The following is a 70,511-nucleotide window of genomic DNA, read 5'->3' as shown; positions in this document are numbered from 1 at the left end:
GAGGAAAAGTGAGCTGAGCTTTGTGAAGTTCACTTTAGATGCAACATAAGCAAAGAGATGTGGAGAGGATGTTTATTGCCTTGGGAACATGGCAAAACACAAACAACTCCGACTAACTTTGCATGGAAATACCCTCCCTCGAGAGGAAGGCAAAAGGCCAAAACAGAGTGCACAGCTCGAGGGAATTTCCATCACCACAGAAGCACTGGGACTCCACCCTGAAGTCCTTCCTGACTTCTTTTAGCAAGGTGACTCAACATTAGCACTGATAAACTGAGACCAGCACTTGGTCACCTTCAAACAACTGGAGACTGGCAGTCATGAAACTCATTGGAAGGAAGGCAACCCAGATCCATGGAAAATATTCATCTGGTGGGAGGGAGGCCGTCTACAAAGAGGCAGAACAAGAGTCCACCCAGGCCAGGTGCTGTTTCTCCAAGAGGCCCAAAGCAACATTCCTCAGAGCAAGCCACAAAACTGAACAGCGCAGTATCACTGCAGCATTAAGGCCAGGTTCATCATACCTCCTGAACACTACCCTGGTATTTTGTCCTGTTCTGTGCACAGGATGTAGTAGGCAGGAAGGCTGAGCACACCAGGAAAAATATAAATCACTGGGTATATTTTGAGCTCTGCTGGTTGCAGCGGTCAGTGCCAGTCTGAGCTGCTGCACAGACTGCTCCAGTCAGCCAGGGGTGTTCTGTGGCCAGATGGGGTGAGGAAGAAGCGTAATACCCTCTGCATATCATATATTCCAGAAAGCATAATGTTGTAGTGCAAGGAAAGGAGAAAATGGGGAAGGCCTTTTGTAGGACTATTCCCTGAACTACAAAGTCTACCCCATTAGGCAGATGTCACTTCCTGGGAACTGTGCAGCCCAGTTCACAACCCACACGGCATAGTGTCTGAGGAGCTCCTCCTGAGGCCCAGCCGCTCATCTATGCTGGTTAGACCCACTTAGAAACTTTCTCTTTATTTACAGCCTGCCCAATGAATCCCACACCAGAAACTGGAGAAATCCTCTCCAATACTCACAAGGGGCAAGGGGTAAGACCAGGCTGCAGCTCAAAATGGATCTAAACCAGATTTCAGCCTTTGGTCTCCTGAAGTGCAGGGTTAGGGTTACTGGTAGAGTCAGGTTGCTAAGGGTCTTCAGAGTGGGACGTCCTCTGGAGAGCAGCCCCAAAGGCTACGCAGGCCTACCCCTTAGCATAGGCCAACGTTTAGACTTTCTCATCACCCACCATCTGCAGCATAAACTTTTAAACCTTTTGTTTTGTTAATATTTGCCACTGTAGAGCTTCTTGTGCTGATATATAATTTTTCTAAGATACTATTCATTTGTTGAAATGAAGCTGCTGTTGATGGGAAAACCTTGACAGAAAATCAGGATGGGCTCACTGTCTTGCCAAATGCACATACCCTGATATCCTGTGATAGCCATGTGTGTGGAAGCCAAGCAGAGCACTGGCATGATAAAGGAAGGAAATATCTCTCCCAAAGAACAGAGAATAAGAAAAGAAGCCATCTGTCAAAACTGGCCAGGGGCTGCCAGACTCGGGGGCTGCAAGCTTGGGCATCAGTCACAGATGTGAGGTACCAGACTGCTTAATATTTCTTATGTGCTTGTGATACTTGTACAGCACAGGTGTTCATGTAGCCATGATCTCCAGTGTCCTCACCTTTGTCCTCACAGCCATCTAGTTCCCAAAACTGGATTGCCTTCTCCGAACACCCTGGGCTTTGAAGGGACACAGGGACAAACTCTGCCCTCAGTGGCAGTGTTTACAAGACACCGCTTGCTCTTGGCTGCACTAATTATCCTGGAGGCCCAGGCTCTTCCTCTGCCCAGACATCATTTCCCTGGGGTCATTTCATGCTGTTTCTGCTGCTGCTGTGAGCTGAGAGCCTGGCAGCATATCAGTGCTTCACTTTTTAGTGCCTCCTCTAACAAAAAAGAGGAAATACACCAAAGGATTAACTATTGATCATTTGTTTTACTCTTACGTTTAAATCCATTTCCCACCACTTTCTTCTATGTTTCTTTCTCTTGACAGAAATTCAAAATTCATAGTGTTACAGAGTAAGAAGAGAAAAGGCATTCACATTTGTTCAGACAAACTTAATAGCCTTAAGAAATATGAAAGTTAGTCTTATGGTTAACTGTCTATTTAGGCCACAAGTGTTAAATAGCAAAACATTTTTCTCTTGGCTCTATTAGCAAAAATGGTCTTGTAATTAAATGCAGTTTTTAACTTTTAACTCAACCTTCCCCACCTTCCACCTTCTGAAATGAGAAGAGGAAAGTTTAGGTTCTTGCCTGTCAAAAGATTTCTTCCCTAAGGAGCTGAAGAAGTGCATGAACTTGGGCAGCCAGGCTATAATGTGAAGCATCAGAGCCCAGCCTGAGCACCGCAGGAAATTCGGCTTTGTCAGAGCCATCAAGCCACCTCCAGAAGATGATGTGTTCTGCTCTGTTCAGCGCTGCAGCACATTTACTGACCAAATGCTGACAGGTAAACAGCAGCCAGGCACACTTCCAAGATTTACTACCAAATCCAGTGAGCGCTTAGATCCAAGTCACTGAACCATGCAAACCTTGACAGAGTAGAATCTCAAAACTCAAGTCACCAAACCAACAGAACAAAGTACAGGGACCAATAAAACAGTGAGTAATGCCTATACTGTGTCTTGAGGAGTATAAACTTACAGCAGCAGGATTAGGAGGAATTTCCAGTTTAGAGACCAGTCCTTTTTGGTCCAATGCATTGCATCTGATGATTTTTCAATAAATTTACCAAATGCTACCTTTAAAATAAACAGGCTCCTTGCTACAGTAAGTAGCTTTTCCAGGCATTTACTTTGGACAGGTGGAAGTCAGAAGAAGGGTTCTAACACACTTTTATTTATAACTACTGTGTACCCATCTTTTCCTGTGTTTATATTGACTTCACTGTGGTGAGTTTTACTATGTATAAATACTTCAAGGGGAAAAATCTTATCCCATTGCAGCTTTCATTTTCTGGGATAAATAAACCAAGAAAAAACTGCTTTCATACAAACATTCCCCTTCTCTACACCTATTCCATTTGACTTAATATTTTAGAATAGGGATGTGTAGAATTAGACAAATTACTCTAGATGTTTTGCTAGGCCCTTACTTATCTCATGGGAAATTTCCATGGATATTACAAGAAAACTTACCTGAAGTTATTGAAAACAGGCTTTTGCAGGTTCTAGCCTATGATCTCCTCCTTTTGCTATCAGAGCACCAGAGAACATACTAGAATTTCAGACCTGTGATTGTCAGCTATTTAGTGAGATACTAGGATTTTTTTTTTTGTTTAGAAAATTGTGATGAAGCTTTCATCTCTCCCTTTTAGATATCACATCACCTTCAGTAGCTACTGTGACAGTGATCAGCAGTCATGCAGACTCTCCTCTCCAAGTTTAGTAATCAAACTTGTACATTGCTTTGATTTTTGTGAACAAAAGATCACTTACAAGTTTGGAGGGAAGCATTATTCAGCTTTGAACTCCACTGAAAATTATTTTAAACAGTTTAAAGCGCCACTCGTTTGGAACTACGTGTAGAATTTTGACTCATGAGCAAGCAGAACTGTTGTAATTGCTTCCAAAGATGCCAAGCGGGAGTCAGTGCTCAGAAAGGATCTCTTGTCTGAAGCAGGGTCCTGCTCCCCTAAAACTGATAATGAAACTTCCAGGAGATGTTTGTGCCTAATCCAAAGAGGAATATCTCTTTTTACCTGCACTGCTAATATTGGTACCTCCTTACTGTAACTTATCACACAGCCACATGAAGAATGGTTTATGCACATCTTTTACTTCTGAGAATGTATTTTGTAGGGCCATTTGCCATTTGAAATAGTGTCTTAATTTCTTCTCTTTCGGCATGCTTTGAACTTTCACTGTTTAGTGGCTACTCTAAACTTCCTTCTTCATCCTCAGGATCATCTTATATTGTCTTTGAGCTACAAAAGAATACTCATATACAAACTAGGTCTTTTCTGTCCTTTTTAACCTTCTTTACTTGTATATGAAGTTTAGATTAAGTTCAGATTTTTTCTTTCTGAAAACTTGAAATATTTCACCCAGAGTGTTTTTCCTTTTTTGTCTACACAGAAACAAGAAAAGCATGAACATGCTACATTCTGTCTTTCTAGGTTTGAAAACAGCGCTCACAAAAAGTGCTGGTTTTAATGTGGTCATGTCAACAAATTTACTCTCTAAAGTGAGTGACACTTTAGACTGGTACCCAGCATTTTTCTATGCTCTGCTGCTCTACAGCTCTACTGGCTGCTGTGGAATAAAGAATACTGTGTGAGAAACCCTTGCATTGAAACAGAACAGCCATGACTAATAGAAATCACACTGCCCTCCCTTCTTGGGTCAGTTGGGCTGAATCTCAATGCCTTCATTTCAAGGGGGTAAAAGCACACACAGTTTCTCTGGCTCACTCTTAAGCAACAGCCACTTGATTAGGAGTTTGAACTCCTCTGGACTCAGAAAGCGGATGTTGGTCCCAGCTCAGGACCTCCATACAAGACATCTGCATTCTTCAGGGATGAGATCAGCAAAAACAGTGAGAGTAGAAAAAGCTACTTTCCATCCTGCTGCATGAAATGGGACCAGAATCAACTTAATGAGTTCTAGGTAGAAAATGGATGTAGGTTATGGTTCTACTTTGACTCCCATTACAGCCAAAAAGGCACTTCCAGACCACAGTTAGGCACCTATTTTAGACTAAGGTGAGCCATGCCTCAATTTCCTCTCTGCCTTTACTATACTAGGAACCTAGACAAATAACTCAAGCATAGATATCTACGGAAAATGTAGAGAATTACACCCATTTTTGGGACTGCTAGAAAAAAATCTACCTGTGGTGTAGATCACTGCTCAGAACTGTTGGGTAATTTTGCAGTCTCAGTAGACAAAGCTGGAAGGAAGTAAGGACTGAAAGGCAGCCTAGAAAAAAAGACAGAGGAGCAGTAGTGGATTAATGTGTCACAGATTGTCACAAGTATTTTGTGACTCTTGGATGCAAAAAGCCTAAGCTTGAGGAGCCAATCACAAAGAAAGCACGTCAATTGCAAAACCAGGTTTCCTGCTAAAAGTTGGCAGCTTTTCTGACCAGGATATCTTGCAGAGACTGCTGTTCTCATCTGCAAAGTTACAAACTGAGTTGAGGGGCATTTCCAAATAGCAAAAGTATATTTTGGCTCAATGTTGAACATTTTGTCTTGGCTTTTTCAGGTAAATCAATTTCTCAAGATATTGGAAGCTTATGAGGCTGCTCTGAGATTTAACTGGTCCTTGCTGCCATTAAGGGCTCGGTCTCAACTCAAATTTTTGGTATAGAATAAAAAAGTGAAAATCCCCAGGGGCTCCCTCAAGCTTTCCTGCAAAACCTCGGGATTAAATTTTGATGAGCTCTGGCTTGCTTGGGTCAGAATTGCTCCTGGGAAGGGACTGCAGATGAGTGCTTACATCAGCAGGTCCAATGGGGAGAAGATGACTTCCTCAGAGCCTGTGAAACGACAACCCACTATTTCTAGGGACAATTATAGGGACATTCTGTACTTACAGATGACCAACGTGAACCTTGAGGATGCTGCTGAATATTACTGCACAGGGAACACAGTGCACAGAAGCCAGTGTGAGCTCAGTCAAAAATTGCAAACAGTGGCTTTGACCTAGACCACAATACTCCTAAAAGCAGAGTGTGGCCCTTCAGTATTCTGGACAGCACAGCATGTAAGAAAGAATTCATCAGACTTCACCTTAGGGACCTAATACACACAGCCACATCTGAGCTAGCCTTACAGAGTCCCTATAAAGTCAGCAGAGAGCAGGAGGGCCTTCTTCCCTGGGATGCAGGCTTATTAAGCATATTGAAATGACAGAGGTTCATGGTGGTAGTGGTTGACTCAGAGCCATTCACAATACATGAGACATCGTTTGCTCTCCCTTCCCCAAACACATCCTCTGCATTTATCTCCATTTACTCCAATATCAACAAAAGTCCTATTTTTTAACTTTTGTGGCCCAGTGACATATATTCCACAGAGGCTTGTGGCAAAACTTAGATTCCTAAAAGCAAGGCTTTTCCCCATGTAACTACAAAACACCTTTGCTCCTTTCATAGGAAAGGAGAAGTCTTACACCTCTTCAGTATTTGCTCCTGTATCTTTTGCCTCTTGTCAAAAAACATATTTAAAAAAGAGAATGTAAAAGGGTCACATTAAGTCTGGCACTGGAAAAAGATACTTCTCTTTATTAATACAGCCCTCTCCTGAATTCCTGAAGCTGGAATATTCTTCCTGAAGGCTCAGCTCAGGATAAAATCCTGAGTTTATGCCTTGATTTTTCTTAGGAAGGTTTTTGTGCAACTCTGCATCAGTGTGAGCTGAGTTGCCTGGAAGAAAGGTTTCTGTTGATTCAAATGATCATTTTTAAACTCTTCTCAAATTGAACAGTCTAGGAATGCTCTTTATACAATCCCCACATTTCAATATGCACAGTTTTAGAGGAAAACTTCCAGAAATTGCCATTCCCTGAGTTGCAAAAGCTTTGAATTCACAAATATTTTAGCATGTCAGGAACAGCTCTCTGTGAAATCTGAGTGTTATTTCCATGGAATAAGTGCGCAGTCTGATTTGGGTCAGTCACCACTGCACAAGCCCCACAATTTATCATTAATTCAAACCATCAGCATGAAGCTGATGCTGCTCCATCTACTGAGGTGGAGGAAAGACTTCAGAATTCTAGCATTAGTACCTTGGTGAAATACGAACAGGATTTGGGGGACTGACTGGAGCTGAGTAGAGAGATTCTGTTTCATATGACATTTGGTAATACCTTCTCACTCAGTCTTAGCCAAGTAACAATCTGTCTTCCTTGGGTAGAAAGCAACACACTGAGATCAGAATCGCAACAAAGGCAGTGTGTGCTTCAGGGTCTCATCAGAATTTAAAATGAAGTCATCTGCCATAAGGACTATCTTCATGACTGGAGAAATAGAACATGAGATGCTCAGCAAGAAGACAGACTGCCTTGACTTTTCAACTTTGTCACCTACCTGCTGTGAAATTGGCCAAAAGGTAAGTGTGGTGGAAACCAGTTCATAGATATGCAACCTGGTCACCACATTTTCTTATCTGCCTTTTACAAAGCCCAACCAATTAATGTGGGTGATTTGCATGAGCTGGGTCTGAGCCATGTTTTTGAAGGTACAAGGACTGTGTAAAAACAGCTCTAGTATAAAGCAGAAAAAGACCTCTGTGGTAAATTGAACTCAGCAATATCACCAGGAGTTTCTGATTCATAGCCCCTTTCTGCCCAGCTGTATACTCAATACACATACCTGCAAAACTAGCACGATTCAGCCCACTTGGAGCTTTGCCATAGGCAGCTGGACAGAAGAAGGCTGATGTAGCTGTAAAGCAACATCTAGTGAAGAAATTACCCTTTTTCCTTTCCTATTTCCTTATAATTAAGGCACACTTTGTAACATTGCTACTAGACAAGGCAGGAAGGCTACCAATGAGTTGCACCAGGAGACAAGGCAAATTGGATCAGGTTCTTACTCCACTTATGCCTGTTGTGTGTTTGAGTAATACGAAATAGTTAAAACCATCTGAACAGCCTAACCAGTCTTGAGTCAACCTCAAACCAGTTTAACCTAGCCTTTTCCCTTTTCTGCTTCTGTTACCTGGCAAGTATCCCAGATAAATGGGCTACTTGCATTGCTCAGACACAAAGGAGGGCGTTCTGTCTCCAGCTGATAACAGGAAGGTGTTGCACACAGTATAGTTTTGCAGTCTCTCGGTTCAACAGAGGGAGGCATTGCTACATCAGTCAGAAACTTCAAGGCCCTACAGTCAAAATGTTCCACCTTTGAACAGCTTCTCAGCCCCACTGTTCCCAGTCTGTTCCAGCACACTGTGTATTGTGGCTTCTCATTGCACAGGGAAACACCACCCAAGACATGTACTTAAAGCAAAAAAATTTAAGCACTTTCAGGCTAGTGTCCACCTCCTGCAAGTCAGGTTTAACCTCTTCTTCTTTTGGTGGGCCACCCAGACAGCTTACCAGCTCCCAAGTGGGTGTCTCTGCTGGTTGAGCAAGTTCAATGGTGAGCTGACAGCTCCCTCCTGTGTTAGAAAGCACTAAAAGCATTCTAAACGTTGTCCTCCAAGTATCACTTGGAGCAAGGAATTTGAATAATAGGGAGAATATTTTTCATTTTCTCTCATTTTTTGCATATAGGAGAGGGGGGTTTCCAGTGCAGTTTTTTGGTGCTACAGAAATGGACAGGAACCCCTCACCCAGGTGCACAGAGTGCTACTAAGGCTTCAGTTCTCATCTTGTTGCACTGAAGACAATTTGGGTGAGCTTTACAGCCAGCAGCAGGGCATGGCCAGTGCTTCCTCCCCCTTTCCAGCTGTATAAGCATATACCAGGAGTCCTGCTCTTCTTCTTTAGCAATTTGGCTTTTTCAGAGCATAACAGCACACCACAGGAAGGAAGTAGAGCAGAAGCACTATCAACACGCTCAGTGTGTCAGAGAAGAGCATTCAGACAACAGTGGTAGGTCTCTCTCGGTTGCTCAGGTGCAGCATATTTCAGGCTCATGGGGCATCCTTTCCTCCTTCCCTTCCATATGTTAGAAAAATAGTGATTTTCCTGAGCATTTAATGGCAGGCTGAAGTCACATGAAAATTTCGTCCCAGTAGAATATTATTTCTCATATTTTCCTCTGCTGGCCACACAGCTTCGAACATAAGCTGAGTGTTATCCATGCTATATGTTTGTTCCTTGTGCAAAGTTTATGTCTGGAATGGGGTGAATAATCTACGGGCTTTTTTACTGGTCCTTGAAACAAAATCAGAATTTTTTGGCTGTGGGACTTAACTGAAAATCGGATTTTGAAATACTAGTAAAATGGGGGAGAAATTAAATTCTTTCAGGATCAAAGTGCCTCAATGTATTCTGTTCAATTTACCCTCTAAAAATAAAGGAAGAAAGGTTTTATTTCACTTTCTCACAATGTAACTCTTCTTAGAGCTCTTCCAAATGTTTCTAAATGCCAAAAATTGGAAGAGAACAATCAGATTATCTTATTCCAAACTGCACAAAAAAAGTTAATATTAAATACCTGATTGTACAATTGAAACCGTCTACTCTCTTTATTCTAATGTTTTCTAAAGCATTAAAAAATCTGTACAGTAGGGCTATTGCTGCATCCTACTAAACATAGCAGCTCTATCTGATTTTTATGTCTGTTCTGCTCCATTTAAAAACTCAGAGTTCCTGGTAAATTGGGTCTATGAGCATGAACTGAATGTCACTGGTCTCATTCACCACCTGCTAGTCAAGTTGTAGATTTTTCTGGTAGGGTTTTTAATTCAATGAATTCTTTCTGCACACACCATAAGGTTAACTTCCTCGCTTTCACTGCATGTTCTTGCCCTGCCAGCCATTGTGTACTTAGAGCCAGCAGAATGTCATGTACAGGCTTTAGCAAAGATGAATGTGTGAAAGAAGTAGAATAATTGTGAACTGAGATTGAAAGCAGCTTTCATCTGAGGTATGAGTCAAGAGGATTGTACAGAAAAGTAAATGACTTGCAACAAGAAGAAAATGATAGTGAAATATAGAAAAGGTTTTCAGAATTGCTTTGGGAGCTGTTTGTGCCCTATTTGCAAGGGGAAGGAGGGTCAGTCATATTAGGATTAAGAGATAGGTTGTGAAACTCATTGCTATTAGAAGCTGTCATGCCCAAGAACCAGTTAGGGTCTCTAAGAGCTACAGACATCTGGATAAACAAGGAGGATGTCTTTGGCCATTCTCAGGTAGGGATGCAAGCTAAGCTTTCTGATTCAGGTAATAAACCACATTCACATGAGGCGGCCAAAAAGATTCCATACTTGGACAGGGGAATACAGAACACCAAGGTGTCCGGTAACTTCTGCTGTAGGATCTGTATGAGCGGTTGCTGCATCTGGGTAGGCATGAGAAAAGCCTCAAGATCCAGGCTGTTCTTGGAAGGCCTATGTTCCTCTGAACCTCAAAAGTTTCTATACCAGGGTTTCTCACAGTGGGAATATAAAGCTGCTTCCTCCTTCAGAAGTCCTACAACAGAGCTGGCTGCTCCTTGGGTCAGGCAAGTCTGACCAGTACAATCTAGGAGCTGCCTATGCCACAACCAAACCTGTTCCAATGTCCTACACTTTAATCATGTTGAGCTGGGACTCATAGGCTTCATTTGTCCAAGCATGGCTAAAGGCCCCATGTTGGGCAGCAGGCTAGCAGCTTTCTGGAGCTTCTGCTCCTCCTCTGCAAATCGGGGGCTTTTGATATTCCTTCTCTCTGGGGAAGGATGGTCCCTTGTTCTGTGAAAATCCACTGTCCAGAGCACCAGAGTTCTCCCCCTCGTTAGGGCTATTATGATAACATTACTAATCAGCACAGTGCCCAAAGATCTGCCTGCAAGCTGCACTCCTTGGAGAGATGTAACTGGGTTAATTGCTACAGTCAGTCAAAGGGAAGCAGGATGCTAAAGGACTGGCCTTCGAGGTGGCCACTTCCTTTAGGACTTCACACAAGTGCCTTGCCCTTCAGGTTCCTTTATCTATGAGATGGGACGCAGAAGCTGAATTTGTTAAAGCTGGCACTTGGTCTAAATGCTGCATAGACTGCAGGGAGAGGACAGACAGATGTCCTAAATGCAAGAAATACCTCTCTTCTTGGTTTGGACTCTGTTCCTTTTACATATTTTATACTGGCACCAGCAGGAGAGTTCCCGTTTGCTTAACTGGGCCATGTATGAGGAACTTTGGGAAGACACTTAAAATGATTGGAGCGGCTTAACCTGCTAATTTTCATTCATTATGAATCCAGACTGTTTATTCCCATCAGCCTGAGTTCAGATAAAAGCTATTGACTTTAGGAGGAGCTGGACATCCAGATCTGCTTGGAAACTTTTTTTTTTTTTTTTTAATTTTTAAACATACCAACACATTTTTGCATGGGTAGATACAGACGCGTCACACTGGTAAAATTACAGCAGTTCTGAAGCAATAATAAAATTGGTAACCTTTTATGTTGAGTAAGCATGCCTGGAAACTGGGATGGTTATCCAGAAAAAACCATACAAGAACAACTATAAAACAGTTGAATAAAAGAAAACATTTGAGCACAGTAAGTTATGGAAGGACTTTTGCTAAATAATGTCATGCTGTGGTATTAGAAGCCCTCCTAGATTCCTGGCTCAGGAACTATGCTTTCTCTTCAATCAGGTGAGCATAACTTGATTAAAAACATAATCCATACTGTGCTCCCTAAGAAAAATTCCTGATCAGCTAAAGCGTCTTGTTATTTCCACTGATTTTTTTAAATTTGTTTCTTGTAGCTGTAAATGCACTTGAGAGACTGCCTAACTTAAGTGGAAGTGATTGCAAAAGCTATACTGCAAAAAATATTCTGGAATGTTTCAGCTGTTCCCAAAAATCAGGTAAGAAACACTTTTTTCCCTGTATAGACTCTTATCTTGGAGAAAAATAAATTAGAAAATAAATAAAACTTGCATTTGTGAGCAACTAATTAATTCAGAATAAGTTGCTTTTCTATGCATGTGGTATGGGAAGAGCTGCAGTCCTCTACTGCCTTCTCATCCTTGAAGCTGATATCTAGTGAAGTCCTGGCCATAATATAAAAGTCAGGATGAAGACTTTGTTTCAAACCATCCTTGCCATGACATAGATACAAGAGAAAGATTAGAGAACATGGCAGGACAGCTCTACAGACACCTTTGAAAGGTGCGATTTAGAGAGAGAGAGTTAGATCAAGGATCTTCCTAGCTAGTAGTAAAGCTTTTTGGTTGCCACATTTGTTGAAGTGAAAGCTCCTGATATATTAAAAGATGATATATTTGCCAAATAGGAAAAAGCAGGTCTACACTTGTCAAGCTCCTGAAGCATGTCAATTAACATAAAGCCCACTTTAAAAGTGCTGACCTGACCTGGGGCCACAGACCCATCCAAATCCAAAGAGCACTCTGCCTTGGACAAAGAAATATTACTCTAGGAAAAGGAATACACATAATGTGATGAAAATACCTGACAGGGTTTTGTAAACCAGACCTGGAATAAAGGCCAAACTTCATATTAGAGCAGAAAAGAGCAGTAGATCACAACATCTATCAGAGAGCGAGGATAACAGAAAAGATGAAAACAACATGTAAACTAGAAATATCTGATTCATGGCTAGAGCCCCATCAAGCTAGTGCCCAAGCCACAGACTATTTCTCTGCTGACTTCAGACAAATGAATTTCAGTCTCAGTATTTTATAACATTAGAGATGGAGAGGTATCAGTTATCCTAAGAAGATACCATCGCATGGAACAAGGTATCATAGGGTCTCAATGATGATACATATCTGTGCGACTGTTATTCAAGAATCAATCACAGGCTATATGCATTAAAACTATTTATTAGTCTGTATCAAATGTTTGTTACCGTTTAACTTCACTAAAAAACAAAAACCAGCTTCATTGGATTGGAACACTTCATACAAAGAGCTAGTTCTAGAGACATTTTTATTGGCAGGGGATTAAGCAGTTCCTTTGTGTACAGATACCAGATAGTAGTCCATAAAAAGGCCAGTCTGAAGTCAGCTGGCAATGCAATTACAGTCAAATCAAGAGAGAATGGGGATGGGAAGAGGTCCCCATTGACAGGATCACATACAAGGATCAGCATAGCACCCACAGTTTCCCTTAAGGGAGCCCTGATTAAATAGGCTAAATGTAAACTCCAGCTAAAGACCATGTTGCCTGTCACACAAAGGAACTTTATGTTGATAATCTGATTACTAAATGTCATCAAACTCCTCCATACATCTGATAGCCTGCACTTGAATTTCCTCTTCAGCCAGGCAGATGAAGAGGTCCAAGCCCTTAAGGCTGTCTCCTTATGTTCAGAAGGAACTGTCTGTGTTTCAGTTTGTGCCCATTGCCTCGCGTCCCATCACTGGGCACCACTGAAAAGAGTCTGGCACCCATCTTCCTTACACCCTCCCTTAAGATATCTGTATACAGGGATAAGATCTCCTCTCAGCCTTCTCTTCTCCAGGCTAAACAGGCCCAGCTCTCTCAGCCTTTCCTCATAAGAGAGATGCTCCAGTCCCCTAATCATCTTTGTAGCCCTTGGCTGCACTTGCTGCAGTAGTGCCACATCCCTCTTGTCCTGGGGAGCCCAGAACTGGACACAGTACTCCAGATGTGGCCTCAGCAGGGCTGAGGAGAGGGGGAGGATCGCCTCCCTCCACCTGCTGGCAACACTCTTCCTCATGCACCCCGGCATACCATTGGCCTTCTGAGCCACAAGGGCACATCGCTGGCTCATGGTTACCTTGTTGTCCAGCAGGACTCCTAGGTCCTTCTCCGCAGAGCTGCTTTCCAGCAGCTCAACCCCCAACCTGTACTGGGGCATGGGGTTATTCCTCCCTAGGTGCAGGACTCTGCACTTGCCTTTGTTGATGCAGTTCCTCTCCGCCCAGCTCTCCAGCCTGTCCAGGTCTCCCTAAATGGCAGCACAGCCCTCTGGTGTATTGGCCACTCCTCGCAGTTTGGGATCATCAGCAAACTTGCTGAGGGTGCACTCTGTCCCTTCAYCCAGGTCAYTGATGAAGAAGTTGAACAAGACTSGACCCAGTACTGACCCCTGGGGGACWYCGCTAGCTACAGGCCTCCAACTAGACTCTGCGCCACTGAYCACAACCCTCTGAGCTCTGCCATTCAGCCAGTTCTCAAGCCACCTCACTGTCCACTCATCYARCCCACACTTCCTGAGCTTGTCTATGAGGATGTTATGGGAGACAGCGTCAAAAGCCTTGCTGAAGTCAAGGTAGACAACAGCCCCTGCTCTCCCCTCATCTACCCAGCCAGTCATTCCATCAGAGAAGGCTACCACATTGGTTAAGCATGATTTCCCCTTGGTGAAGCCATGCTGACTACTCCTGAGCACCTTCTTTTCCTCCACATGCTTAGAGATGGCCTCCAGGATGAGCTGTTCCATCACCTTTCCAGGGATGCAGGTGAGGCTGACTGGCCTGTAGTTTCCCGGGTCCTCCTTCTTGCCCTTTTTGAAGACTGGAGTGACACTGGCTTTCTTCCAATCCTCAGGCACCTCTCCTGTTCTCCATGTCCTTTCAGAGATGATGGAGAGTGGCTTAGCAATAACATCCGCCAGCTCCCTCAGCACTCGTGGGTGCATCCCACTGGGGCCCATGGACTTGTGGGTGTCACGTTTGCCTAAATGATCTCTAWCCGGATCCTCCTCAACCAATGGGAAATTCTTCCTTCCTCCAGACTTTCTCCCTGGTCTCCAGGGCCTGGGATCCCTGAGGGCTGGCCTTAGCAGTAGAGACTGAAGCAAAGGCGGCATTCAGTAACTCTGCCTTCTCTGTATCCTTCGTCACCAGGGCACCCACCCCATTCAGCARMGGGCCCACATTCCCCYTACTCTTCCTTTTGCTACTGATGTATTTGAAGAAGCCCTTCTTGTTGTTCTTGACATCCCTAGCCAGATTTAATTCCAAATGGGCCTTAGCCTTCCTCATTGCATCCCTTCATACAGCAACTGCGCACCTATATTCCTCCCAAGTGGCCTGTCCCTTCTTCCACATTCTGTATACTTCCTTCTTCTGGTTGAGTTTTGCCAGGAGCTCCTTGCTCATCCATGCAGGTCTCCTGCCCCCTTTGCTTGACTTTTTGCTCACAGGGATGCACCGTTCTTGAGTTTGGAGGATGTGATCCTTGACTACCAACCAGCTTTCTTGGATCCCTCTTCCTTCTAGGGCCCTATCCCATGGGATTCTTCCAAGCAGTTCCCTGAAGAGGTCAAACTTTGCTCTCCTGAAGTTCAGGATTGCAATCCTGCAGCCTGAATTGCTTCTGAAATTGTATCCAGGAGCAGGATTTCTGGTACTGAAGACTCCTCAAGTCCCTCACCATGGTACACACTACTCCAGTAAAGAACAGTGCACAGAGGAGCCTTACACCTTAGTAGGAGACAGCTCATAGGATAAACCACTGGCAGGTGAAGACAGGAAAATGGGACCCATAAGCCTATATCTTCCCCAGACTGAAGGCAGAGAACACACCTCCCTCTGAAATCTCCTTCTCTTCCCCTAGGCAAGGCTGGGGCAGGGGGAGAGGTGCTGAGACAAGCCACAGCCACCCCTCAGTTGGGGAGAGGGGTGGAAGGGAAGACTGCAGCCTCCACAGGTAAGAGAAGCCAGACAACTCTGAACTCTGGTTTCCCAGCCAGAAAAGCACCCCAGAAGTCCCAGGACAGTCACCACCCTGTCAAGGCCCTGCTGCCACCAAGCTCATCCACACCACAGCAGGAAAAGAAAAAGGGGAAGACAGATGGCCAGGACAGAACTGAAGCAACAGGCTAGCAAGGCAGGGGAGCTCTGCCACCACAGGCATGCCCTGAAGGAGGCTCACTGAAGGACCAGGCCTGCAGCGACCAGGCCAAGCCCGCGAGACCAACAGCCGACCCAGCCCGAGAACCTCCACACCCGCGCACACACAAAGCCCAACCCACGCGGCGTAAATAGCACCCGGGCTTTTATAGCTCTCCTTCCCGGCAGCCCTCGCGCTGGGGCGTAGCGATTGGTTGCGGCGCGGCCGCGAGAGCGCGCGCGCGCGGGCAGGCAGGCGGGCGGGTACGCGCGCGCGCGCGGGCGGGCCGGCCTGAGGAAGCGTCGCGCAGCGAAGCGCCGCGTCGCGCCGGGCCCGGTGAGCGCGCACGCCCCCGCCCCGCCCGTTTCCGTTCGCCGCTGCTCGAGCTCGGGCCTGTGGAGCAGGAAGCGGCGGGAGAGCGATCCAGTGGAGGCCGCAGGTACCGGGGATGGGGTTCTGTGCCGCTCTGCGGGGCGGCTCGCCGGTTTTCCCCCTTCCCGGCGCGGCCCAGGGCCGCGGTTCCCGGGTGGGGCCCGCTCGCCCCCGCCCGAGGCCCACGCCGCGGGTTCCGGGCGGGGACGGGCGCCCCCGCTCCGCCGGGCTGAGCTTCCCGCCGCCGTGTCCGGGCAGCGTCCCCACACAAAAGGGGAGGGCGTGGGCCGGGACCTGGGCCGCCGACAGGCCGCTCCTCAGGAGTGCCCAAAGTTTCCGGGGTCGGTAACGGGGCCTTGTCTGGGCAGGAGGGCCGAGAGGGAGAGAACGGCCCGTGCTGCTCCACCGGCCCTGCTCGTGAGGGCGGGGGGCGGGGGGGGCCTGCAACTTGGTGGTTGTCGCAGGGCCGTGCTGGCGGAGCGGAGCGGGGCCCCTCGGGAGGGCTTCTCGGGTTGAAACCTCCCCTGAGCCCTTGGCATGGGTCGATGGTGAGCTCCACTCTTCTGCCAGGGTGTTTTGGGCCTCGCTGGTTTGGCAGGGAAAGCCCACTCCTGTCAGCTCCCTCACACACATCTCGGCTGTGGCATTCCCCCCAAGTGTGGGATGTGACACGAGTGGGCCCTGGAATAGTGGGGGTGACTCGACTGACTGTCAGTTTGTTGTGGTGACGTAATTTGGTCGTGTTCAAGTCTTGCAGCGCGAGAGCACAAAGTTGGACTCCTTTGGGTAAGTTGGTTTTAAAACCACACCTTAAACTGGATTGAGTGTGCTTCCATGGATTTACTAAAGTATTCCCTGCTCATCCTTCAGGCAGACTCAACACACTTGCTGTGATGAGATGTTTTGACCATTTCATTAGTTTAGGGGCCTCCTAAGTTCTGTTTAGACTGTTTATGCTAATAGCTACAGAAGAATTTGTATTTCGTAGTGTGGCTGTAACTTTAAACTGTGTGAAAAGAACTTTTTTTTTTGTAGCAGATCCTGATTTAGTTGAAGAAGGCTGTGAATGCATGCAAACAAGTCTGTAGCAAAGAATTCAGTTTTAATGAAAAATGAACTGTTAGAACTGTGAGGAATGCTATTAGCTTTGTGTGGTATAACAGCCTTACCTTAGACTTAAAATTACACAGCTTAAAATTACATACTTCCTAAATGTTCTTTGTCAGGAAGTCCATTCCTTCAGGGATGAGAGGAGCCTAGAGACTACTTTAGCTGAGTTTAGGTCTTAAAAAAGTTTGTCATTGCAGAGGTTTCTTAAAAGTATTGTTCTGAATCAAACTCTGTCTTAAGAGCTTTGATATTTCTTTAAATCTATTTCTGTGAGGTGTCTGGAATAGGGTTTTGTTTGTTTTTAGTTGCTGCCTCATATCCAGCTTTTGTTTTTCTCCTGGTACAGTTCACCTGTTTGTTGCAAGGAACTCTTCATGTGCAGCAATTCCCACCCACTCTTTCTATACATGTAGGACTTGGGCAAAACCAAATCCTAAAACCTGCATGGGGAATGTTAGGTGTGGTGGTGGTGGTTCCCCCCCACCCCTTCAAAGCTTACACTAGGTAACAACTCTGTCATCCATATAATTTTAAAACAGTGGATTTAAAAAAAAAGGGGGGGGGGAGGCAAAATCTTATAAACTTTTTTTTTAATCTTAGAAATCTCAAAAAGTAGTTTTACTTGTTCTAAATGTTATTTGTGATTCAAAGTATTAGATGCTGCAGTATCAAAGGCTTTATTTTTGGAAAAATTTGTCATATTTCTCTGCTGAATAAGATAAAGTCCATCCCTTCCTGAAAAGATTGTTCTTAAAAATATTTACCTTCTGTAGAGGGCTCTTCTGACACATCTCTCTGCCCTCCTCCTGCCCTTTTCTGGCCTTATTCTAGTCTCCAGCCACCCAGCACTAGTATTTCTGTTTCAAATAAGCAGACCAGTTCTTGCTCTGATTTGGACAAGGGTGCATGTTTAAAAAAAGAAAATTTGCCATTAGCCTTATTTCATTTAATTAGTTCACTGGAATGCTTAAAGGTGTATTCAGTAGAAATACTTGACATTGATTAATTCTAATTATTTAATTATATCATTTAACAGTAGAACACTTCTTTTTCTTTTAATAATTTCTCAAGGCATAGATGCACCTTCACACAATGGGTGAAAGAAATTCAGTCAAAAAACTAAGCTAAATAACTCTTGTGTTATCCCTCTTAGTTCACCAAACTCAAGCTCTGGCTGACTGCCATAGCAATTGAGCGCCAGAGGCGGGGAGTTCTCCAAGCCAGGAATTGACAGTAAAAACATCCTAAATGATCTTAACTGCCACCAGGATGTAGGACTAGAGATGGTTCTTCAGATAAGCAAATTCCAAGTAGAAACAATCTGATATTTTGGAAGGGGTTGGGAGCATCATCTTCTCTCCTAGTTTTTGTTGGTAACTCTTGCTTTCCCTTCTTCTCACATTTCATCTTTTTAAACTCTCTTTTCTTTTCCTCAACATATTTACATTGTCCCAAACCCTACTGGTTCTTCTTTACACTGTTTCTGTGGTCTGCTCAGGCTCTAAAAGTTTCTTACCTTGACTACTAGCAGTATTTTCCTCGCTGGCCAGTTGTATCTTCCTGTTCTCTTCAGTCTCTCTGCAATATTTTATTCCCTACTACTTTGATCTCATTAAGGTCTTTTGCAAGTCTCCCCTCAAACACTACCTTTTACCTTTATATTAAACTCTAATCTTTCCCATGTGTTATTTCACGTCTATTTGAATTGTCATATTCTCTCTGTTCTCTTAGGACTTGTCTTGAATTGCCATTTAACTAATGTGGAGGAAAAGTTTAATCAGTGAGCTTGAGGAAGTTTGCATGACAGTAAAAGCGAGTTGGCTTCCCCTTTAAATCTTAAATTGATCCATGATGAGTTTGTCTTAGTAAACAAGTAATATTGGTAAAACCCCATAATGTGGAGCAGTGCTGTGTAAAATAAATGCATCTAATAGCTTAACTTCATTCCCAGGGATACAGATATGCAAATATACACACCTTAATGTGGGATGAAAATCCTCTGGTCCTTGCATATTGGTGTGTTTCCTCTTCTGTATCACTGAGCACTGTATAAATAAGTAGGCAGTTAAATAGAAATAAGAATCATTACCTTTGGGATCATATCAAAAAGAAGCATGAATATCCCAAAAGACAGTTTCCAGTATCTGGCAAAATTATAGCATCACTGTTGTAAGCCATTTTACACCACTGCTAAATGTCTGGGTGCCTTCTGACTTTGACATAATCCCTGTTTTCACCTCATTCTGAATTGTGAATAAAAGAAACCAAAAGCATAATTACAATTGCTAGAGTAGCTTTGATCAGTTAATCCTCTCTTCTTTCCTTTTTCTGTCTTTGCTTTTACTTGAAAAGGACATTTGAGACAGTGAACTAAGACAACCATAAAGTAACTTTTCATTAACATATTTGCCATCCACTGTTACATACACACAACAGCCAATCCTTTCAAAGTGAATCATCTAATTATACTAATCAGAACAAGGTTCATTGTCTTTCTCTGACCAGCCTTGATGGACAGGGTTCTTATTAGAAGGGGCACAGAGAGCACCCCTAGGATACCTGGCATCTGTAAATAAAACTGAATACCCACAACAAATATGAGGTTGGTCTTTCCCCAAGCTCTGACACAAGTGGTGTTTAGGGCTTTTTTGTTTTTCTGCCCCCCCCCTTTTTTTTTTAATCAGAAACTGACAGGACTGAATTAGATACATTCAGTCTCCTTGCTCAATAAATTAGCAGTGCCTTGCAGTAATAAATAGTTCTCTTTTGCTTGACAGAGTATAACTGACTGATTGAACTGTCACAATTTGGAGCAGATCTCTAATGTGTATGTTTACAAACAAAATAATTCTTCCTCTTAACAATTTTAAGGAAGGCTGTCTTTGCGTGTATCAGTGGTTTGAGAGAATGTATAGATCTCCCAAGCACCAAGCATTCTTTGCGTTCTTTGCTAAGATTTCGTTTTTCTTATATTTTACACTTGAAGACTCTTGGTCTTCACTGTCTATCTGCTGTGTTGAAATTGTGGTAGGTGACAATGCCAAAATACTGAGAAAGCTGTTTTACAGGAGGATCTCGGCTTGGTACTGACAAAGTGAATTGCTCATTTTTGAACCTCAGTTCAAAAGCTGTTTGGAAAGGCTGGGTTCCATGTAAACCACGGCAGAATTAAGCTTCTACGCTTGAAAATGAAAATGTTTTGGGGAAGATTTTAGATTATAATATGGAATGCTGACAGGTGAGAATGAGAATGCAGTTTGGGATAAAGAGACTATTAGAAATAAGAATAAGCCTTGAGAAAGTTCAAGTCATGAAGTTGACCAGGAAAATAAATAAGAATGTGAACTCTGGCAAGTCAAATGAAAAATATGAGGACCTGCCAAAAAGACTTGAGCAACATCATGCTAATGGCATAAATGATAAATTCTTTTATAAGCACATCAGAAGAAAGTAAGTTGCTAGAGTCTGGAGGGCCAATAGATGGTGAAGATGTGAAAGAAATATGTGATCATGAAGCCATCGGAAGAAAGTTAAATGACTTATTTGCATTCCTGTTTACTGTACTGGAGCTCATTGAGGTTCCTATGCCAGAAACACTTTTTTATGAGGAACAGGGCTCATTGGGAGATCTGTGTCTTCTTGAAGTGTCAGCAAAGAGCATTTTAGAGCAAAATGATAAGTAGTTACAAAATGCCAAGACCAGATGGTACTCACCCAAGGGTTCCAAAGGAACTCAGGGATGAAATGACTGAATTATTAATTATGCTATGTAACTTCTCACTTAATACCTTGAAACTAGAGAGAGAGAGAGAGAGAAGATGGCTTTCATGGTAGCAGTTCTTAAAAATAGTTTAGCAGGGTATGACAGAGTTCAATGTCTGTTTAAAAAAAAAAAAAATCAGTAAACATATGGACTAATAACTCATAGTGGGAGAGTAAATGTGACTTTTGAAGAGAAAATAGTGCTACTTAAATCAATGGGAGTTCTTGAATGACTCAGCAAGCATGGACAGGGGAAGTTTGATAAGAGGGAAGAAAAGGCATCTGTGTTGTGTCTGTACTGTTCAACATACTCATAAATGATCTGGTGAGATATGAAGGTGAGAAAGGTTTTGAGTAGTGAATGAAGCTGACGGAACTAAAGCTGACTAGGAAGAATTGCAGCTAGATGCTGTGATACTGAGTTTAAAGGCAGTAGAATGTCAAATGAAATTCATTTCAGACAAATCCAAAGTCTGGAAAATTTTCTTAATTTGCGTGTACATCAATGGGGTGAAACTTAACTATTGCCACTTAGAAGGAAGCTCTTGTGTTAATTCTGTGAAAATGTAAGTTTAATGCTCAGGAGCGATCAAATAAGCTAGGGATTTTGGGGAAGGGATTAAAGAAGAGAACAGAGGATATCATTATGACTCTCAGTCCATGCCACACTGATGTCCTGAGCACTGTTTCTGAGCTGAAAGAAAATGGACCATAGGATACAGCACAATTGGAATAACAAAGAAAAGGATGACAAGGATGATCAGGGATAAGGAATGGATTCCATACAAGGAATGCTTAAAAAGATTTGAATTCTTCATCTTGGGAAAGACATGACTGAGGACAGAGAAAAGAGAAATCTATAAGATAATCAGTTGCCTAGAAAAACAATTCAGAACGATCAGTCAGTCTCTTCTAGCTCAAAACTGATGGTGCCTCTCCCACAGCCTGTGATGAGACCACAGAATTCATTGCCACAAAATGCTTTGAATGACAGCTTGCATAGGTTCAAAATCAAGCAGAAAAAATCTCGGAAGAAAATTCTACCAAATGTATTGTTGAGCACAAAGATTAAAAATCAAATAAACGAAACAGAAAAAAACTAAGAATACCCAAGCTGCAAGTTGCTGGAAACTGGGAAGATATACTCGTGGAAATACTGCTGTATTCACCTGGTCTTTTACTCTTTCCTAGTCATCTGCTAGTACTGGGCTAGATTGGCCTTTGTTTTGAACCAGTACAATCTTACCAGTTCTCTCATGTTGGGAGAAGAGGAGGAAGACAGGTGAGGGTGTCACCCTTAAGTTAGGGATGCAAAAAGACGGTTGTCTCGAAGAGTTAAGAGTTACTTTTAATAGTTTCTTTTGTCTGTATGTGTCTTTCTGCTGCCAGCTACAGGGCAGTGGGGGGTGCCTAAAGAAACCAAGATCTCACCCAAGCAGGACCTGCTTTATTTAGCTTGTAGGCGCTCCACTTCCTGTTTTACATACAAGAGGTGTCTGGAGAGAGCGAATACCAAGGGGGGAAAAAAAAAACCTACCACAAAGTGCAAAGCATTTTGCAAATCACACAAGTTAGTGAATATCCACAGATCTATCATAATTACCTCAATATTAAGTTCTAATCTCATTTTGCTTACAGTAATCTTCGGACTTGTTATTGTGTAAGAGAAATGCTGTCATAAATCATCCTAGCTACAGATAACACAAAACTATTCAGTTGGGGCAAGGTAACAAGAAAGCTAAACTGGATAGAGTAGAAAGACAGCAATGGCAGCAACAGATCCTGGGGGGAAAAAAAAACACTGCTTTCTGCCCTAGTAGCCTGAGCTTTACCTTCAGCCTGGGAAAGTGGAGGGAGTGTGTTTTCATGAACCCATCGTGTGAGAGGAAGATAGGGGAGAAATGCTGGAATTAGTATTCTTCCCTATGTTCTGAAATGATGTTAATTTATTAACTATATAGAAACAGGAAGGTGAAGAGCATAGTGGTTAACTTTGCAGATAGTTGAGAACAAAAAAAACTTGCAGTAGTCCAGAAACACCTGACTAAATTTCGTTTTTGCAAAACAGGGTGCACAGTGACAGTGTTAAGACGGAAAGCTCTGCTTGCCTATATTGCAGTTTTAGTTTTTAACAATTGGTTTGGCTTTAACAGGCTTAAAGAAAGACGCTTCGCTTTTGTGATATTTTTTCCCCTAGCAAGTGTTGAAAAAGAATTAAATAACCTGACTTGGAAAGGAAATGAAAGCATCTGTTTTGTTTGCATTTAAAAAACAATGCAAGAAAGCTGTACAGATTAAATTAAAAAAAAATAGAAACAAAGTAGAAAATATAAAACAAGCTGAAAAACATGAAAAATATGGGACTGGGGAAAGGGGAGCCTGGAAGAAGCCTATGACTAAGAAATTATGGATCTAAAGTTTAAGCGACTTAGAAACAGTAAAGCCTTGCTATATGCCATTGCTAGAAGGACTGCCTTCCTTTACTTTGAGTCTGTCTCGTTTGATGTGCCCTTGTCCTTGATTTAGAAGACTGTGAGTATTCAAAGCCTGGCTCCTCTCACCACTGCTTATGATCTTAAAGAGAAATGTCTGTCATTCTCTTCCTCAGTTCCTTGTCTTTTCCAGATTGTCCCTTTTCCAGTCCTTAGTTGTTCTTCATATGAAACCTGTTCTATACTTTAATCATCCGTGTTGCCTTTCTCTGAATTTTTTCCAGTTCCTTTGCACTTTTTTGACGTGGGGAGGATCGGAACCACACACATGCTTGCAGGTTTATACGTTAGCTTAATGATTCTGTTTTGTTCACTCCTTTTTTTTTTTTTTTCTTTTCCCTCTTTGGAGTGTTGAGCTGGTATTTTAAAGAACCTAACTGTATAACCACAGGATATTGCTTGTGAATAGCAATGGTCAGTTCAGAATCTGTCATTTCATATAGGAAGTTGGAACCGTTTTTACTCTGTTTATCACTTTGCATCTATCTACTTCAGATTTCATCTGGCATTTTATTACTCAGTCACTGAGTCTCTTAAGGTCCTTCTGCAATTTGTCACAGTTAGCCCTTGCCCTTATTACCTCAACATCTTGGCATCAGTAAATTTTGTTGTCTTGCTATTTTTACTCCATTTTTCAGGTCATTTAGGAATGTTGAGCTGTACAGGTTCAAACAGACCTCCACTCATGATGTTCTCATAGTAAGAGAGCTAAGTATTTCTTTCTCTCCAGTTTCTTATCTTTTTTCCCATTTATTTATTCATACACAGACAACTTCCCTATAATCAGGTATCTTCATAATCACTTATATATATATATATATATATATATAAATTAAAAAATTTGAATAGCATTACACACTTAAGCTAACCAGACTGGGTAATTTACACCTATGTTTTGCTGTATCTCAATCATGAAGTTCTCTGGCCTTTTAGTTGGGGAGGGGGGTTGTTATATAGATTTCCACCCCCACACACACCCCAGAAAGCTCTTTAAACACTGCAACAGTTTAAGGAGTTTGAAAGAATGCTAATATGCAGTAATAATAAAGAGAATTAGGACAACCTTAACAATTATAACCCCATCAGACTAAGGCATCAATCCCAGGTACAATAATGAAATAACTAACAAAGCATTTGGGAAAGAATTAAGTTAAAGCAATGTCGGTCAGCCTGGGCTGGGGGAAATAAAAACAATTAGTGGTAATTGTTTCAGTTTGGTTCTTAAGTACAGGTGTTCATCTTAGCCTTCGGTTAGCACTTGACAGTAATTGTACATCATTTTCAGTAAGAAACTAAACTAGTATAAAATCAATATGGTTCATATTAAATTTAATAGAAAGAAGACAGTTGACAAACTTTAAAATGCAAGTGGAGACTAGTGAATCTGTGTCTAGTGAGATGATGAAGTTAGCTCTTGGGCTGTACTTCTTCCTGATGACCTGGAAAAAACCACTAATACCAGTGTGAAGAAATTTAGAGGATGAAAATTAAGGAAGTGACAAATAAAGCCGTATTACTAATGCAGAAAATATAATTAACCATTGGAACAAGAAGCAGGGTGGTGGATTCTCCATTATGGACTATTTTTAAATCAAAATTGAATATTGTTTCCTGGATAGTTAATTCAAGAATTGAAACATGTAATGGGGGATGACCAAGCTGCAGCTTGTTTGCACTTGAAATGCAGCTCAGGGTGTGGTTCTCTGATACAGTGCACCTTTGTCAAAACGGGAGTCTCTCTTGGTTTCAACTCCTGATGTCTGTGTTGCAGCAGTGCTGGTACATTTGGGGCTGTGGTGGATGATGTGGTATAGGGAAGTACCCAGTGCTACACTGCCGGCCTTCCGAGAACCATCCTGGCTGAAACACTCCACTTTGACACCTCTACTGCTTTGTGACTCCTTATATTAGGAGCAGCTGGTTGATAGATCAGCTAGTCATCTTGGTTTACACTCTGCTATCAAAGATGTAAAGGCATAACAAATAATGGTTAAGCTATGATGCAGCAGTCTGGAAGGCTTATAACGTGAGTGGCAGGAAGAGGGTGAGTGGGATGTAGTGTTCACTCTCTTTCCATTCAGGAGTTTGGAGACAGCAAAAGAAACTAATAGGGACAATTTTGAATTTGAAGGAAGTGGCTTTTCACACAATGTGTAATTAAGCTGTGGGAACTCCCTCCAACAGGATGTTGTGAATGCTGAAAGTTTACATGGGTTCAAAGGGAGTGTGGACAAGCTCATAGGAGAGGGATCTGTTTGAGGTTACCAAATTCATGGAAACCACATCTGACCCAAGAAGCTCCTGAGCTGAAAATGATTTGAGGCTGGAGAGCACACAGGGGAAGCTTCACATGCCTTTTTCCTCTTCTGCTTCTCCATAGGTATCCACTTCTAAGCTATTTAGAAGGATTTAGATAGACCTCAGGCTCAAGCTAACGTACCCATTTTTATGTATGTGAAATCCTACAGCAAAGGAGAATCTGTGAGTTTACAGATATGGAAAATATAAGTTTAGCTGCAGGGACAAGTGAGTCCCCGATCAGTGTCAATGCTGGAGCTGCTTGCAGGATTTTGTGCTGGGGTGTAGAGAGTTGCACAGCTCATGGACTGGACACTTTAACAAAAGACAGGTTGTGTGTTTCTGAGAGTGGTTGATTGTGCTAAGGCACAGTTCCCGTAAAGCACCAACAGGTGGACTGTTTAGTGAAGAAGAGCAAAGAAAAATGTCATGTTCTTTCCTGCAATGGTTAGAAATCAAGAAAATTTATCAGAATCAAAAGCAACTCTCTTCTCTAGGAGCCAGAAGAATTGCAGGTTATCATACAAGTTTTACTCTGAAGAGGAAAATAAGGGCAAAGGCTGTAATTTAGTATAGTGAATCCAGCTTTGGAACTTCTCCTGATCTCTCAGATCAGAAGTACTATGTCCATATGATACACAACACTGATCTGGTAAGTCTGAAAAAAAAAATGTGCGCTGGCAGGCTTTATGCTGGATGAGCTATTTCCTGTCCTACCGCAGCCATGTTTAGCAGCAATGCATTGTATGCCCATCCCTAAAACACACCAAATTTGTACTTTTGGGTAACCCACTCTGTCTATAATCCATTAATCATTAAGGATTCACCAGAACTGGCACTGAATCAATGTTGTTAAGACCTAATGGAGCTAGCTTATGCTGCTCCCAGTTTTGGTGATATGGTACAAAAAGGCTTGAGCTGATTATTTGCAGAGTCAGCTGAGATCCAGTGAGGTATATTAGCCGGGGTTATAACACAGCTATAGTGCTCCCACTTTCAAGCTGGCCCTGGAAATGGTACAGCTATGTTTGCAAAGCACTTTTTTCAAACTAGTAGAACTTGCCAGACTTGAGTATGGTTAATGCACAATCTGGATAAACTGCTAGCAGAAAGTTGAATGTCCTACTTGACCTGTCCAAGGACCTTTGTAAAGGATTTGTTTGGTATGTTAGTCCCATTGGATACTACACTCTCCAGTCTGTGTCATTTTTTCAGTCGTACTTCAGTCTTACAACAGGAAATTTCTATTTCACTGTGGTTTTCATTTAATATGTAACTTTCGGCAGCCTGCCCTGTGCTTTACTAGCTTCAGAATTCTTTTCTTCAGGTGTTAAAATTCAAGTGTAACCTCAAATAAAAATAAAATAAAAAACCTTACCAACTGCTACCGTGTAGCAAAGTAGTTAGAAATAGTTCTATTCTGCAGTACTGTCAAACAGGCTGCTTTTATGTGCTTGATGCTGTAAAGAATATAAATATGGTTGTTTCCCAAAGACCATGTTATAAACACATTATTTAATGTGGCTTATATCAGTTTATGAATGAAAGTGTCCACAAGCAAATTTGCACTGAATCAAGCAAAATAAAATGATTGAAATAAGCTGTATTGACTATCATCTTTATAGCAGCAACTGCATTCACATTTTTACTGATTGTATACCAATAGCTTATAATTTAACTATGTACCTACCCCAGTAATATTTGATTTCAAGTGTTGAAATGTATGGTATGTGGTACCAAACTATGGAAGTTAAATGTTGACACTGTGGTATCATAATAATAGTCCTGTGCTGCTTTGTCCTACCATGCGGGCTCCAGCTCAACCTTACTATGCCTGTGCCCCTAGGCTTCCCTTCCAAAGCTGCAGTGCTGCTAGGTGCCTGACCTTAGCAGCTAGCACTATCATGATATTTCTTTTGTATCGGTATTGCAAAAGATTCAAATAGCACTACCCATCACTGATCCAAGCCTTAAAACATCGCTGTGTGCTATCTTAGGCAGATTGAGTTTTGACCTACAACAAAGACTTTTGTTCTTTATTTTAGGAAGAGCAAGATTTTTATTTTTTTAATTTAATGGCAGATATTGTTTCAGTTCCTGATAAATAACATGTTAAAGCCTGGTTCTGTTTAAAATTTTTACAGACTGTTCAACAAAAAACTATTAACCTCCAAAGATATAAAACTTCACCTCACTATCTACAATTTTGGACTTGGAAATGGAGATAACCTGTCCTAAAGGGAGGGTATAGAGAGGATGGAGCCAGGATGTGCACAAGAGGCCATGGAGATAATTTGGAATCCAGGAAATTTCAGTCCGATATAAGGAAAAAGTTTTTCACCATCCTTAGAGACATTCAGAACTTGACTGGAGCACTTTTCATCACTGGCATGTGTTCTACGCACATGCACAGTAGATCCCAGTATGATTAATCTAAGCATGGCTTTACTTTAAGTGCAGTAGTATGGGTGAGTGTTATTCTGGATGTCTTAGGAAATAAGACAATAAATAAATGGTCGTTTGCAACATGTTTTGGTGTACATAGTTCTTCCAGGATTTTTTAGAAATCCTGTAGCAGAAGCAGGGATTGAACCCAACTACTTGGTGCGTTTGAATCACAAACTTCTCTTGTTCTTATTGCAATCCTGCAGCTGTTTGCTATGCATTTTCCAACTTCTGTAAGAGGTGAATTGAGGTCATAAAGTTCCCTTTGCTTTGTAAGTCTTGCTACTTAGAAGCATAGTCCATCCTTTACGAGGTAGGGGTTGTGTGAACAAAGTCTGATAGCACAGGTAGACTGTATATATATGCGTGTATGCTCAAAGGAGATGACTTAAGCTAGCACCAACAGCATTTCAACAGCAAACTCTGCAATGTTTGTAACATTTATTTATACATACATGGATTAATGAAAAGTATAATAGAGAAAAAATTGCAAAGTCTGTAATCATTGCCATTTTCAATGGGGACTTAAAAGGAGGAAATGTTGAGATGCTTGCCTCCTGTTAGCAACTAAACAGTTATGAGATGTGGGAAACTTGGATTCTGCTTTAGAGGAAGGTGAATTTGAGTAATTAAATCTTGCCATCTTCCTCTAGCCTGTTTGCCTTCCTTCTCCCCATTCTCTGCTCATGCTCTTTATACCATTTCCCCACCCAAATACTCCTTATTTGATCTCAGTCTCTTCACTGTCTGTGTACAGCTGTCCTAAAAGCAGACCTATTTGTTTTGGGCTGATCTGCTTTCTGTTCCAAACTGCTTTGAGATTTAGCTAGTTCTAATGCCTGACATTGCTGAACAGCCAGGAGAAACCTGCTTATTCATGTCCTCTTCACCTATGGAGCCTTTGGGGAAGGCTGTTTCCCCTTCTCCCTCGTATGTGAATAAATGTGGGTGTATTTTAACAGAAACTTTAGAAGGTCCTAGCACAGAGGCAGTTCTCCTCCGTGGTAGGTAGTGAGCAGGGCCTGGGTGGTGGGGGACACATGCTAGGGAGTGTCTTGTGGTCTCTCAGCCTTGCTCTTGTTCTTCCTGCTGGCCCAGGACAGAGCTGACTGAATAAATGGTGAAATGAAGCAAGTGAGAAGGGTGCTAGGCCATAATTTGCTTGGTAGCAAACCCTTTCAGTTCTTGGTATGGAGGAGTCAGCAGCAATACCGATTCTACAAGATTTCAAAACTCTCACTTCCCAGCACTTTGATTTTAAGGACTTAAATTCTTTCCCACTCAATTTTTTTTTTAATGGATGTTTCCCTCCAACCCTCAGTAACATCATTAATGGTATTGTTGAACTGTTTCTGTTGAGTTCTTCTGAACATATACAGTAATAGATAGTGGTTTTTGACAAAATTGTACCTATATATAGGATTTGCATGTGTGGTATAGCAGGCAATATTAAGTTGGTAGTGGTTAATTGGCAATGGAAATTAAATCCAGTAGGGCTGCCTGCATGATGGTGAAGGCCTATTCCTTCCACCTTACTCTCTCCAGGATGAGATTCAGTGCTAGCCAGACAAATCTGGCATGTTTGTTACTAGCTTATCCAACTTTAAAATATCAACAGTGTGTCTGAAAAATCCTCACCCATGATGTGTGGCCTTGGAATTTGCAGGAGAGGAGGCACTGGAAATGTTGTTCCTCAGGAAAATACACAGCATGCTGAACAGAAAAAGTAAATTCTGTTGCAGTAAATGATGATACTTTGGGGGAAAGTGTATTTTAAAGGTGGAAAAAATATTTTCCCACCTACCATTCTTCTGGGATATTCATTAGATTCCCTTAACAAGTAGGGCTTTATGCTGCATGGAATGCCCTTGGAATGTCACTGCACTTAGAAAAAGCAGCCTGGTGTAACAAGGATACTGGTGTGGCAACTCTCAGCAAACAGGAGCTCCTTGTGTTGTAACCTCCTGTGATGTTAGTGGGATTGAGTAAACTATGTCTAAAGCTCTTGTAATACCTATGAAAGGCACTGGCCTAAGTTGAGGAAATGTCATAATTGAATCTCTTCCATTCAAATGAGTCATTTGAGTCATGTTGTGAGAGTTTCCACTTTGGATCTAGCAGACTAGCTGGTTTTAAGAATCCCATAAATGCAGAGGTGAGAGGAGTGGTTCATTTAAGAGTAGAAAAAATTGTAGGTCTGTCATCTTGCTGCAGAAGAATGTATAGATTCCACTGGAGATCACTGCAGTCATTCATGCAGTCACACTAATTGGGGTAGAATATTTTTGCTGAATGTTTTGCACACATTTTCAGTGATGTTGCTCCAGCAGCTTTCTGGATTTATTGCTCTATCCCTGCTCTGTGTGCTGTGTAAAACGATGATTGCATGATACTTGTGTTCAGCTACCATGAGGTTTTGGTAGCTTGGACTTGGTCTATCTGTAGCATCCTCATAACTACTTCAGATACTGTCTTTTACCTCTGTGCATATAAAGACGTACTGGTGACAGGCTGTACTGCCACAAATACTGATTTGCATGCAACTTAAGTACTGGAAATTTAATTTTACTTTTTAGACTAGCAAAGTACTTTTTGACTCTTGTCAGAACATACTGCTCATACAAATTTGATGCATTTCCGGGTTTCAGAATACTTGGTTTTCTTAAGTCAAAATGCAACTAAAACCCAACTGTCATGAACACTGTTAGTGTTGTCCTTGTGATATGCACCACTAAGAAGTAGCCACATTCTAAGCAACCAACTTTTTGTCTCAGTTATGTTATGCTGATGTTGTTCCTCTGAGTGATTGCCAGAGTTGACAATAACTGGAATGCATTTATTTTAAATAAAAATAATTAGTTAAAAGATGCTAATCTCTGCACTGAATCCTCCAAAATAGGAAATGATTACTGTAAATAGGCTAAGGCAAATAAGCAATGAAGCAGGAAATAGCTTTCTTAATTTTCCACGGATTGCTCTGCGAGCTGCTGTTGCCATGACTAGATATCTGGTAAAATTTGAAGGAATGTCTCAGGAAATCAACAAGCATCAAATTGTATAGAACAAATATGGGGTCTCTTTGGACATGTAGCACTTAAACAATTTCCATACACATGGAGAACTTTGTAGATAACATCTGCATAGGAAGAAAGGTGGGTGCAGGCTCAACAGCAGCTTTCTATCTTTGGGCATTCACATTTTGAATAAAGTGAAGTATATTGGTCTGGCAGCAAGTAAGGTTTTGACTTCACCAGCAGAGAAGAAAGATGAGGTGTCACGAAGCTGCAAGATTCATAACCGCTAGAGGCAGGAGGAAATAAAAGGCTGTAATATTCAGTGGCTTCCTGGTACAGCTGATAAAGGGTTGTATCTGGTAATAAGACCTGACATCCTAGGACATATGCATCTACCCCCCAGTCCCCATCTGAGTTCTTTCTGAAAAGATTCATACGCTAACTAGCCACAGCCTGTGCTGCTTGTCCATATGAACACTTGTGATAATGCCAGGAATGAGACTAAGCAAATCAAAAGCAACTCCTAGGGCTTTGGAAGGGGGTGAAAGCTTTTAAGATAATATAAGTGACGATATTTGCATCCTTAATAAAATTTTATATAACACATTTGTTGAAAGGACATGATGTAGAGGCATCTGCTGAAAGGCAATACTAAAGGAAAAAAGATGGGCATGTCATGGGCCACCAAGATAAGATGGATGAGGGTCTTTGTGAGCACTTGGCAGGATATTCTAGAAGATGATAAGGGGATTTTAGTTATCCCATTGTTTGATGGAATAGATGTGCAGCAGGATGGACAGTTCAGAAGGTTTAAGAGATGTGTTGGTGATAGTTCTGCACATATAAGATTGTGAACAGGGGAGGTTCCTGCACGGTTGATTCTAAGCAATAGGAAGGAAGTGGTTGAGAATATCCTACTGAAAGGCAGTTTGTTTGAAAGAGTGGTCTTCACCATCAGGTCAACAGATTTCAGGGAAGATTTAGGCAGGGAAAGCTTTGTGGTAGACCTCTCAGAGGAAAAAGATCGTGAGGAGATGTAATATACCTGAAAGAAAAAATACTATTTTCAAGCTGTTTTGTAGGGAAGGATGTATAAAAAGCACTACATCAAATCATAATTTTTTACTGAATTGAAGTTTTCTCCTTGACCTTAGGCATGAGCATGTAGAGATAAAATCCAGAAGGCCAAAGTATAAAATGAGGCTCGACTGGTAAGGAACATTACAAAAAAGTCTAGAACTGCATATGTTTTTAGAGGAAGATAAATGCAGAGTTAATCTGATATTCTATAGAGAAAGAAAACTATCTGTAGGTGATGCCAAAAGGTCAACTACCACAGGTACTGTAACAGATAATGCAAATGATAAAGGGATAAGGCCTCAGCTATTAGTACAGAAGAGAGAAATAAAGAGAAACTGAAGAAAGAATGGTTATTCTGTTCCATCTTCCACCTGCTTTTTCTCCAGCATGGTTTCATCAATGGCTTAGGTAATGATACAAGGATCGTGGTTATTAACTTGCTTCTGAGGGGCTACAATTAAGCTCAAGGGCAGAAGTAGAATTGGGGATAAAATAAAACACTAATCACAAAGGATAAACAAATGCATAACAATGGAATATTCAGCTGTGTAAATAGAGAGCAACTGATTACGTATAAGCTCTAATGAAAAAGATCTGGGAGTTATCATGAATTACAGGCTGAACACATGTCAACAATATTGTCTTCTGGAGGAAAATACACACTTCTCCAATATCATGTTTAAACAATAGTATATCTTGGAAAACCAATAAAGTAATCTTTCAACTCTTCTCAGTGTTGGTAAGGCACCACATGCAACAGTGGATCCAGTTTTTGGGCTCCACGTTTTGGTAAATGTGCAGTAGTTGGACCATGCCCAGAAGGGAGCAACAGGAAAGTCTAGAGAATATGATTTACAATGAAAGCTTGAATAAATTGGAATTGTTTTGCCTGAAGAGAACACTAAATGAAGGTATATATCCTCAGATACACTGGAGGAAGGGAATAATCTGTTCTCCTATGCCCATGGCAAATAGGACAAACAGTAATAGGCTTATATTGCATCAGAGACAGTTGAGGATACACTTTAGGGGAAATTTTCTCATAGTAAATGTAGCAAAGCATGGTTCAGAAGTTTTGTGAGACTTTCAATATTATAGTTTTTGAACAGCAGAGTAGACAAAGCTGACTGAGTAGACAAAACTTGTAAGTAGTTTATCCTGTTTTGGTTTGGATGATTTCCAGTTCTGTAAAATCAAATATTATCAATTGCTAGAAAGTATTCAAAAACACCTTTTTAAACTGTGAATCATTTTAAACCTTTCACAAATGTAAAAATAACCCCAAAACCTTAAGGTAAATAATTTGAATGTGCGTGCATATACATTTGCAAGGTGAATGGAGCCCATGTTAGAGATGGGATTGGATTACTTCGAACAGTTGTTTCTGTTGAAGCTGTGCTCTAAAAGTCCTTGAGCTTTTGCTGCTTAATGGCTGACCTGGTCCTTCTCCGTTTGCCCCTGGAGCAGAAGTACAGAATCTCTGTAATATCCACTGCTGCTTCACCACACAGTAGTATTAAAGGTTGGGTTTTAGGCAGTTCACTTTTTTACTTGCTTAATTAATTTACTTAATTTACTTGATTAGTTTTTTAAGATGAAAGGGGAGGTAGAAGGAAGAAAACATTTTGTTGTATTCTCTTCTTCTCTTCCGCCCTTCTTTGGGCCCTTGTCCCCTCCCTAGTAGTTCTAGTCATCCTCTTAAAGCTTGGACTGGGATTGTCATGACTAAAATTAACTCATAAGGTACTCCTTCTGTGGTGTTTTGGTCATACAAAGGTGGATATTATAGTGGCTTCTCTGCTCCATTTTCAGGAGGCTTCATGGGATGACTAAGTGGCTTCCCCTGGAGCACCTTCTAAAGTGTCCTCATGTTATAGAGAAGAAAGTAGTTATGGTTCTGTCCTCATTCCAGTCCCTTGTAGCCAGGTTCCTACATGAATCTCTGGCTTGTCCCTGCAGTGCTCATAAGTAAACGCCTAGGGAAAAGTAAGAACAGAGCACTGCTTTCAACTATGGGGATTTCCATACGCCCATATGCCAGGTATGGTTTCTGTGTTCTTTGTAACCTGCACAGGACGTTTTTTTCCATATACTTGCCCAGTCTCACTTTAAGTCTTTCTTGTGTCCACAGCATCCTCTGGCTGAAGTTCCACAGGTCAACTGCCCATTGCCTTCTGGTGGATTTGTTTCTATTATTTTAATTTCATCCCCCTCCCATTCATTTATGGGAAGCAACGATGAAAAATCAATCCTTATCCATTCTGTTTCAGCCAGCTTTGACTTTGCAGACCTTTACCACACCCACCAAAATCATCTCTTTTCAGTCCCAGCCTACTCATTCCTATTGTCAGGCCCTTTTCAGCTTTTCTATAGTCTTCTTGAGACCAGCACTTAAGATGTGAGCAGGCCATGGATTTGTACAGTGGTCATACTGATGTTCTCTTCCTTTCCTAGCAATTCCTGCCATTTCATTTTGTTCTTTTGACTGCTACCAAGCTGGTATTTCCAGAGAGCAGTCCTTCCAGAGCAGGACTGCTACCAAGCTGGTATTGGTACTTGACCCAAGATCTTGCTCGTGAAAGGTAATGGGCAGCTCAGACCCACTTGTTTTGTAGATGAAGTTCAGACTACTTTTTGTCTGTGTGTATCACTTTATGTGTATTTACTGTGACCTACCTGGAATAACTTCATGTTATTAGCAAAATTTGTTAGGTAACTGTTCATACTGTCTTTTGTGTTGCTGGGCAATGTGTTGAATGGCAGAGATCTCTGTGGAGCATTGCTGAGGTGTCTCCATCTGTGTTCCTCAAACTGTTAGGAATCCCTTCCCCTCTCTCCCTTCCCCCTCCCTTTTACTTAATGCAACCTGGCAGCACTTGTTTCATTGAAACACAAAGGATGAGGTCCAGGAGAACAGATTGAAGAATGAGATGTGTGCCTTCAAAAGTCTTTGCTGTGAGGTTGTTTCCGTTTGAGAAACATGTTGATTACCTTGAGATCCTTCTGTCAGTGCTCTGATGTGACAGTAGAGTACTTCTCAGTCCAATCGACTTGCACAAAGTCTCTGACGCTTTGTAGTTAAGACAACTCAATATGGCAAGGATACGTTTTTGCCTTTGAATTTAAGTATCTCGTTCATTCATTTACTTAAACTTTTCAGAAGATGCTGTTGGCCGATGCTGCTTGCTCGCTCACTTTCTCTGTAGGTTCCTATCTCAACCTGTAGAATAGGTAAAGAAATGATAAAACATACTGGTCTCCCCTCCTTTCTATTCCTTTTATACCTATCCCCCTCAGCAATATTTTGACATATGTGGGGGGGGGAGGGGATATTTTTCTCAGAAGGATGGGAATTTGGACTTGTATGATTCCAGATACTTACCTATCTTGTACGATTGCTGTAACATACACCCCAATTTAAAAGTTGTTATTGATTGGAAACTTAGGGGTTGTCAGTTCTTCAGCATCTCAGTTAAAAACTGCACTAGAAGAATTAATAAATCGCCATTTTGTTTTTCAGCTATGGCAGCCATTCGGAAAAAACTGGTTATCGTGGGTGATGGTGCCTGTGGAAAGACCTGTCTGCTGATTGTATTTAGCAAAGACCAATTTCCTGAAGTGTATGTTCCCACTGTGTTTGAAAATTATGTAGCAGATATTGAAGTGGATGGAAAGCAGGTACGTATACAGTTCTGTAACAGTTAAATGGACATGCTTTTATTCTGAAAAGCATGGAGATCTTTGTTTATTAAAGAAGTTCAGTACACATGCTTACTGTTATGTTGCAAATACATTTCTAAATATTAAACATGCTTCCATGAATAAATATTGACCTTGCTAGATCCTGCTTATATATAATGTCTGTTTAACAATATATTTCTGATCTTATACAAGTTGAGATTTTAAAAACATACAGTACTTCCAAGTAAAATGTTGCAGTAGGTGGAAGTGGATGGAATAATTCAAAGATGTACCTACATGCAAGAACACTAAGCCACTACCTTTGGAATTGCATAGCAGAGTCCCTGTTTTGGTTGGGACCTGATATCATGATTATGAAGACAGTGGTTCCTGGAGATGGTCTTTTTTCATATACATTCCTGGCACACACAATCATCTTTAGAACAGATGACTGGCAGGCTTCAAAAGGACTTGATTGTTGCAGTACATCAGCATCATCTGTCCTACCTGTCTGAAGGAATGCACTTCTCAGCAGCTAAGCATACCTGCAGCTCACTGACATTCATTTTTAGTTTGTTGTTCTGTAAATGAATTGTTAAAATATTTCAGTTTTTAAGTATTCTGAAAATTCATTTTCAGTCTCTGACCTCTGAGTCCTTAATGTTTGCCAAACCAGCAAACATGCCAAACCCCTGCTCCAAGAGGCAGTTTTCATAAAGCTGCTGTCTGATAGCTGGATAGGTTACCTTCTGCTTTTATGTCACGCTAGGTAGTGTGGGAGGTGTAGAACCGCCACTTTCCAGGACACTCTGGAAGCACCTGAAGCAGAAACTTTGCACCTTGAAAGCCCAACTATTTTCAAAACCTTTTAGGCAACCATGCTTTAGGTCTCTGTGTTATTACTTTAACCACACAAAACTATGACTGTGCCATAGATTTTCATTTAACAACCCTCATAGGTCCTCATTTAACAATGTGGCAATTTATGGTGATGGAGGTGCTGAGTTCCCCATTTTTTACCTTGCTCTGTCATGTGCTTTTGCCCTGGATTCAGGTACAATCAGAATATCTTTCAGTCGCTTCTAGTTCAGATATAGTGACAGATTCAGCACAGTTACTCAGTTTCATTTCTGATTTGGGGAAAAAAAAAAAGAGCCAGGTTTGGGTTTTGTCTTGAATTTGATTTTCTAATGCTACAGGCATGGATTGCCTGTTGTTTTAGTCATTAAAGTTGATGCTTTTCCAGTCTTAAAAAAAACCAAACAACCTTCTCTTCCATGATATGAATATACAGAAAATATTTTCATTTTAGACTAATAATAGAATATGTTCTCCTCCCAAATTACAGTTTCTGCAATTACTATATTGTATCTTAGACTCTGAGGGCTATTGGGTACATTAAGATATGTATGATATCCATTTCTGTCTCTTATCGCCTGGTCAGATGCAGCCTGCCTCATTCCCTTCTGCCTGAATCTCTGCATCTCTAAATTGGTTGAACGGGGAGTCATGCCCTATCAGCCTCACACAGCCAGTATCTAGATAAAAATTGCACGAGCAGCTTGAGCAGTGTGTTTTCTGTTGTGTGAAATTCAGCTGACATTTCTACAACTACATGACATACTTATCCAAGCACTTTGTCTTCTGAACACCTAATTACACGAGTTTGTGGAAGAGCTATGCTAAAGACTCTTCTGTTTGACAGCTGCTTGTCTGCTGTCCTTTTAGAAGAGCATTACCAGAAATCTTCAGAAGCCCTATGAAGAAGAAACGGTGATGATGAGAGATGTGCCTTTTCAGATAAGCCAGAGGACCTGATTTCAGTGTTATCTGAGGGATCCCTCAGCAGACATTGTGGTGGAAAAGATGAATGTTTGCCACAAAATTCACATTTGCAACTGTGAATGCAGAGAGAATTCTGAGAGGAGTCTGTATCTCACTGAAATACAGAAGAATTTCTTTATATGCATATAACTAAGGCTGTGTATCTTAACAGTTTAACCAGACAGTTGCACTGCGTGTTCAAGCTCACTTTGGGTTTCAGATCTGCTTGTTTATCTTTTTCTGAGCTGCTGTGAGAGTTTTTTCAAAAACTTTTGTGCATAAGAGCTGAGAAAAGAGGAGGCTCACTCGGTCAAATGACAGCCACATCAGAGAATCCCAAACAATAGCATATCTTCAAGAGTTTGATTAAAATGTTTAAATTTCCTAATTTAAATATTGGCTATTGCTTCTACACTTTTAAACAATCCTGTTGTGTTGTTCTCCCCTAGCACCATCATAAGTATAAATATTGAAAACATGGGCTACGTTATTCAGTTCTTAGCAACAAAGACTTTTGCACACAAATCGGCTTTATTTCAAGGCAAATTGCAGGTTCAGATTCTTGCTGTGATGAAGGTTTAATGAATTTGTGTACAAATGAGTACTATCTTGACATTTCTTAGTCATTGCAGGTTCCAGCTGTAAATCAATTGGAAATGTGCATAATCCTAAAAGGCATATGCTTAGAGAGTTCTCTTTCACTGAAAATGGATATTTCTGGAATGTTTATCAAAGAGATTCCCAGGCCTCTGGAGCTGATTCCCTTTGAATCTTCTGTATTGCTTTTATTTTAGTAGCTTTTAATGTCTCTCACAAAATTGATAATGATCATGGGTATAATGAAAAGTCTCTTAAACTGCAGTAAATTGATTTTTTGGAGTTACAGAACGGGAAGTTTCTAATAGTTCTCCTGTGAAAGCCTTGTATTCTCCTTTCAAGTGGTGTTGAGTGAAATCTTTTTATCCATTTTGCTTGGGTTGCTAGTTTCTGAATCAAAGCTTCCCTGATGGTTTGGCTTACTGCCATGATCTTTCTTCCACAGGTCGAGTTGGCTTTGTGGGATACAGCAGGACAAGAAGACTATGATCGACTTAGACCGCTTTCTTATCCAGATACTGATGTTATACTTATGTGTTTTTCAATTGATAGTCCTGATAGTTTAGGTAAGTATATCAATAATTGAATCAGAATTGTTTCTCTGTATCTCTCTGTCCCCTAGGAGATTATACGGTGCAATCTATTTCCATGTGTTGTAATGAGTGAGAGCATTTTTAGCTTCAAAATTAGTATTGGTTCAAGTATATAGCCTTCAGAAATTATGATCTTAAAGGAATCTATTTTTTTCAAGAATATTAAGTGGCATTTTGAAAGCCTCAGCAGCATGCTGGTTTTATGCAGGGCTCTGCTGAATAATTAGAGCAACACTTAACAGCGGAGGCAGCTTATTGGTTCAGTTCAGTCACCCAGATCTGGCAGTGCAGAGGGTCTGACTAGCCGAGAAAGTGTTGTCAGTGTGCTCATCCCTTGGGAAGTGCTGCTTTGTTGACCCCAAGCAAACAGACTGTAGCTGCACTCGTACATCTGGATGTCCACTGAGTGGTATAGCCCACCCAAGGTTTGTGGGGATTTTTTGATAGTTTTTTTATTTCTCCTTGTAAAGTGAGAATTCTTATACCCTCAGGCAACATTATATCCAGGACAATATAGTAACTCCCCTTCTGTATAAATGGGAATGCTAGCTCTGTGTTTTCATCTTTTTTTTCCCCCTCTGTTTAATCAAGAGAGATCAGCCTGAAACATGCTAAATCATTTGGTCCCAAATAGCCTGTTGCATGGAAGAGAGCTTGACACAGAAAGGGATAGCTTTCTTACTTGTGGAAGATGATGGCAGAGGCTGCAGATTTAGGCTATCCTAGTCTGTTCTCCAGTGACTGAAGTATCATTGCAGTGGAGAAGACAGAAGAAAAGACTTGTTTGATTTATGATTTGTAAGCTCTGAAAACATGTTTCAAACACCTACTCGTGCATTGGATGCTCATCTTTTCTGTGTGGAGTCCAAGACTGAAATTTTAAGTAACAGATTTAAAAATCTGATGCAGATATGCATGTGTGTGATCCTGCAAAGTGGTTTTTTGAAGAGGGTAAAGAGCAGGAGATAGAGATGCTCTTATATCTAAGACTGAAAGCATTTCTGGAACTTTGATTTCTTTCCCATTAAAATAGTGAATACCCCTCCAGTGTAGTCTCCTAAATAACTACTTTGTGGTAGGACTTTCTTAAACAAGTGAAAGAACTACTGCAAAAATTCAGGTACCTGCTTCTCAACAGGGTGTTTGTTCACTAGTTGCTATTTTTGTAGATTGTTATTAGAATGCAGATGATGATAAGAAAAATCTTTACATGCTTAGATTCTGTGGGCGTGAGAGTGTGTGTGTGTGACACCAGCTGTACTTTGACAAGGACCTTGGGTATGATGACTGACTGGTGTTTGTAGCTGGTCAAAAGTACATCCATACATTGTGCATAGAGGCAGTTCCTTGCCAGGAAAAATGAGATCCCTCTGTTCTATATATAAATGAAGAGTGTCAAATCTACTTAAGTGGTGCTCATAAAGGAGATACAAATTATCTCCCAAATATATTAAACCACTGAATCCGTCAGAGTTTTCTACTGCAAAGACCGTCATGATCACTGCAAGCTGTTCTCAAAGAGGCTTTTTTCCACACCTCTGCTCCTGCCTCCTGGAGTTGGATCTCAAGACGAAACCAAGAATGAGACAAAAAGGAGGCGTGAAGCACAAAAATGCAGTTCGTGTAAGGATTAGTCTTGAATATATCTGCCCCAGTTGTCAAAAAATACTGTTCCTGCCACAATTCATAGAAGGTTTGAGTACATGAGCAAACAAAATATTCCTTAAGATGTTACAGTGGCATTACAGACTGACTGGGATAATGCCTGAAGGCTGTTCAGTCTGATTTGTTGTCTTGCTTCTGAAGGGTAGCAGTCATGGAGCTGGGTGTAAGAGACAGTGTCCGCCTAGAAGAATCAATGCCAGCTTGACATCTGATCTCTCTCTCCATCACTTCCACCAGATCCTGCATTTAAAGACATACTTCATTTTCTTCGTCTCCCTCTGAAACAGTTCGAGGTTCAGTTGGCAGCAGAGCTATAGTCATGCCTGGCATGGCTGTTATGAGCTACACGTAGGGTTTGATCTGTGTTCAGCCCTACTGCATATGCTGCTGCGTTGGGAGCTGCAGAGCTAACTGGCCACTGTCAAATAAAGATGGATTACTGAACTCTGAAGATAGAAGTGTTTCCATGAAGCCAAGCTGTTTTTTCCTCCCTCTCCTTGTTTTCTGCTCACCAGTGTCAGGGTCCCTGTGTCACTGGGGAGTGGTAGAGAGAGAAATGAACTGCCAGACAGCTCTTTGGGTATGAGACAGCTAGAGGCTTGCACCCCTGTAGCACAAAACTAGCTTCAAAAAGCTTGTGTATAGTTACTCTTTCAAGCAAGAAAATTATGCCATAATAGTTAATATCTCTTCAAAAGCTGAAGGGAATTTCATGAAGATAAAAAGGGGTATAGAGCCTGCAGGTATATCCCCTGCCAAATCTTAGATGTCTCAGAGTTTCTGAAAGCAACGCCTGAATGTTTTAGGCTGTTCAACACTTTCTGCTGTAAAGAATTTATCAAAACTATGCCCTCAGAAGCCTCAAGTCTTACATTTGCAGTGCCAATTAAAAAAAAAAAAAGTAGGGAAGCTATGTTAGGAAACAAAAGATTCTTGCATATGAGTGCAAATTAATTTGCTGTAGATACAGAGAAATGGAAAATCTGCAACTGACATAAGTTTTTTTCTGTGCATCTGTAACTGGCATATAGAATAAATTTTCTTCTATGTTAATGGGACATTTTGGAGGGATTGTTTGGTTTTCTTTTTAAGAGAAAGAAGAGATGTAAAAACTTGTGCTTCAAGGTTGTGCCCATTTTCAGCTTCTGGAGATAAAGAAAATGTTTCTTTTGAAGCAGAGTATTCCATAACTCTTTACTTCAGAGTTCTGCATGCTGTTCTTTGAAGTATCTGATGCTAAGTGTTGTCAAGTAGTTCCTGAGAGATGTAGGGAAACCAAAAGTTTAGGTATCCTTCAGCTTTGAAACTACCATAGACTAGCATGTCTTTTTTGGTAATACCAGAGCAGGCGTATTTGTTTCCCAAATTAAAAGCAGGAAAAGAGAATCGGGGTGGATTAGCAAGCTAAAACCAATCAGACAGCAGATCCAAACTTTAAAAGAAAACTAGCTCAAGTACTGGATGTCATTATAGTCACTTTTTTCTTTTTTTTTCTTTTTTCCCAGAAAACATCCCAGAGAAGTGGACCCCAGAGGTGAAGCATTTCTGCCCCAATGTGCCTATCATCTTGGTAGGAAACAAGAAGGACCTGAGGAATGACGAGCACACAAGACGAGAGCTGGCCAAAATGAAGCAGGCAGGTTCCTTTCAGATTGTCTTGCAATAAGTGAAGGAAGTGTGTGGGAGCTGTACCAGAGCATTAAATGGGCATTTGCAGCTTACTGCCAGCTTCCTGTGACTTGCAGAAAAACAGAATGGAAACTGGACATGTTTCTGTGACAGAAACCACAAAGTATATATCACCTTTGAGTGCTTGTTTTCTGACATTGTATATTTTAAAAGGCATTTTCAACAATGAAATTGCTATATTAGGAACTGTTAGGTTCCTGACAGTCAGCTGTTCCAGGCTGAAGAACTGGATTCATGAGGTAGAAATGAAGTAATTTGGAGACATTGACACATCAAGTACATACATGCTTGAATTTTTGTTCTTTATTTTTTATGTTCAGGATGTATAAGGAAACGGTTTCATTGGTAGGTGTTTTGAAGTAATAACCACAGATGCTGTAGCTCTTTCCTGACCATACAGCTTAGTTTCATTTTCAGATCATGTCTGAACTCCCCCCAGCTTGGGTATAAGACTGCAAATATTCTGCTCCATCCTGGACTTTTTGTTCCTGTTGCATAATATTTATTTTTAGACAAAGACTGATGAGCCAATGTGGAGAATTGTTCATAGGCTTTTGTTACTATTATGGCAAAGAGTTGCATAAGTGCTTACTGTTACATATAAGTAATCTTTTGCTTGAATTTCAAAACGTCCTGTGTCTTTTAAACTCAGAGGTGTTGTAAAACCTGTAATGTCCTCAAGCATTGGCACAATATGCAAGTATACACACAGTCTGTGTAATCCAAGCTGAGAAATGCAATAAAGCATACAGCATCTTGAGTAAATATGCAAATTTTATTTTAAATTTCCCTTTGATTATTTAAAAGCATCAATCACAGCAGACCTGTTAATAAAGTAGCCTATTACTTACACTCATTTAATCTAGGAATTTGTTTGCATTTATTGAGAAGCTGAATGGGGAAGAAAATAATAGCATGTTTTGATGCATTTTTGGATTGTGCTTATCTGGGCTTGCTTTTGTGTTGTTACAGGAGCCTGTCAAACCTGAAGAAGGAAGAGATATGGCAAACCGCATTGGTGCATTTGGGTATATGGAGTGTTCGGCAAAGACCAAAGACGGTGTGAGGGAGGTTTTTGAAATGGCCACTAGAGCTGCTTTGCAAGCACGGCGTGGCAAGAAAAAGTCTGGGTGCCTTCTCTTGTAAAGCGTGGCCAGGGGAAGATGGCCAAAGGAGCACCCTGCACTTGAGTAATTTTGAAGTGCTGTTTATTAATCTTAGTGTATGATTACTGGCCTTTTTCATTATCTATAATTTACTTAAGAGATTTAAAAATCAAGTCATCTTGCTACCAGTATTTAGAAGCCAACCATGATTTTTATAACAATCTGCATCAAATTCATCTGTGCACCCAAGGTTAACCTCAACATTCCTCTAACAAACCTTTTCTGCACTCACAGGATATGCCAGGCGCTAACTGAAGACAATTCTTTATCTTCTTTCTCCTCTCTAGAAAGAGAAAAAGCTGGCAACACAGAGGATTGGTCTGTAACTACTTTATAACTAATGTCCTATTCTAATTGAGTACAACAGTTAAATGGCTGTATGTGGAATCAAGTGTAGCTTCAGTGCTATCACATTTAGAAAGATTTGATTTCCATGGCTCTGTGGTGTAAAACATTAGTTTGAAAATGTGATCACTCTGAAATGACCAAGTCCCATTCAGCTAAGGAAAAGTGAGGGTTCTGTGGTTTCATGTTAGTTACCTTTTAGTTACTGTGTAATTAGTGCCAGTTTAAATGTATGTTACCAAAAATAAATCTATTTACCCCAGCTTAGATGTAGTATTTTTTGTATAATTGGATTTCCTAATACTGTTACTTGTAACCTCTGCATTAAGGTGTTCTGGGTTTTTTAAGAAACTGTATTTGAAATAAAGTCCGATGGAAAGCAGCTGATTCTTTTCCCCTGTTCATTTGTAAGACTGACCCATTTGAATGATTTGAGTGGTCTGCATACCCAGGAGGAGTTTTTTCCATGACGTGCCCTAGGGATGAGAAAAGACAGCCTGCTCACCCTCAAAGCTTCTGAACTGTTCAGTTGCCTTAAGTTCATTGCTGGACCCAATTTCAAAATTAAAAAATGCAACTTTTTGTGTAAGTTTGGTTACCATGTAGTGATCAGACTCCTAACCTGTGAACTTCTTGCTGTTCTGCAGCCAACTAGACTCTTTCTGTATTTTCATTTTTCCAACAACTAATAGAATAAAGGCAGTTTTCTAAGCTCCCTGTATCCTGGTGTCTGTATTCCTCACTCTGGGGTTTTTGGCCCAGCATCTGACAACCTGAAGCAAAAAAGTTGCAAGTCTTTTTTTTTTTTTTCCCTCCTCTCCACTGCATATCTAGTTCCTGTAGTGGTTTCCAAACGCTGCAGCACAGACCAGCCATGGAATCCCTCACCCTGCCTCACCCTATGGTGAGTGGCAGAGCTTCCCCAGAAGCCTCTTGCTGAAGACTTTTCATATTCAAACCAAAACAGATTCTCCATCAGCTGAGATGAATTTGCCATCTTGAATGTGAGTACAGACTAGGAGGAGGAGGAGAGGAGGGGTATGTAGGAAGATGGGGGTGTTAAGAAGACACTTGCAGTAGAAGCATGCTGGTGGCATGCAGCATCCTGGTCTGGATTGTCATACACGTTCTGCACTGCATTGTGGCACATGAGATGTTGCATATGGTTATATTTGTATGTAATCTGCCATTTTCATGAGGGATGCCTTTAAGTGCCGCAATGAGGAAAGCGATCTTGTGCATCAGAACTGATATGGAATAGCAGTGTGCATCTCTGCATTTGTGCTGTTGAGCTGACAGTGCCAAAAAGCTGAGCGTGAAGGAGTCTGCATTTTGCTGATGAGTGGTGTAAGGGAGCACCTGGCTGCATCTGAGTTGTGTGCTAGAAATATTTGTTAGTTTGGGTTTGTTTTTGTTTTTGTTTTTGTTTTTTTTTGGGGGGGGGGGTCACATTTTTTGGACAATATTCCTTATTCCTTTTCCTGCAACAAAGGAGTAACAGCCCCAGGTGGAGGCCTGCGAGGTGTCCCATACTCCTGTACCTACAGTCCATTGTCCTCCCTCAGCAGCCATGGACACCATGGAGTTAACTGTCTGGCCAGCATAGTAATGTGGTGGCACCCGGCCCCACCCTTCCTCTTCTTCCTCTTTGCCTGTTTTCCAACAGGAAGTTCTCAGCCGCAGCTGCCTGTTGCCTATAAGGATTTCTTTTTCTTTGTATTTTTAATGAGCTTACTCATTCCTGTGCAGTTCTCATTTTTTCGTAGTTCAGAAAAAATGTGAATTTCTTGGTCTTGCTGAGCCAGAGTAGTAGAATGCTACAGTCACAGTTACGAAGCAGCTCTTTGGCCACAGGGGTTTTGAATCAGGTCTGTGTGCTCTTGCGGCCCAGCTCATGGGTTGTGTGTCCATCTGCTCTTCTAATCAGAAGCAATTAATTTGCTATCTCAGTTTTAATTTAAGCTCCCTTTAATCTACAGAACTATCATCCCAGTCTCCTCTGTCTTTTCCACCAGCTGGCATTAGTTCTCCAGACCTTATCTGCCTTTCTCCAAGTTCAGATCTGCTGGTAAGTCAGTGTCTCCACTTGTGGCCATATGCTCCAGCTCTCTTTCCTGGCTTCTTGGACAACTGGCATTGGAGCAGAAACCAGTTTATGACTGCATGGTATTAAGTTATCAGTCTTTCACAACCTAATCTTGCTTTTAAAGGTGAGCAGTCTGGCTCCCTTTGTATTCAAATCACATCTCTTACCTCTACTGGCTATGTTTATTCCAGAAGAAAAGGAGCTGAAGATGTGGATAGCCAGACCAGAACGAGGCAATGAGAGCTCAGCACTCATGGAGAGCAATCCAACCAGGCAAAGATGTGCCAAAGGGACAGAGTAGCAACAGGGGAAAAGCTTAGAAGCAAAGCACAAGTCCCCTGCTTGAGTAAGGAGAGCCCTGGCAAGGGGAGTGGGAGTTTGACTCCAGAAGCAGGAGACAGGAAGGTGTGTTGTGACCTCTTAATAAACATCACTGTTACTCTTAAATAGCACTAGTCTTGTCTTCTTACTTCATAGGACAACTACAACTTGTCAGACACCTCAAATGGGGTCCCCTGAGCCCAGCTAGTCCCCGGGGTGTTATTTCAAGGGAGCTCTTGGCATTCCTCTGGGTCTAAGTTCAGCTGGTTCTACAAAATGTGTCTAGGCACAGGGCATAGCTCAGAGCCAAAAAAGTTCAGCTAATCCAGTCAGTTTCCTCAAAACTTGCTCGTTACGGAAGGGAAAGGCCTAACCTACTCTTGTTTGAAAAATTCAGGGCTCCAGAAATAAGCTCCCTACTTCAAATGCAATCCCCAGATCCAGACTGAGGCTCAAAGATGACAGTCTGGGCAAGCATCAAAATCGGCAGCAAGGTTGGCTAAAGAGAAGCTGCCTGTGCGGCCACAGCATTGCCCTAGAGGTCACCCTGAGGAAAAGTGCTTCTTTTTCAGTTCACAACAGCTTGCAGTGCCCAAGAGGCAGGCAATGAATCTGCATAGACTGTAACCATTGATTTGCTCAAAAGCAAGCATGGGCCATGTGTCTCTGTTCATCTGATCAGATGTTTTTCTGAGGCTTGCTCAGGTGTCCCTGATCTCAGGACAGTTGTCATGACTTCTGATATCAATGCTGTAACATGTTGCAAAAAACACAGGTTTTCTGAAATGCCTGAAGATGCAAGATAATCAGGCAAAGGTCCTAAAACTCCCTGCAACTAGGAACTATTCCAGCTTCTAGTTGCTGACGCAGGTGCCAAGAGCAACACTGCTAGATTCTCCAGTCACCTGGGAACCCAAGTCAGAGGTGCTGTTGGAAGGGAGAGAGACATTGTTTGGTGACTATTAGTTTCAGTGCCAGCTGGTATTATGATGAGTCTCTAATATCAAGCAGAAAAGTTAACAAACAGCAGTAAAATAAAAGCAAGCTGGAGGGCCCTGTGTGTCAGAGCCCTGAATGTATTCCCCCCCTTCTGGGGTTTGGGCTGCCTGGGCTCAGGGCCAACTCTGATAAGCAGCTGCCTGACCCTGAAACTGTTGTGAAGGCAGAGCTTTTTGAAAAAAAAAAAAAAAAAAGACAGAAGCCTCAGCAGGGGTTTCCCCCCTTCTCTGGGGAGTGCATAAGCTGAGGTCCTCGTTCTTGGTCCCTGCCAAGCTCTGCTGCTGCATGGTCCTGTTGATCCTGACCCACGTATTTCATCTGCTGGCTTGACCTCGGATCTGCCTTATCTTGGTGAGAAGTCACCTTGCCATGACTCCTGCCCATTCTTGCTGCTTCCTGGCATTGTGTTTGACAGTTGCACTGAACTGAATCCTCTAATAAAAATTATTCTGTGCTATGGGTGTTCTGGAGAAGCATAATGTTTCAACACAAAAGACTCATGGAGGAGTATTTAGGCCATATTGCCTGTAGGAGGTATAAGCAACAGTTAGTGTAACTCACCTAGGACTGAACCCAAACCATAATAAGAAGAGCAGCTACTACTTTATGATGTAAAACTCCCTAAAACAGACCACAGAGGTAAGGCAAGAAATGGAAAAGCTGGGGATGGGGAAAAGCAACTGCTGAAGTAAACGGAGGCATTACCAGCCTCAAAGAACTGGAAAAATTATAAAAGATACCTAAAACAGAACTTGTGAGCTCTCAGAACAAGAGGAGCTGAAGGTACCTCTCCCATAGCTGTCTCTGGGGTATCAGGCAGATGGCTCGGTGAATTGTCATTAACAAGGTTTCCATAGAAGTGGCTGATTTTGCACAGTCAGGTACATCTCCGGTAAAGCTTGGGCATGAGAAGACAAACAGGCTTTATTTCAGCTGATGACTGCCCAGTTGCCTGCTCCCCAGGCTTAACAACTGGGCAGCCTCCTTCCAAAGGACAAACGTACAGTGCCAGTGGTCCAGCCCATTTATCAGCGATGCTTGATCACTCTGAACTGATTCAGCCTCAAACTCCTTTTCTGCAGCTTTTCAGAGCATCTCTTTCACACATGCAGAACACTCTGATCAGTGTTTTCCACAGATGCTGCCTAACTCTAGGCCCTCTTCAGATTCAGAGTGCCTCCCTTTTCCTCCTCCTGGGGCAAAAAATGAAGGCGTTTGCTATTTCTTTTATAAGCTGCTCTGCTTTAGCAATAATGTCCTAGGGGAAAGTGGCAGTTGTGAGAGCTACAACCCCTCACACTGCATTTTGCTGTTCATATACTTGTACACTGTCTTGTGACCACAAAGGCTTTAGCTCATGGGGCAGTTTCAGATTGTGTTGATTTTTCCATAGCCTTTATGAGAATTTATGACACTCGTGTATTATCTATGGATCTGTAAACAACCTAACTCTGTGGTTTTAATTAATGTCAAGCCTTTCTATAAAGACTTGAAAAAGGCTATCACACAAGAACTGGCTATTGTAGCATAGCACAAGATGACATTAAACTCAGTTAACTGATCGAATGCTACATGATCCAGTGCAGGTCACTGGTATAAACATCGCTGTGTGTGCAAGGACCCAAACGTTATCTCTGATGAAGCACCAAAGGAGCCTATCAAGGAGGCTGGCGTCCCCACCAGCACTGGTGCAGGGGAGGCCACAGGGTGCAGCCTCAGGCAACGCAGCCTCCAGTTCTGGGCACAAGTGGGGAGAAGGGAAGAGAGAAAAGGGAAAAATGGAGAAAGGGGAGGAAAGCAAAAAGGGAGAGGCAAAATGCAGAGGGGAAAATGAAACCAGAGGGGAAAAAAGGAAAGTGATTTTTACACAAAGGGAAAAGAAAGCCGGGACATGCTAGCTGGGCCCTGCAGGCATCGCAGCCTCCCCAGGCCCTGCCAGGCCCCGCCGAAGCCTGCAAGCGTGGCCGGGCCGGGAGCCAGCTCCCGGCTGCCGGCGGCAGGGGGGCGGCGGGCGGCGGCAGGGGGGCGGCGGGGCCCCTCGCGCTACGAGCCCCGGCAGCCCCGCCCATAGGGCGGCGCGAGGCTGCGGCTGCGGCTGCGCCGAGGCGGGGAGGCGGCGGCCGCATTGCTTGCCATGGCGGCGAGGGGAGCGGCGGCGGCGAGCGGCCTGGCGGGGCTGCAGGCGCGGCCGCTGGGCGCGGCGGAGCCGCTGGCCCTGGACTCGCTGCTGGGCCGGGTGCTGCTCGTGTCCAACGTGGCGTCGCTCTGAGGCACCACGACCCGCGACTTCGTGCAGTTCAACGAGCTGCAGCGGCGCTACGGCCCCCGCGGGCTTGTCGTGCTCGGCTTCCCCTGCAACCAGTTCGGGCACCAGGTACTGCCGGCGGCGAGGCGGCAGCCGGCCGGGACCGCGGTAACCGCGGGTTAACGGTTCAGGAGGCCGGTTGAGGGGTAACCCGCCTCGGCGAGCTCCGAGGGACTCGGCGCCCGGAAGCGCAGCCCCGGGTCTGCGGGGAAGGCGGGGGGCCCCAAGCAGCGGCCCCTCTGCTTCAGGAGCCCCGACGAGGAGCTTCCCCACCCCCGGGGGAGCTCGGCGCTGGAGCTGCTGGGTCCTGCCTGGAGTCTCGCACTTTGTTTTCCTGCTTGTTCCTTTTGTTTGTTTTCCTGTTTGTTTTTTTCCTATTAGGAGAATGCCACAAACGAGGAAATTCTGCAGTCGCTGGAACACGTTCGTCCCGGGAACGGCTACAAGCCCAACTTCACCTTGTTCGAGAAGTGCGATGTGAACGGGAAGGATGCCCACCCACTCTTCACCTTCTTGAAAGAGGCGCTGCCCTTCCCACATGATGACCCCTCCTCGCTGATGACTAACCCGCAGTACATCATCTGGTCCCCTGTGCGCAGGAATGACATCTCCTGGAACTTCGAGAAGTTCCTCATTGGCCCGGATGGTGTGCCCTTCAAACGCTACAGCAGGCATTTTGAAACCATCAAGATCCAGGATGATATTGAATTGCTTCTTCAGAAAGTTCCTAAGAATGTTCTTGGTTAAACCAGAGCTTTGCTGAGACCTGTCAGGCCTGTTGCTGAATGTGTGAGAGGAATCTCTGCTTCCTGCTTGGTTTGTTAGGCTTGTGCCTGCTTTTCTAGTGGGGGGCTGCTCACTCTGGTGGTAGAATTCTAATGTCCTTGCAAGTTTTACTCATGAGAGTGCATCTTCCAAATTCTTGAAGTGTACTTGATGTTTTAAAAGTTGCATGTGAATGTTTGGAAAGCTACTCAAGGGGAAGCAGCTTTGAGCCTCTGAATAAAAAATGTGTACTTTCTCTAAGGCTACTGCTTGATAAATCTGGGATAGCTGGGTAAAGTATGGCTACCACACTACATGTTCATCAGCTCGTGTGTGTGCCCACAGACCTGACTCATGCTACACAAGTATGGCATGTAATCAGACTGAAATCTGAACACAAAGAAAAAAAAACTTGATGGGTAGACACTGTTTGCAAATGATGAATCAATGCTGTGTCCTATTCTCTGCGTAACTAGCTTGTCAGAACAGGAAAGCAGCATAGAATAGAAATACCTTGCCAGACTCTACTTGGCCTCACTCGAGGCTTGCCTGCATAAGAAAGATAATGCTGGCACAGGACCAAGGTATGAATTAGCCTCCAAATTCCTAGTTTGGATAGTGATAAGAGGCCTGGACAGTATGGACACTAGATTAATAAATGTTTAGGGAGGTATAGGGGTAGTTCTGAGTTTGTGTTGAATGTTGTGCTGTTCTGATGGCACTTGCAAATGGCTTGGGGAAGAACAGCCATCCTGATTCAGACCAAGGTCCACCTAATTACTTGGCCTCTGTCAGTGGATGCTTAGGGGGGACTAAGGCCACAAGCAGCATGCCTGGTAACAGAAGCACCTCTGCCCCCTTTCCAGCTCAGCGATCTCCTGTGTTTACTGTGTTTTGTTTTGGTGGTAGCCCAAAACAGATCTCTGCATACTTGCCCAGTGCCACGTTAAGCTCATGTAACCTTATTGCACCCCCACCACCTTGTAACACACTGAATTAGATGAAGAATCAGCTTATCTTGTTTGTTTTGAACCTGGTTTGCGTAAGCTCCATTTGCTTCCCCCTAGTTCTTATGCTGGACAAGAGAGCAAGCAGTCTCCATCCACTGATGGCAGGGCAGGTTATTTCTTTCTCAGACTGAAAAATCCCATTTCAGCCATTCCTCATATGGGAGCCATGTCTTACCTTAGATTGTAGCTTAGCTTTCAGGCACAACAGTTGCATGCAACATTCAAAGTGTGGGTGAGCCAGGATTCAGACAGATTTCTTCTTATTCCTTTCCTTTGAGTCCTGCCTGGCCCTAAGTGATACTTGTATCATGGAGTTTTTATAATCCTGGTATTTTGTTCCTGAGCATTGATGCTCAGCTCACAGCCTGTTGCTGAATGCGTGAAATTAGAACTAGTTTCCCTCTGGGAACTGAGCTTGCACCAAATTTCATCTGCCATCTTACTGCCCAGTCACTCAGGTCCTGCAAGTTTTCAATCAGCCCATGACCTTGCCACCCTGGATAACTGTTTCACTGGAAAACTATCTCCTTACCTGTGTCTGTGGGCTATAGTTGCACATTTTGATTACAAGTCACTCCTCACAAGGCTTAGAAGCACTGACTGTAAGCTCAGTACCATACTGAGGAGTACCAAATGCAAACTAGAAACCCAGACTTTTGGAAGGAAAGCATAACACTTTTAAGTTTTATCAGTTGTGCTCTGCTTTCATAATTAAAAACACTTAGGTTTGGTTGTTTGTTTTCTGTTTATAGCCTCAGCTTCTCACCTCATTTATTTGCTGATTGCTTTGTTAGTTTAAGTAAATCTAAGGCCACTGCTGGGCTGAATAGTGCTGGGCTGGACACGTTGTGGCAAAACCTACAGCCTGCTCCACCCTGCTTACTTCTAAGGCTGAGTAATCAAGCTTTAAACTGAAGATTACACAATCCTCACCAGGCTATTTCTTAACTTCCACTGCAGTTTTGTGGGAAAACAGGAAGTTTTCAGTAGCTTTGCAGCAGAAGCTGCTTGATTTGGGACATTAATCTTTCAGTTAAATCTACTTCTCTAATTAATGCAGGATGTTAAAATATACTAAAAGTATAGTGGATCATGGGGAGCAGGAACTCATTACACCGTATTTAAAAATCTTTCTCGACATGAGCTGTGGCGCTTAATCCTGATTCACCCAAACTTGAGACACTTAATGAGCATCCCTCTGCAGGGACAATTTCTTTGCTTTGACACTTTCCTCGTTAGCTTGTGGCCCTCACTGAGAGGGCCTGGGATATCACCCTGCCCCAGTCAGAAGGGTATCTTACAGAGTGGTTGTGGCAGTGGTAAGAGCCAAAGGATGAACCCTCTGGCTGATGCAGTTGTGCTAGCAGAAAAGCAAAGCAGCAGTCCCAGTACAGATACCTCCATGCCAAAAGTACATTGATGCTATTCCAGGGTGAAAATTAGCTATGCCAGCAGGAAAACGAACAATACAGGTATTAGCACACTGCAGTTTCAGCAGTAGCTCTGCAGAGTAGATAAAAGCCTCTCAGCCTTGCTATTCCCAGCCTCATTTCATTATTCACTAGAGTAGCTTGCCCCGGGCTTAAGAGGGGCTGGGGTGAAAAGGGTGGCCTGCAGGCTGGGAAATGTTCCTTAGCAACACACACAAGAGCACAGCCAAGTGCTCCAGACTTTTCTGCAAACAGGTTGTTGTTGTCCCTCTGTTAGTGTCAAAGGATCTGTTCACACGGCTCTCCCCATTCTTCCACATACCGGAGTGCCACATTTTCCCCCCTTTCTAGAGAATGTTTGGTGCTCCCTTCTCCTTCATCTCATGATTCCCCTCTCCCCCCACTCTTTTAAGCTGCTGATAGTTGTCATCAACTTCTTAAACCTTTAAACAAGTTCAGATATTTGAAGCTGTGCTGTCAGAGTGTTAACTAGCCGCAAACAAAATTTTCCCTTCCTGTCCCTATCTCCCTCTCCTGGGCTCCCAAGTGTTCCTCCCACCAAACCGTAGAACATCTCCTGAAATCATGATCGATGAGATGTGGTGTTCAGAAGTGTTATATTCAACAGAAATGCCATCAAATGCAGCATAAGACCTTTCTGGCTCAGCCTATTAAATGTTCTTTCAGCCATTTAAAATTCCTTTCTCCTCCTGTAAAGCTTTGTTGCACCTACTACGTAACTTTAAGATAGCTTTTGGTCACTCGCTGCTTTTTACCATTGCTGTAGTAGGGTGTGCAGGAAACACCTGACTCAAACTGGGTTGTACCAACCTGTAACTGGTCGGAAGGTATTTGTTCCTCCCCATTCCACTCTAGCTGTTAAGAGCCATAAGATTTCAGCTGGAAACCAGTAAGGGCAAGAAGCCAAATAGCTGAAAGGAAAGCACTTAAACAGAGGAGAAAACACAGGGACACCCCTGTCTACTGTGAAACTGTAACGGTGTCATTTCCTAATACTGAATCAGAAAGCTGTGAATGAGACTATTTTAATTGTTCACCATGCTTTCTATTAGGAGTAGGTAATTCACATTTACCAGAGTGAGGTCAGCCAAGACAGCATTATCTCAGAATAGCTGACTCATTTTAAAAACACACCCGATCTTGTAACAGGGTGTATCAGTCTGTTGAAGACCAAGAAGGGTTGTGGCCCTACTCTTTGAGAAAAACAGGAGCAAGTAACAGGACTCAACTCTTGCTGGAAGGAGAAAATTGTCTTCTATTTTGATGTTATTTGGGTGGACTTGCCCTGCTGTTCAAAAAAAGGAAAGGCATTTAGCATCTTACTCAGGACTGCTGCAATGTTCCTAGGCCTGGCTGGCAGCAGGTAAAGCCAGCCTACAGAACTGCCATGCGGACTGACGGTAGGGCACCATCTGCCAGGAGAGTGCTTCTCTGAGCAGACATTTACAGTCTGAGCACATCATCCCCTCCTTTCTTTTCCATGGGGTAAATGGATTTCTTTGGTGTTTCAGTTTAAAGCAGTTTTTAAGTCCTTGAATCATCATCTGAATTCTTCCCAATTTTCCTACTTCTCAAGCACAGGCTCCATAAACAACATAAAGCTTTGTAACAGTGATTCTACCACTGCTATATACAGAGATAATACTATATCCTTACTCCAAATCCATCTTTTTATTTAAGATCCAGTTAGCTCTCAGAGCCTCTGCATAACACACATTGATGACTACCCACTGTAACTCCCAAATTATTTTCGAAGTTGTTGCTTTTCAGGACACGAACTCCATCCTGTACTTCTCCTTCCATATTTGTTCTTAGCCTTCAACTATGGCCTTCAGCTGGATGATATTTCATTCAGTTTATCAAGCAACATTAAAAGGTCTGTACATAATAAAAATCACAATTTACTTCATTATTCAAACCATTGTTGTTAAGTGAAAATTTAGCAACAGTGCAAATGCTAGTTAAACTTGCACACTCCCACAATTAAAAATTATTTCTAAAGATTCCTTAATATACTTACAGACTCTGTTAATGATATGAGAGTAGAGCAAATACGTGAATTTCTGATGCTTGGATTAGTTTTATGAATGTAAGAAGGTGGGACAATTCACATGAGCGCAGAGGAATGAGACAACAAAACCAGTAAGGACCACTTGTGACCTTCCAGACTCCGATTCCAGAGGTTAGTTAGCTAGAGTAAGAACACCATTCTTCTTCAATAATGAACACTGACAAATTAATCTACATAATATTTTCTAAAGCAAAACTCAGGTTTCCTTTCTCCAGCAAATCGCAACTGAAGAGAGCAGATGAGCCACTGAGGTTTTGCCAAGTCAGCACTGGAAGTAAGATTAAAAAAAAAAAATACAAAGTCCCCATTTGAGACAGCTTGTCTGAGCTTAGGAAGAAGAATGCCCTGGGTCCCCACTAGCCTTTCCTCTGGTCTATGCAAGCAGGCATAATACAGATAATTTGTATTGGCATGCCCTGGAATCACAATGTATCAAATTATCAGTGGAGCAAGATTCAATAATTACAATTTCTGATGGGAGAGAAGCCCAACTTGGCTTAAATTCAGTGAGGGGCTAGACCAATGTTTTGCTTTGTTTTCTTTCTTTCTTTTTTTTTTTTTTTAGCCCCATGATACAAGGAAGACAAACCCAAAATTCACGCTGCTGAAGGACACATTCAGTGTCATTTCTGTTTAGGCAGAAGCCACATCCTTGATCTCTGCTCAGTTTTCTCATTCTTTTCCATCAGGATATACTACTCTAGAGAATCACAGAATCACAGAATGGTTGAGGTTGGAAGGGACCTCTGGAAATCACCTAGTCCAACCCCCTGCTCAAGCAGGGTCACCTAGAGCACATTGCACAGGATCGCGTCCAGGCAGGGTTTGAATATCTCCAGAGAAGGAGACTCCACAACCTAATGTCTAAATCTCTTCCCAAAGGGTTATCTTTCCAGACAGCACTTTCAAAATTCCCGAGAGCTCCTCAGCTAGTCACTAGGATCTGTTTTCTCTTCCCTTAGCAACTTGAAATGTCCTTCTCTAACCAGAGCCATGAGAAGAGGGATCCATAACGAAACACATGTAAGAAAATCAAGGATAACAGACAAAAACTGCATCAAAAGGTTGAGGATGTCAGTCTCAAGAACAGAAAGAGAAACTTCAACTTACCCCTCCAAACTAGTATTAGAAGGATTTGTCTTGCTTCAAGCTAGATTAGGCAGAGAATTCTGCTCTCCCACAACCATCCTATTAACTTCACATCCTTCCAGATGTCCGAAAACCCTCTAACCACATCAGGCACCAAACTGCATGGTGAAAAGGCTCAGGTTATTACATTACAAGTACTGTCCTGCCAGCAAGTAATACTTAAACCATACTGCCCACACAAAGTATGTCAGCCTTCTCCTGTCTGGAGATAGGTTCACCCTGGGTGCACCCTCCTGGGCCTCAAACTGCCATGGGGATGAGATCTCCTGTGCCCCAAAGGATTTTAGCATTGCTCTGAGGTCCACAGACACCCTCGGGATCCTCTTCTGGTGGCCTCTCCCTCCAGCCATCAAAGAGATGCAAGGAGAAGCCAGGTCACCAAGGCGAGATGCCCACCCTAAGGGAGCTGCCAACCCCGCAGCACAATGGGTGAAGACCTGGACAACAGTTATGGGGGCAACGGGAGGGAGGATTCACCCATCCCACCAACGACAACTCAGCACCAACAACCGTGCCCTACAAGCGCCCGTCTTCTGCTGCTGCTTACAAGCGCCACGGGGACAGCTGCGGCTGGGTCTCGGCCCGCCACCCGGACGCTGTGGGGCGGCCATTGCTACAGCTCCCGAACCGGGCTCCGAGGCGCCGCGGCCGGCAGCCGCTGACGGGAAGATGGCGCCCTCCTCCCTCCCCCGCCCCCATTCGCTATGGCGCCCGCACAGGCAGCCCCGCCCTGCCCCTGCCGCCCGCGCAGGCGGCCCCGCCCCCCGGCGGAGGCGCGCTGGGCAGCGCGAGCGCACGCAGTTCCTCTCCGCGGCCCCGCGCTCTTCCCGCTGCGCATGCGCGCGCAGGCGGACGTCCGCCCGCGACGGGGCTTGCGCACCGACATGGCGGCCGTGGCTGAGGGCGGTGGCGGCGGCGGCGCGCCCCCGTGCCCGGCAATGCAGCGTGCCGAGCTGGGGCCGCTGCTGGCCATGGCTCTGAGGCCGGGGGAGTCCTGGTGAGCGCGGCCGGCGCGGCCCTCCCTCTCCGTTCCCCTCCCTCCCGTTTCCTCCCGGTGGCGGGGCCTGGAGGAGCGGCCGGGCCCTTGCTGAGGGGCCGCGCCGCCCCGCCCCGTGCCGTGTGTTGCAGGTACCTGGTGGACAGCCGGTGGTTCAAGCAGTGGAAGAAGTACGTGGACTTCGACAACCTGGACATGTTCGGCGTGGGCGAGCCCAGCCTTTTCCCCGGGCCCGTCGACAACTCGGGGCTCTTCAGTGGTGAGTTCCACCCGGCGGCGCTGGGCCCTTGCGGAGTAGTAGAGCCGGCTGCGGAGCTAGCGGGGGGAGAGGGGGTGCGGCGAGTCACGGCGGCCGCAAGTAGCTCATGGTATCCAGGTTGCTCTTACCTCGCAGTTCAGACTCGTGTAAGTAACTTTCTTGTGTTATTAGAATCCGAGTTTTTTGTCGTGCTGCTTTCACTTCTGAAGCTTGTGTGTTTTGGGAGGATGCAAATGACTGTCCTAAAGGCTGTAAGCAAGGAGACTGGTGAGGTTTCTGCTTGCCCTTGGGGAGTGCTGGTATCCCTTAGAACGATGGGAGTACATTGTTATTCGTGTCTCAGCTCTTTCTCCCTGTCTCGACTCGCTTAGTCATTTTATTGGGATGTCTTTGTAGTAATGGTCAGATAACTGTTCCTATGTAGATTTTAGCGATGTATGTGAATAAAAATCTACATGTGAAATAACTTAGTTTTTGGTAGTTAAAAGGGAGTTGTTTCAAAAAGCAGAAGGGTACCTGGTATGTGGAGTTCTGAAGTATCTGGCTTCCTCCAGGTTTCTGTGATAGTATATAAGTCCGTATCGTTGTTTGCTTGTCTTTAGTACTTTTTCCCTTACAACTTAAGGAATTCCATACCCTTGTTGGTACTTTTACTGATACTGACAAACTATTAATAGAGTGCAGTACAGCTTTTCTGTGGTGTAGGTAAAGGAATGTCGGCCCAGAACCTAGGTCTAATGCAGGGCCTCCCAGCCACAGAATTGGAAGATGCTAATCCCATGTGCTTTGGTTTTCTAAAAGCAATATAGAATGTTTCTCAAGAGTGAGGAAGAAAAACATATCCTGCTCCATTTAGACATCGTATCATTCAGAACTTGCTGCGTGATGGAGACTTCAGAGTCTTTCCAGAGGCAAGGTCACAAGTGCTCCTCTTCATATGGGCCCTTCTACAAACATCTGTCATAACCACATTTTCTAATATTTATTAGGGGACCATCTGTCAGTTTTCTACAGATTTAAAGCAGCTTAATTTATCTCTGTTATAGTTTATAGACATAAGATCTACGCATTGAGTGTCTTAAACGTCTGTAGTTCTTGAGAAGAAAGAATTCTGTTTCAGGTCATGCTTGCTTTCTTTTTCCTTTTAGATCTAGAAACTCAGAGTTTAAAAGAACACCTCATTGATGAACTAGATTATGTATTGGTTCCCACTGAAGCCTGGAATAAATTAGTAACTTGGTATGGTTGCATAGATGGACAGGAGCCTATTGTAAGAAAAGTAAGTATGGGTGAACCAAATTCTCTTCTGCTTTCCTTATTTTACCTCTGCAAAATTTAGATGGTGGTTATTGTGCTAGTTATGAGTTAAGATAGGATGCTCAGCACCTCTCTGGAGATAATAGCATGAGGTGCTTTTGCCATGTCTGAAAGAAGATGACTTTCTAGTATTACAGTTAAAAATGCCTACATTTTAATCAGTTTTAATTTGATGGGTTATATGGGGTGAGAGCTATGAACCTTGTTTGGGAACCGTTTTGCACTAACAGTTGTTTGAACCAGTGCAGTACTTTCTTGTTGTGTGGAAAAACTTGAGCTTTATTGAAAAATTCAAGTTGTTAGGTCAAGCAGATCAGCCTTCCTGGGCAGGAAGCAATGTTGGCGTAAGTTGCCTTTTAATCTTAGATGGCTTATGGATTCCTCTGGTGTTTTTTTGTTCTTTGTTTTCTCTTCCAAAATTCTGTGATTCTAAAATCTGAAGAGGTGAGGCACGTTTTTAGTTTTAATCTCAAAGTCTGTAAGATGCTCTTATTTTTGTTCTACAAATGCAGTCCTGAATGAATCCTGAATCTATTCTGAAAGGTAAAATTCACAAGTCACTCTTTTGAAATCCCCAGCCAAGCATTTGCTTTACTGGTAAAATGTTTTCTGTTTTTATTTTAGTCATTGATTTTTATGCTGATTTAATTGAGCAATGCCAGTCTATTGAGTACATAGACTAATCACTACACCGAGAAAACAGTGTTAAAATAATGTACAGAATTAATACTGCTTAAGTTTAAGTTGCATTATCTTACAGTAAGTGCCACTTCAGTGTATGCAAGACCCAGGAAAGCGTGGCACCAGAATGGTAGGAGGAAGTAAAATTCCTCTCTTACAAACCCACCCATGCTGATGAGTGATGCTGAAATGTTGTCATTTAGTGTGGACTAGAAATTGTACCTAATAAGAAATGCTGACATCTTCAGACAGCTTGAATGATCACAGTTTCTCTCTTCATCCTGCGTTCACTCTTTTAAATATTAATACAACAACTCCCATGTAAACTAACTAGAAGCGGGGGAAGACAGGTGGAAATGAGTTGCAGCTTATGAAGGTGATGATTGTGGTATTGATAAAAACAGTATAGATTTTCTATTCCTCATAGAGTACCCGAGGGAAACGCTAGAACTACTGCTGAACACTGAATCTCTAAGTAAGGACACTAGAAAGCTTTCTTTCATGAACTGGCAACCCATTTTCACAAAACCTGACCTATATTTACATAGCCTTCTTGCTAAAAAATTCAAAAGTTGGCTAACAGATCTGAAAGTTACTGGGAAATAAATGGGTGATGGCCTTGACTGCATGAACCTCCTTTTCTTGGGGTATTAGATTCGAGTATTCAACACCCTAATTGTTGGGCAGGAGAGTTTACAGCTAGTGTTGGTTTTACAGTCAGGTGATGCTGAGTTATCATGGTCCAGTGAAGAATAAACTTTGTAAGTTTTGAATTGCCAGAAGAGTTTCAGTATTTGATGTTAACCTGGTAACAGAAGTGGATTTTGACGTAAAAATTCTTGAAATAGAGTTTAATAATAGGTTTGTGGGGTATTAAAATCTCTTGTAAAAACTGTAAGGCAAAAAGTCAGTGGAACATAGAGCAGAAAACTTATAATGATGACAGCCTTTGCAGTGGGGAAATGACAGAAAAATCAAAGAATAGGCTTGGAGATGAATAACAATTTCTAGCCACAGTCATGTATCTGAATATGAAGTGGTCAGTATCTTCTGGCAGGATTCTCCAGATGGCATTTAAAGTGACGTATTTAGACCATTAAAGGATTGTAAGTTCAATCCTTTCCTAAAACTAGATCAATTACAATTCATGTGTCAGAATATCTGTAGAAGTGCGATTTAGGAAGAAATTCTTTTTCAGGCATCTTGTGATTTTTACAAGCTGGGATTTCTTTCATCCCTGGGCTCCTGATGATCAGAGACAAGTACGGGGGATTACTCTTGTAGTACAAGAGTAGTACAGGTGTTCTAGTAGTTTTGTAGTAGTCTGGTGTACAGGTGTTCTAGTGATATTTTGTACTGTGCTCTCAGGGCAATCTTCTGTCAGGTCCTAACAGAAAGTGTATTAATGCACAAAATAGACATTCAAGCTTACTGTTCTCTATACCAGTGTACCCAGCTCGCTATGCAACAGGATGACTTGTTTCACTTCGGCAAACTTTGTACAGAGAACAAATTAGCTGTTCAGATGCTTTTAAAAGGCATCTGCAGGCTATTAGGACAGATAAATGGAAATAAGAGTCTGTAACAGAAACACTGATTTGATCAGAAATTTCTTCCAGGAAGTAGTTCTTCCATTTCTGACTACAGTTCTCATCTATTTGTTCTTAACACTAGAATCACAGAGAAAGGAAAGCCCTGTTTTCTGAAATTGCTTCTGCAAAAGAAATTGAAAACTTGTGAATCGGTTCCTTTGATTCTATTCTGTTTTTTTGGGGGGGGGGTTGTTTTTTTTAAAGCCCTAATTTGCCTGCCCAGAAGTTGTTTAAACAGGGATTTTTTCTTTCTGTTCCTGTTGAAACAATAAAATACTGAAGATCTTTCCAAATGTATTTGTTATTTATTTGCCTTTGAAGCAGTACCTTATGTATCTAACACAAGTCTATAAAAGCTCAGAAGGAAAGTATTGGCCCCTCGGATTCTCACAGTGAGTCCTAGTTCTATTTTTCCTTTCTTTCTAGAACTGAGTAAAGTTTACTTTCTGTAACCCGACATAAGTTTTTAAATGGAGATCGTAGCAGTTCTGGTGGCATGCAAAAGAACTGTTGCTTTTAAAATTTGTACCTGCTTGTTAAAATATGTGGCTGTTCCTAATAGCTTTTGTATGATGGGATTGTACTGACAGTCCACTTGTTGTTTGTATTTTTTCGAGTGAGACTTCCTCTGTCTACTTGCACAGTGCCAGCAATCGGTGAGACTGTTCAGCCCAGCTTCTGCTTCTGGTATATACATCTTTAGCTTTACCCGCTGATATCTATGAGCCCACACACCAACTTCTTTTTTTCTTCCCTTGATCTGAATTTCACTGGCTTTATAACTGCAAATAATTGAGGTTTATTTTATGGGCTAAATTTTAAAGCATCTATTTCCAAATTGATAAGAAGTTCATACACTTCAGCACCTGAGAAACAATGTTTTTTGCCAGTAAAATCTTAAATAGCCTACACTAGCTTTCATTTTAAAAAAAAGAACTTGATGTTGCTTGAGTGTTGCAGAAGGCTTTGGGATTGTTCTGTGGTTTGCTTCAACAATGAGAGGAGGAGGAAGAGTGATCGTAATATTTAAATTAATAAAATTGCAGGTTTAAAAATAATTCACCTATATCTAAACATGTAACTTTAAATCATTATCAAGGTGGAATCTCAGCAATAGAGCCAGAAAATGAAACAAGTGCAACAATTTTCAAAATAGAAGAGCTTAGTACTGTGCATCTGTTAGCTGAAAACTTGACTCAGGATAAAGAGAAATGGTTGTTGTTTGAGCATAGGGGAGTTCTGACATCCGTTGTAACTTCCACCATAGTGCTGAGATGTCACAGTATGTTGTGTGTTTTGCAGCTAAGTTCTTTTTGTCCTGTTGCACCACAATCATCATGTAACTGGCCTCTAAAACATAGTGGAATAATGTGATTTGTGGTCTGTAGCTGAAGAATGGTATCTAGCTTTAGAAGATACCTTTGCTTAAAAAAAAAAAATCTGAAAGTTAGTGGGATGGGCAGATGTATCCATTGGAGTATTCTCTCAAATGTGAAAGTGATTTTAAAAATGGCTTCAAAATAAAGCAGGCTTGTCAAAGGAAATTCTGCCATATTGGTTTGCTTTTGCAGAAAGAGGAGAGTGATGCCCCTTCTGTATACCGTGCAGGAAAATAATTCATTCTTTGTTGTATGGGCTCCCTTCTAATAGAAGGGATTTTGTTCCAACATTCCAGGTTTGTTTCTTTTTTATATAAACCTTAGCCAAAGGCTAGATGTAAAAGGTAAATATTTTAGAATGCTCTGATTGGGTGCTTAGATTTTTTTTTTCCACCTGTAATTAGCTGACATTACCAGTTCAGCTATGATGATAGACCTTTGGAGCTTTCTAGTGGGGAAGGAAAACAGTGGGATTTCTTTCATTAAAAAAAGAAAAATTTAAAAAAAAACTTTAAAAAAACCCCCCTAAATTGGCAGAGGCTGTGACTTTGATCTGGACTTCGAAGCAGTGTTCACTTTAGGATTTGACTTGCCAGACTCTTAAAGACATAAGACATTTAAGCAAATGTAGTTTATTCAGGACTATTCAGTAAAGGATTTTAACTTTCTTGTTTGTGTTATTTGGCCTATTGCATCTGCCTTCTGTTCACAGGTAGTGGAATATGGTCTGTTTGTGAAGCACTGTAAGGTCGAAGTTTATCTTCTTGAGTTGAAACTTTGTGAGAACAGCAATCCTGATAATGTGGTGAGCTGCCACTTCAGCAAAGCAGATACTATTGGTAAGTATCTCTCTGATATTGAGAGCTGTGTTCTTATATTCCCTCAAGATATTTTGGCCCTTCCAAGAAAGAGGTTGATGAACTGGAGCAAGTCTAGTGGAGACCACCGAAATGGTTGGGGGTGGAGCACATGATGTATAAGGAGACGCAGAGGGAAGGGAAAGCTTTGTCACTAATAGCTTCCTGGTACCCATGAGGATGTTGCATCAGAACATGGAGTCAGGATCTTTACTGAGATACAAAGCAAGAAAACAGGGGACAATACTCATAAATTGAAACAGTTCCAACTGAATGTGATGGGAAAAAAAAATTTCCCTGAGGGAACAGCTGAACATCCTCCCAGAGGAGTGGGGAAATCTCCATCCTTGGAGGTTTTAAAGACCCGACTGGATAAAGCCCCAACCAGCTTGGTCCAAATTCAACGTTAACCCTACTTTGAGCAGGTTGGACTACAGGCTTCCTGAGGTTCCTTCCAGCCACAGTGATTCTATGTATGCAATGCAGTGAGTCAAGGTTAAGAGCATTAAGGAGCTTGTTGCTAACTAACCTATCCTTGAGAAACATCCATGTTATTCCTGTGTAAAGCAGTTCTAGCTCTGGTTCTCCTCTGGCTCCTTCTTTCTTGTGTGTGAATATTTTAGCCATTTTATTAACGACTCTTCCTGCCCAACTATTCTTTCTGAAATTTGGCGTCTTTATCTGTGTCATTCCTTGTATTTTCCCGTGTAAAAATGCTGAATGTCAACTATGATGCTGTCCATAAAGATGCTCTTTCACTTTGCTGGTACGTAACTGAAAACACTTCCTGCTTAAACCTGTGTTTTCAAATAATAGCTTGTTTCACAGAAGTTGACCTTTGGGCAGAAACTTCTCAACGTGACCCATTATTGGATTGAGTGTTTGACACAGACATGTACGACTGAAAATAAAAGTTTTTAACTTCTGTTTAGTTTCAGACTAAACGATTGAGAATCTAGATGAGCAATTGTAGCTTCCACAATACATTTTCTACTCATAAGGTATTGATGGATCAAGGATGTACCTCCTTGTTAAAAGTCTGGCTTGTCCCTTTTTTTTTTTCAAAAGCACTCATGTTTCAGGCGTTCTGTTTTGTTTTGTTTCACTCTCTCCCCTCAAACAGCTACCATTGAGAAAGAAATGAGAAAATTATTTAATATCCCAGCTGAAAAGGAGACTAGGTTATGGAACAGGTACATGAATAACCCTTGGGAGCATCTCAGCAAGCTGGATAGTACTGTGCAAGATGCAGGGCTCTATCAGGGTCAGGTAAGGGGCCTTTTTTTTTTTTTTTTTTTTTAAACTGATCACAGTAAATGATGGCAGTATACCCTAATATGCTCTGCAGTTTACGATGTATGTTTTCTTGGGTGATGCTTTATCTAAAAAACTTGTTTTTTTAGATTCTCATGTACTGTATTCTCTAATATGAAATCTATTTAATTCCCTTTTATGTGTTTGAAGCAAACATTGAAGAAGTGATTATTAATGATTTTGTATATATAGTAGAATTAGAATTAGTAGAATATAATGATTTTGTATATATAGTAGAACTGCAGTTATCTGTTTCTATTTCATGAACTTTTTTTCAGATTGTTCTATTAGAAGTGAAAAATGAAGATGGAACGTGGCCTAGACAGTCTCTTCTGGCAAAGTAAGCATATTTGAATGGGTTCTGCTATTTTGTCCAGCTTGCTCGCTTGGTTTTAGTGACAATTTGTTCTCTGTGAAAGCCCAGTTGTCTCTGGTTATTGTAGGTTTCTTTCTTCTGGGTATTTTGAAGGAGGAAATAAAACCTTGATTGTAAATATTCTTTGTTTTTTCTGCTGCCAGTTTCTTGTCTTAGCAGCCTTCTTCCATTTTAAAGCCTGTTTCAAATAGGCAGTGTAAGGATTAAATAGCTTATGCTTGTACAGTGCTTAGGAGACAAGCAAAGTGCTATTTATGTTAAGCTAGCCTGCTTAAAAACCTGCCTCTGTGGACTGCACAGTCAAATAAAAATTTGTCTCTTACTATTGTAGAACAAAAAGGGTGTTGGAATACATTGCCAAAGCATCTAGAAGTGAGTACTCTGAGTTTTGGTAGTTCCTCCTTAAAATGGATATAGAAATAGCTTGACTTCCTCCCGTACACCCCAAAGGAGAATCAGAAGCCTGTAGATATTGACACAGCTCTTGCTCATCTCTTCTCTAAATTAAAGAAATAAGAGATAAGATGGGGGCTTGATGAAATACTGGCTGTGTATTTAATGAATGGTGTAGAAAGAAAGTTGTATGCAGTGATGACGAAGCCCTCTGTATCCACTCTCGTACTACAGAAAGAAAGTGCAGTGCAGTGAAACTGAAGTCATCAGACTCAATACTGATAATGAACATGTTTTTCTGTACAATAAAATTAGCATGTGGAACTCTCTGCCAAGAGAAATTGAGATGAAGATCTTACTAGCATAAAATTTGAGGACTGGATCAGAATTGGGTTGTCAGTGGAACCTATCTTAAGATGATACTCTCCCTTTGAGATATAATGCTTAGTAAATGGGTCATGAGAATGTCCATAGGGTTACAATGAACTTTTTGTAAGAGTGCAATGTGAAAGGTGCATAAATACTCATCACATACGTACATACATACATACATACATAAAAATAAAAAAAAAAATCAAGTGTTACTTGACAGCTGCAGGGAGGCAGCGATGTACAGACCATAGTGCTAAGTCGGTCCCAAGCTAGAGTGCTAAGATTTTTGTTTCCACATGAAGCAAAGCTAAAAAGGAGCCCTGTACCTTTCCCAGACATCAGTTGTCTTTTGTTTTCAGTAGCTAATCTGATATGTAAACATAAGTATCTCTAGTGATATTTAAGTGAAAATGGTTATCAGTGTGCAAGTTAATATTTTCTTATTCAATAGGATTGTTTATTATAATGTAGAACTCATGAAATTGTTTGACTTGATGGATACCTGCTGATGATGGTGGTGGAGAAAATAGCAACAAGTCATACCAATAGGATTATCTGTTCCTTTGTACTTTATTCTGGCTATTTCCTTTTCCCTTGTCTCTGTTAGAACATGCATGCTTAGTTTCTTTAACTATGTGATTTGTTTTCCTCACTTAGGTGGGTGCATTGGTTTAGAAAGTTCTGTTCTCTGACTGTCGTGTCCCTTGTTTAGTCTTGTAGGTTAAATGCATAATATCCATTTGTTCAAAAACTATTTGGAAAGATAAAGAGGGGAAGAAGCAGCAGGCCAGCTAGATTTCCACTGCTCTTCAGGATTGACATTGGTGTGTGCTGATCAGCCTGCAAACTGCTGATCAAATGATAAGGGCCTCTTTATATGGCCAGGGAAAAGGTGCCTTTGAGGAGAATAGTATACTTTGATGTCTTTGGATCAGAACAGTCTCTGTTGGACTAACATTATGTCATCCTACACCCTACTCAGCTGTGTTGTGTAAGGCAGGTCAGGAGAAAGATGATCGGACTTAAGCTTCCTTCTGTGGTTGAAATGGAAGGAGAAGGGAGTTGAGCACTTGCTCTTCCATAGGCATATGCAAAAGATGCCAACAAACAGTGAGCATTTTCCTGTTAGGTTTAACAATGTCTTCCATGGCCTTTTATATCTTTAAATTAATAGTATTGTGCAGCAGTGGATAACCCCCAAAATGTGTGTGAATCATACTCATACTGCCAGAAGTGTGAGGATGGCTGTACTGGATTTGGACCAGGTGTGCCCAGTATCCTGCCTCTTAGTGTGGGCAGTAGCAGATGCATGTAAAAAGAGAGTCCCTATAGGAAGAGTTTATAAATAACAATACACTTGCTGTGGTATACTGCCGTCTTCCAGTAGCCTGCAGTTCAGACTTTTCCTGAGACAGTTGAGTCTACATATTTGCATTTAATAAATGTTGATGGTCCCAGGGAATTTTTCTCCTGTCTTTTGGTGCTCCCTCTGTTCAAGTATCAGTGGACTGGGTGGCATTCTAGACTAGATCATTCACTTGTATAGGTTAACAATTTTCTTCTACCTTTCAAGAGTTATTTCACAAAGCTTTTACCTGTTTTTAAGGGACTTAAAATATAGTTTGATGTTCTTTACATATTTTTGTTACTGAATCTCTTTGTGGTGAGTAGGTTAAATTTAATTTTTTTTTCTTGAATCATTGACAGTGTTCCACGCTAATCCATTTGTAACTGTCTATACTTATCTTTTCACTTCAGTCATAATCAGTTCTGAAGTTTATTTGGTTTCCTTCCCTATTTAGCATACCTTCATATAAATGTGTAAATACTGAATACTTTGTAGTTTGTAATTTATTTGATGTCTGAATATTTTCCAGTTATTTCTCATCTTCTATCAAGAATCCTTAACTTTTCAAGGCTTGCTTTTCTTAAGCATAGCTTTATATATAGTTCATTTAATTTTGTGAATACATCATCTAAATTTCAGCTTTTTATCAAGTTGAAATCCAGCAAAGCACATTGCAAAGATTTATTATTAATACCAGTATGAGTCTTGTACATAAGTAAAATCTGGGAACAGCATAGGTTTTTTTATTATTATTTTTGTTTTTTCCCCCGGAACAGCAGGAAATTATTTTCAGATAAAGGTGTTTTTTAAAAATTGAAAAATCTAGCTGCTCATTTAACCATGTTCTTTCATTTGCCAGATATCTGATCAAATAAACCTCATGTGAAGGTGTACTCTGCAACTTAAGAGCATGCTCTGAGTTGATCATTGAAAACATTGTTTTATTCTTTTGTTCTGGAAATATGAGATGTCTTCCTGCAGTGAAACATTGCCAGCATTTTAGCTGTGGTAAAAAGCTGGTAAAAGGTTCCCTAACCTGGAGTGAAGGGTTCAGATATTGTTGGGTTGCGACATGGCTTGTCTTCCCACAGGCATGCATGTGTCCATATACATGTTACACTACATCAATATTACGTATTTAAGACCCCAGCTTAGTAAGTTTGTTACAAACTCATCCACAGACTTTATATGTGTAAATAGTCCCTATTATTGTGGGTAATTGAACCAAATGAAGTTGGTGAGAGAGGAAGTGGGAGAGAAAAGTAGCAAAAGGGAAGGTATAGAGTTTCCAGCCCAGAGAAAGGGTGTGTCTTATAAATTCTGTGCACTGATGAGGTGCTCGAGGTATGAAGTGTTCTGTAGTAAGGGAGGTTCTTGTCTGTAGGAACTAACTGACACTTCCTGGAAGCAAAAGGTGTTGTAGGAAGTGAATTGGGAACGGTGTCAACAGGATGGCTAAGAATGCTAACCAAGATTGTCACCCTGGAAACTTGTTCTGCTCTGAGAGGACCCTGCTAAAGGTGTACACAGGGCTAAATTGAATTAACTCCAAATTTTAATCCTGTTTGATGCAAATATTTTCCTTCTATATTCTGTTTCTCAGCTGGAGAAAATATTGTTTAGGCAAGACCGTGGAGATCACATTTGGAGATTTTTCTTTGGTGTGCGTCACTGTAGTATTAAAAGCTTAGGAGAAAGCTCTTCTGTATTTAGACTTTTAGTGGCATAAACCAAATGGGAAGTAGAGCCATCTGCTGCCAAGAGAAAGGAATGGTGAGCATCTGTGTAATTGTGCAAAATGAGGCCTTGGAAAAGCGGGAGGTCAGATCATTCATTACTTGCAGAATGCATGCACAGAAGATGACTGTGAGATGTGCGAGTTCGTTGTCAGATTTCCCCCACCACTATCGCCATTTGCTGCTTGTCAAAGGCTCTGGCTTCTTCTGGGAAAGCTGCTTTTCTACATGCTTGGCACTTGACAGAGTGATTTTAGAATTGTAAGCATGCTTTGTTTCTGAAGGAGGTTAGTGTCAATAACTCTCTGAAACTTGGTCCTTTTCTGAATTTTTATTTACAAGATTCCTTAAAATATGAGCCTGAACTCTGCTAGTTCAGAATTTGTCTCAGCTTACACTCTGTAGCCTGCATATCATTTTCTTAGCACAAATGAGTAATAAAACAGGTCAGACTTATAAAAATAGCATCTTCTCCATCAGGTATTGCATGATAAAATGGGAATTTTCATGAAATATAGTTCATATCTGCCCAGAGGTTGTCTGCCTGCCTTGTCAATATGCAGTAGCAAACTGTCTTTCTGATTCTTGAAGTCACTGCTAGAACTTTTTGCTGTTTTCTCTTCATGGTATTCTACTTACTGGTAGCCTTGTACACTCATTACAGTGGACTTCTTTCTTCTTGGTACCCTTTTTGGTGAAAATGTTGAGGAGTTGTCACTTGGTTGACCCATCTCGTAACTCATATAGTTTGTCTCAACTACTTCATTTTGATTTAGGCATCTGTTCAATTTGATGCAATATTTAAGTGATACTACCTGTCGTGCAATTACTCTAAAGTTTTATTAAGACATCTGTGATTGTTATGTACTTTTTAAGGACTTAATGCAATAATTAAATGCCCTTTCACGTTTGAAACTGTAATATCTCCTTCCTCTGGTCCCACATGTCCTGATGATTTCAGAGGACCCCTTGAGCAAATGGGGTTAGATTGCATGGGCACATCTTTATTTCCTGACTTTAAGTGGCACTGGACATCATGCTTTTAGAGTAGCATCATGTACATAAGATCTGTTAAGGCTGCTTTTGCATGTAAGTTTTCTAAATGAAAATCCTTTATGGTCTCTAGTTTGCCAATTAAATATAAGTTCCTTTGACAGAAACTTTTTGTCCAAGTATTTTTAATATTTTTGCTTTTTATATTGGTAGTTTAAAGGAAGATGATTAATTCTAATGTAGGTTCTGAAGATATCCTCAAATGAATTGGAAATACTTCTCCTTATCTCTGTTTTCCTGCCACTTGAAAGCCTTTTACAATACTTTTTTCAAAGCATATAGTTAACCATTTACTCCACTTATCAACCATATGGCCTCACAGTTTCCATGCTAGATTAATCTAACCATGTCATCTTTATACTGCTCATCTCCAAATTTCCCTCCACTTTCCCTTTTGGATGGGTCACTGAAAGTTCGTAGGGTAAGACTTGTAATTGCTGTCTTTAATTGGCAAACTGGTAACAGTGTCCATCAGTGCAGTTAAGTATGAAGTTGTGTATGTGAGGATAAAGAACTTAAGCCCTGTGTACATGCTGGACTCTTGTGGCAGTGAGACTTCCGTCCTGGTTCAGTCTTCTGATTGTGAGCTTCTGTAGCAGCCAGTGTCTAAAACTGGAAGTCGGATATGCACACTGCAAACAAAGTGCATGTTTCTTTTAAATGGAAAGATGATTTATCATTAGAACATTTTACCTGTGGTTTGCTGAATTGGCTATTGCTGGCCATTTTAAAACCACGATGGCAGATCTTTATGAAAGAGGTATTTTAGCTCAAATGGGAGTTAACTTGAGAGAGACAGTGGTGCTTAATCGAGAGGACTAATTCAGCAAGTCTCATCCTCAAACCCATACAATTATTTTTTTCAAATTTCTAAACTTCTGCATGGCTAGATGAAGCCTTTCTTCACTGTTGTTTATTCCTGTATGGATAGAACATTACTGTTGCTGCAGAAGGTGTTTATCCCTGTTGGACATGTAGCACCTTTCACCAAAGGGAAGCCACAGGAGCTTGAACTCTTCCAGTCCAGGGTTTGTTATGCCCACAAGGAACAAA

The 70,511-nt window shown here is 41.9% G+C and overlaps 3 protein-coding genes and 2 long non-coding RNA genes across 13 annotated transcripts in view; 4 read left to right on the top strand and 1 right to left on the bottom strand.

Moving 5' to 3' along the window:
* The first annotated feature begins 15,773 nt into the window (after positions 1 to 15,773).
* Positions 15,774 to 44,348, top strand: RHOA (ras homolog family member A). 2 transcript variants are annotated; one of them, XM_026084938.1, is made up of 5 exons: positions 15,774 to 15,933; positions 35,588 to 35,745; positions 38,615 to 38,735; positions 41,933 to 42,063; positions 43,089 to 44,348. In XM_026084938.1, exons 2-5 carry the CDS (start codon positions 35,590 to 35,592, stop codon positions 43,260 to 43,262), a joined length of 582 nt encoding a protein of 193 aa, XP_025940723.1. In that variant the 5' UTR covers positions 15,774 to 15,933; positions 35,588 to 35,589; the 3' UTR covers positions 43,263 to 44,348. The 2 variants fall into 2 exon arrangements, with proteins under 2 accessions (XP_025940723.1, XP_025940724.1); XM_026084939.1 differs by having other exon boundaries at positions 15,791 to 15,929.
* Positions 44,349 to 44,641: 293 nt separating this feature from the next.
* On the top strand, positions 44,642 to 46,678 carry LOC112975196. Its single transcript, XR_003256510.1, has 3 exons — positions 44,642 to 45,495; positions 45,607 to 45,695; positions 45,905 to 46,678. It is a non-coding gene; the product is annotated as an uncharacterized LOC112975196 (long non-coding RNA).
* Positions 46,679 to 49,152: 2,474 nt separating this feature from the next.
* Positions 49,153 to 50,359, top strand: GPX1 (glutathione peroxidase 1). The gene is made up of 2 exons (XM_026084937.1): positions 49,153 to 49,407; positions 49,720 to 50,359. The coding sequence occupies exons 1-2, from the start codon at positions 49,168 to 49,170 to the stop codon at positions 50,083 to 50,085; spliced, it is 606 nt and encodes a 201-aa protein (XP_025940722.1). The 5' UTR covers positions 49,153 to 49,167; the 3' UTR covers positions 50,086 to 50,359.
* Positions 50,360 to 54,034: 3,675 nt separating this feature from the next.
* LOC112975195 lies at positions 54,035 to 56,467 on the bottom strand. The gene is made up of 3 exons (XR_003256509.1): positions 56,332 to 56,467; positions 55,746 to 55,882; positions 54,035 to 54,442 (listed from the first exon to the last, which is right to left on the bottom strand). It is a non-coding gene; the product is annotated as an uncharacterized LOC112975195 (long non-coding RNA).
* Positions 56,468 to 56,638: 171 nt separating this feature from the next.
* USP4 (ubiquitin specific peptidase 4) overlaps positions 56,639 to 70,511 on the top strand; it is a 50,415-nt gene continuing 36,542 nt past the window's right edge. For 2 of the 8 annotated variants that reach the window (XM_026084918.1, XM_026084917.1), the window contains exons 1-6: positions 56,653 to 56,781; positions 56,913 to 57,040; positions 58,189 to 58,319; positions 62,722 to 62,848; positions 63,990 to 64,135; positions 64,459 to 64,520. In XM_026084918.1, coding sequence (XP_025940703.1) covers positions 56,669 to 56,781; positions 56,913 to 57,040; positions 58,189 to 58,319; positions 62,722 to 62,848; positions 63,990 to 64,135; positions 64,459 to 64,520 — 707 coding nt within the window. In that variant the 5' untranslated portion in view covers positions 56,653 to 56,668. Of the gene's footprint in view, positions 56,782 to 56,912; positions 57,041 to 57,121; positions 57,187 to 58,188; positions 58,320 to 61,247; positions 61,318 to 62,721; positions 62,849 to 63,989; positions 64,136 to 64,458; positions 64,521 to 70,511 lie in introns of those variants that run through there. The other 6 variants (XM_026084924.1, XM_026084923.1, XM_026084920.1 and 3 more) reach the window with 6 other exon arrangements.

The sequence above is a fragment of the Apteryx rowi genome, unplaced genomic scaffold (assembly GCF_003343035.1).
Source record: "Apteryx rowi isolate R43461 unplaced genomic scaffold, aptRow1 scaffold_655, whole genome shotgun sequence".
In the NCBI taxonomy this organism is placed as follows: Eukaryota; Metazoa; Chordata; class Aves; order Apterygiformes; family Apterygidae; genus Apteryx; species Apteryx rowi.
This window is presented reverse-complemented; position numbering and strand designations above follow the sequence as displayed.

What these genes read in the sequence shown, in the direction of transcription:
- RHOA (XM_026084938.1), top strand. Translation starts at nt 35,590, where the DNA reads ATGGCAGCCATTCGGAAAAAACTGGTTATCGTGGGTGATGGTGCCTGT. An exon ending in TTGAAGTGGATGGAAAGCAG is followed by an intron (nt 35,746 to 38,614) that starts GTACGTATACAG and finishes TTTCTTCCACAG; the next exon opens with GTCGAGTTGGCTTTGTGGGA. An exon ending in AGCTGGCCAAAATGAAGCAG is followed by an intron (nt 42,064 to 43,088) that starts GCAGGTTCCTTT and finishes GTGTTGTTACAG; the next exon opens with GAGCCTGTCAAACCTGAAGA.